Genomic DNA, 72089 nt, shown 5'->3' on the forward strand with positions numbered 1-72089 from the left:
GCCGAGCCTTGGCTGTCAGAGGCTAGAACCTGGGGCCCTGGGCGGAACCAGGACCCCGCAGAGCCCAAGGGAGCTGCTGGCCCGTCCCTGGGACTCAGTGGAGGAGGCACCACATTCTAGGGAGTGGAGTTTGAGCCAGGAAAGGCAGAGGACGGCCCTGACCCTTGGGAGCTTCACAGAACCTTGTATGGATTCAGGGGCTAATGGTGGTGGAATAAACATCAGGACAAGCAGGAGGAAGGGGAAAGGAGGAATCATACACTGCAGAGACCCTAAATAGTACAGTTCACAGCCGTGCATTTAATTGGTGATAAGGGAGACAGAGCGATTCAAAAAATAATCACGCCTGTGTCATGGGCTTATAATGTATACTGTATAAAATTAGCATAAAAATGTGTCACAGGCTCAGCAATCATAGAGGTAAAGCCGTGGAATTACTCCGTACTCAGTGGTCCACGTTTCTTGTGCAAACACCAAAAAGGCAGTTTCGAGACCCTGAGGCACTCTTGATCTCACATTGATGAAACTCAGGTGTGCGCTGTCATAAAACAGCTTGCGGAGTGGGAGGGCAGTGGCTGATTATTCTGCACCGCGCTGAGCTCCGCTGTGAAAATGTGCTTAAATGATAGGGGATTGGATCCTGGTTCCCTCTTATCAACCTGGAGAATCAGCTGAAGGCTTGCTTGTGATTTCCACAGGCATAAACAAGAGATGGTCAAAGTCCTGTGACAAAAGCAGCTACATTAAGCTTCCGATGGCCTGCTCACGGGTGTCTCTGATGAGGCGTTCTCAAGGCTGGTGTCCATTTGTTTGTGATGTTATCAGGCTTTACTTCTCCCATCATTGTCATCATTCGGAACAAGACCCCGAGGTCTTCCCATCTGACGTATTCCCCACCACGGCCACCAGGCGGCGCGAAGTCCCTGTCCTGGTTTTGCTCTAGGATGCTGATCAGAGTGCCTGGGGAGAGGCTGGAACCTCGGGTCTGGGTGGAAGCCGGAACCCCCAGAGGACAGGGGAGCTGCTGGCCCCTCCCAGAGACTCAGTGAGGGAGGCACCAGGTTTGGGCAGGGGCGGAGTGGGGAGGAGAGGTTTACTGAGGAAAGGCACAGACGAGGCCTGATTCTTGGAGTGGAAGAGCGTTGTTTCTCTCATTGTTTGTAAGAGTCACACATTTACCGATGATGGGGAATTGGTCTCTGGCTTCCTCACATCCACCCGGGGAAACTTTCATGTGTGGCTTGTGATCTCTCGAGGCATAGAAAAGAAACGACCAGGTCAGTTCGTGTTACTAATAAGCTCAATGAAGTTTTGAATGCTTGGCCAAAGTGGTTTGTCTGCTCATGGACTTTTCAAGGCTGTTCTCCATTTATTTGGGATTTTAACAGGCTTTACTCATACCCGGATTATTATCATGACGAGGAACTCCGAAGCCTTCCCGCCGGTTGCGTACCCCGTGGCCACCAGGCGGCGCCAAAACCCTTTGTTTTCTGGCCCCTGGAGCTGAGCCTGTCTGTGGCTGTTAGAGGCTAGAACCTGGGGTCCTGGGAGGAAGGAGGACCCGGCAGAGCCCATGGGAGCTGCTGGCCCGTCCCTGGGACTCAGTGAAGGAGGCACCACATTTCTCTCAGTGATTGTTGATAATATCTGCTTGTTTATAAATGATAGGGAATTGGTCTCTGACTTCCTCTCATCAACCTGGGGGAAAAGTTAATAATGTTTGGTTAATAGTTTCTTGAGTCACAAGAATGAATGGACCAGGTCATATTCACCTTCCATATTAGCTGAAGTATGCTTTGGAAGTTTGGCTCTAGTGGTATTGCCCTCTATGTGAGTTTTTTACTCTGGTCTCTTGTTTTTCTTTAAGGGAGTTTATCACCACCATCATCATTAGGAGATACTGAAGCTTTCACACCTGATTCATCCCCCATGGACAGAAGGTAGGGCTTACGGTCTGTGGTCTGTGTCTTGATAGCCCATCTGATTTGCTCCTTGACATGGGACCTGTGTCTGGGATGAGAACCCCACTGAGGAGAAGAGTGGTGCTGGTCCCTCACAGGGACCCCGTGATCGAGGCTTCTCATTCCAGTGAGAAGAGCGTGAGTGAGGAAAGGCAGAGAAGGAGCGTGAGTCTTTCTAGTGGAATGGCATTTCCGTGCTCTCTTGGGCTGGTGGTATAGGAATATATACAGGAGGAGTAGAAGTGGGGAAAGGATTTATAATAAATTATAAAGACTCAATTAAAGATAAAGCCTACAACAATGCATTGTCAGCGACAAAGGAGAGAGATTGAAAAAAAAGTGTCATGTATTTATATAGTGTGTATATTAAAATACTATAGAAATATATATAATACCAATATATGAAGTCAAGAGGTACATGTATTGGTCTTTAGTGGTGGAGCTCTGTAAGTGTTTCTCTTGTGGATTTAATTGCCTCTCAGCGTCTCCTGTGCCTTCATCAGTTCTGGGAGGAGGCATGCAGGTGGAGAGAGTCATGAGAGGTACATGTAGGTCTTTTCTCGGAAGGAAGACACCATACCACTTTAGAAGGCCTACACACGTTATTTTTTCAAAAAAGTACTTTTTTTGTTTAGAAGAAAAATATCTTTGTAAATGGCAGTATTTGTCACAGAACTGCCCACAGATAAACAAATACCTAGTGAGGAATCAAAGGGCTCTCAGGTGGTTGTGTTTAATTCTAATGGCTGTCTGGTCGTCATTGTGCCAACGTGTGTGGCTGAGTCCCTTGGAGGAGTCTTCGGACAGGAAAGATCCCCTCATATCTTAGAAGTCTCCTTGGAAAATGAAGACAGTGACCCCTGCATTCATGGGGGGATTTAGCTTTACTATCATTAGTATTTATGAACCAATTCATAATAATGGCATGAAAACTCTCAATACTATCCTTTTCACTGAAATACCTTGCAAGAGAATACATATGAAAAATGAAATAATTTTGAGGTTTTTCGGTATTACTGGTATAATAAATTCATAGTTATGAGTTTAAGTATTCATTGATTTAAATATTCATCATTGAGTAACTTAGCTGATTATGCCTTACATAAACTACATATGAAACTTGGGGCGCCCGGGTGGCTCAGTCCTTAAGCGTCTGCCTTCCGCTCAGGTCGTGATCTCAGGGTCCTGGGGAATCGGGTTCCCTGCTCAGCAGGGAGCCTGCTTCTCCCTCTCCCTCTGCCTGCTGCTCCCCCTGCTTGTGCTCTCTCCATCAATTAAATAAATAAAATCTTTAAAAAAAAATTAAAACTACATATGAAATGAAATGCTTGCCAAGAGTTAATTTTGAATGTGATGAAGTACACCATCACTATTAGGAACTAGGATCAACTGTCATTAAATAAGATCCACAAATTGTTTGTTCCTGGGCACCGCTGGGCTCCCAGCAACGTGGAGCGGGGCAGGGCTGACCAGGTGTTCCCCAGCTGGCTCAGGTCCCTTCCAGGTAGAGGCCAGGGCAGCGGCGCCCTGCGCACCCTGTCTGGAGTCCCTGTCCCCCCGCTGGCGCGCTGGCCCGGCCCTCCTTGTCGTCCGTAGTCCTCTGTCATCGGGCCCCCTCCATCAATTCGGCAGAGGCGCCAGGGGAGAGGAGCTCCTCGGGGAGGACGTTAGAAAGCCACAGACCCCCTTGCCCCTCCCCTGCCCCCCGCAGTGCAGAGCCCCAGGTGCCCGGGCTCCCGCCAGCCACCCAACCTGAGCGCCCAACTGTGGGTCCCAGGTCCCAGCCGAAGCCTCCTCCGCGCTCACAGAGCAGAGCAGAGGCCACCCCGCCCCGATTTGCAGGGCTCCCGCCTCCTGGCACCCACTCACCCAGAGCTCACCCTGCAGCCCCAGCAGCTTCTGAGCGGGGGGAAGCCCCTCAGCCCCTGCCACCCTGCAGACCCGGCGGGGGGATGGAGCCAAGCTGCAGCCCCACTTGGAGAGGCCTTGGCTCTGTGCCCGGTGGAATTTAATTAATTTCTCGATGTGTTTTGATGGATATTCTAATTCAACATTTGCTTTTAGATATGGAGAATTTATTTACTCTTATACTCATTGCTATTTATTCTTTTTGTTTATTTGTTTTACATGTTCATGGTAAAGTACAGTCCTTCACTGATAAAATTAAATTTGTATGTATTTTGTTTAATGTTTGTTGTAACCCTAAATATGATTATGATTTCCATATCTCTTTCCATACCTCATGACTACAACAGTAGTAAAGTGTATCAACCATGTCTTTGTGTAAACACAGTACTTATTTAGAGATGGTGGCACGTGTGTCTGAGAGAGGCAGGTGGCTGGGGTCATAAGCACACTGGGATTATTTTTCCAGTGAAAATTAAATACAGAACATGATTAGACAAACATTTCTAAAACCAGTTGAAGTTTTCTTTCAAAATGGAGGTTCATTCAAAACACAAGACCTGTAATTTTCAGTAGACACAAGATTTGCAAAACAATGTTTTATTGCATGTTATGCAAAGAAAACAGAAGAAAACCTGTCTTCAGCGGCATCTAGTAGGCCTGAGTCCTACCTGGGATACAACATCTCAGACCAGTTTTCAGAGAACGTGCCCCTATCGCAAGCTCCTTTCAGCTCCTTCAACACAAGGCCTCCACATGTCTGCTCTCTCTTACCTCCAGGGAAATCCCACTGCATGGACTCCCCCTGCTAGCTATCAGACCCTGTCTCTTCTCACAGTTACTGCCCAGTTTAATCCACAGATACTCATTTTTTAAAGATTTTATCTATTAGAGAGAGAGAGCACAAGCAGGGAGGAGGGGCAGAGGGAGAGGGAGAAGCAGATTCCCCGCTGAGCAGGAAGCCCAACTCCCATCCATCCGGGGCAGCTGCTTAACCAACTGAGCCACCCAGGCACCCCCACAGTCACTCATTTGACCTGTATTACCAAGACCAGGTGCTATGTGTGCCTCTGACCTCTCACTGCGTCTGCTGATTGATTCCCACATTCCCATGGCTCTAATGCTGCCTCCCCATGGCTCCATCAGACAGTCCAGGATGACTATGACATCAGTTCTGGCCTCACTATAGAGTCACAAATCTCTACCTTGCTTCAAAATATATCTGGCACCCCTGATATATCAACAAGAAGAATCATTTTGCTATGCTCCATGAACATTTCAAACTTCTGGGCATTTAGAATATCATCGTTCTCAGGGTCCCTTCATGTTTTGTTACACAGACAAAATGGGTAATTGGAAAAAAATATTTTTGCTCACTGCCATAAAATGTACAAATATGCCTCCATTTAATCTTATCATTTACGCCTTTCATTAAAGCAGAACGGTCATATTTACCTTAGCTAAGTCCAATTTTTTACAACCTGTTTCCTTTCCTCTTTAACTCCCTCAGACCTTATGTTACTGATAATACATTAAATCTCCATTATTGATCTTCCCACCACTGCTCCATTGATCTTCTCATTTAAGCACAATATCTTTCATCTTGAAAGGCAATAGCTTCTGCCCATCTTTTCTGCTGTTCCAGCCTCATCGCCTTCTTTCCCTTCACAACAAAACTGAAAGAACAGTTTCCTGACATCACCTTCATCCTAATTAGGGTCACCAGTGGTTTTCTCCTTAATAAGAGAGCTCTCTGTATTAATGATGATCTCCCTGTTAATAAATCTTAATAAGATCATGGTTACCCATAATTAAACCTATCATTTCTAGGTCTTTGTCTTACTTGGCATCAAAGAAAATTGGACCATGACCTCTTTATGGATTAGTTCATTTTCCTAGGCTTCTCTGACACCTCAGGCTCCTGATTGTCCTCATACTACCATGGTCACCCCTTCCCAGTGTCTTTCACGTGGTCTCCTCAAATAATCAAGGAGGTGCATCTTAAGACTAGCCTTTGTTCTCCCTGTTCACTTGACACTGTGTTAGCAATCTCATACATTTCTTTGATTTCTTCTATTGTTACCTCTATGATAGCAATGTCCAAAAGCTCATGCGTAGATTTCCTTTGTGCGGGATAATTTCTACTCTCATGTGGTACAGGCACCTAAAATGAAATAGATCCCAAACTGAAGCCATTGACTTCTTCCCCAAATAAAATTTCCTTTTCCTCTAGTCTCCATTCTTAGATTATGGCTCCACTAGATACCCAGGGACTAATATTGGACACAATCTCTCAGAACCACACAAACCCAACCAAGCGTTTTTATCTCTAAACATGAGTATCATCGTTCATTTCCACCCCAACATCCACGCACATATCAATATGACCAATATTGAATCGATGAACATGGGCTTTCTCTACATTTACTAAGATCCTGTTTGATATTTTTCCAGGGTTTCATATTTTTCTGTATACAGATTTCTACATGTTTTGTTAGATTGAATATCTAAGGATTTCACTGCCTTGGTGCTACTGTAAGTGAAATTTTTAAGATTTTAAATTCCAATCATTCACTGCTTTTATATATGTCAACAGTTGATTTTATATAGTTACCTTATACTTTGTTTCATACAATCCCCATGCTTTTAAATCAAGATATGGGAGAGTCTGCTCTATTTCAGTTAGAATTTCCAAAATTGCTTTTTTTTTAAAGTAAGCTCTAGAATTTCCAAAATTGTGGCACTGATTAATCTGGATACTGAATTTTGGTGATTCGGGACGACCTATGGGAGGGATGCCGCTGTCCATTAATGAACACAAAGTTTCCTGCGCTGCACCGCAGCGGTCGGCAGGGGGCGCGCCGACCCGCTTTCTCTGACACGGCGCCGTAGGTCCGCGTAGAACGCATGCGCGTCACGCCCGTTGCCCTTGATGCCACCGTCTGCACGAGAGCTCGAGCTCCGTTCTCTCCGGACAGACCCAGGCGGCGACTGTGCGCGACGAGGGCCCGCGTGTGCGGTGAGTGACATCCCTGTGAGGCCCGGACTGCTGGGACGGGGCTTTCCCCCTCTGCTGCGGGATGGTTTTCCTAAATAGTGAGAAAGAAACTCGTTTTCCGCCCTGCCCCGCATGCCTTACTCTTTCTCGCGTAGTGTTTAACAGGACATTTTACAGGAGTTGCGTTCATTGAGGGGCTTCGGGAGCGAAGTCGTAGCATTCTGTGGTCATTTTTATGGATTCGGGATTGTTTCTGGGGGAACCGTGATACAGGCAGAGGGAGGGACACATGCACGGTGGGGAAAGGGACGGGTGGGCGGGGCGCGAGGGAGAGGTTGCCAGGTGCGCGCGTATTTCTGAACGTTTTAACCTCCCGTGTGTCCTACCCTGTTCAAGCAGAGGGGAAACATGCTGAGAAGTTGCACAGTAGGTACATTAAAACTCATAAAATTATTTGAAGTGTAAATAATCAGAGAATGTTAGTAGCCTAAATCCGCTGGAGATCAAGACTGTAAGTGATTTGCTTAATTGAGGGAAACGCCTTGATGAGGTTTATCTTGTTCCGCATCCAAGTTAAACAAGGTCTGTCTTCGGATTATAAAATACAGGAGGTTATCAGCTTCGTAAAAAGGGAGTCTGTAAACAAGTCTGCTCCTGTTCGGAGAGACAGAAAGAAGTTCTGAGATCATGAGTGTGGTGACAGCATACTCAGTAATGAAGCTTCACAGTGGTTTTGCCATCTCTTTGGGTTCTTGTGAATAGTGGAGAAAATTCTCTTCAGGCAGATGCAACTTCTTTTATTTTGTCAAGGAATTTTAAATCTGATAATTATTCTGATTACAGGCAAAAAAAGTGAAAACCTTAGATACTAAATAACAAAATAGGTACAAATTTACGTGCAGAAAACTGAAACATTGTGGAAGGTTATCAAAGAGAGTCTTACTAAATGGAGAGCTATTCCTTGTTCATGATAGGCAAGTATGGTTAAGTATATTATATAGTATTGTTAAGATGACATGTCTTCCCAAATTATTAGTAGATTCAATGCCATCTGAATCAAAATCCCAGCAAGGTATTTTGTAGATTTTTAAAACTGTTTCTAAAGTTAGAATAACCTACACAATTAGGAAGAACAAGTTGAAGATCCCCCACCCCCTTCCTAATTCCAGAAATTAACCTAAAGCTATATCATGATTAGAGCATGACACTGGCAATGGATTAGACACAGAGATAAATGGAGCAGAATTGAGGGCCTGAGAAACAGGCGCATTCAAACAGTCAGCTGAACTTCGCCATCCGAGCAGAGGCCGCACTGTGGAGGGTAGCGTCTGTTCAATAAAAAGTGCAGCGACTGTTTGACCATGTGGAAAAATAAATACACAGATTTCACTGCATACCAAAACTTACTTTCATAAACTTAAAAATGAATTGCAAAACTTAAAAAATTCTAGAAAAAAAAGTAAGAAAATACCTTCTTGAATTTGGGTGTAGAGTTAAGTTTTGTATACACCACCAAGAGCATGATCCAGGAAAGAGAAAAATTACGGTGAATTCCATCAAACTTAAAATGTGACTCTGCAGAAGATCCAGCTACAAGAATACAAAGACTTCTACGGGGGGATCTTTGCAGAAGAGAGCTCAGAAAAAAGGATTTGTGTGGAAAATATGGTAAGGACTCATAAAACCTAAAACAAGAAGAAAGTTTAAAAAAATGTAAAAAATGAGTAAAGATCTGAAGAGAGACAGAAGATAAATATACAAAAAATCCTCAGCATCACTTGCTATTAGGGAAAAGCAAATTTAAATGAGCTACCACTTACTACTGCACGTTAGGATGGGGCTAAAATTTAGAAAAATTGACAAAACATTTTGCTGACTAGCATGGAGAACCACCAGGACCGCTAATGGGAATGGATATGACACTTCAGAAGACAGTCTGGCGGTTTCTTACAGTGCAAACATAGTCTCATTGTACCCATAATAATTGTACTTCTAGATATTGACCCATCTGGACCAAAAACTTACACCCACACCAAAAGCAGCACACAAATATTTATAGCAGCTTTATCATGATGGCCCCAAACTGGAAGGAACCAAGATGTTCTTCAGTAGGTGAATATATAACCCAAACCAAAATTTATAACCATGAAATGGAATGCTATCCAGCAGTGGAAAACATTGAACATGAAGACATGGATGAATGTTACATGCATATTTCTAAGTAGAAGAAACCATTCTGAAAATGATACATAATGTATTATCTCTTTATGTATGATCTAGGAGAAGATGCAAAACTATAGAAATGCTAAATAGATCAGTGGTTACCAGGGGTCTGTGAAAGGAAGACATTGAATAAGTGGAACATTCTGTATGATACTTTAATGGTGGATACCTGCCACTATGCTTTTGTTAAATGCCGTACAGTTTTACAGCAGAAATAGTAAATCTTAATGAATTAAATTTGAAAATAATCACTTGGGTGGTAGATGAATCCCAAGATGAAATAATTTATAGAATAATTTCATTTCATTAAAAAGTATGAAACAAAGAAATTATAGATGGAGGAAGGAAGGGGCTGACCTAAGTAACTTGGAATGACTGGAATCATTGACTGGAATGACCAAAGCCCAAAGGAATTGTTACATAAACAGTGTACTCTATTTGATAAGGTTCTTCCCCAGGGAGGTACTGGTTAGCAATTCTGAAATCGTTATACGTGTGAAATGGAATTGAACAATTAATAAAAAGGGATAGCAGATAGCAGGAGCCAGGTATCTCACTGTTAGAGTGGGAAATTAGAGATAAGCAAGGAAAGAAGGTTAGAATAAGCCATGTTGGATACATCACTATGAACTAGTGTTTAGTATAGATACAGACGTTTTCATAAGCAGTATTTATCATTAGGTGTATATACATAGGCTGGCATACACACACACACACACACACACACACACACACACATACACATACATACATACATACATAAATTTCCTGGTGCTGTCATCATGGTCAAGAAGCACACCCCAGTGGCAGTGAGCACATTTAGCTCTAGAACCTGGGTTTCTAGTACTATTCTCCAAGAAGATGAACCAGGGCTCCTTGGAGATATAGCTGATCCTAGGACTGGGCAGGAAATATTTGACATCCCTGGAGAATCTTGAGTTTCCAAAAAGGAAGTTACAAAACAAAACATAAAATAAAGATGGGATTAAGTCAAAGGAAAACACAAGCCAAATAAAAGATCTCCTAATGCCACAATTGGAAACACTTTGGACAACAAAATAGAGTTGAATTCTAATCAAAGTATAAAATAAGCATATACGAATTGATATTGATGTGAATGCATGAATGGGAAAGGATAGATTTTACTCATACAGAAAACACCGCAAATAATTGATTTAGATACCCATCCTGAAGGAGGTGGAACATAAATTTGCACTCCTTCAGTGTGGGCTGTATGCACTGACGTTCTTTCAAAGAGGATGAGCCGTACACAGAGGGGGAAACAAGTAAATTCAGTGGAGAAATGTGACAAACACTACCAAGTCATCTCGAGAGCATGTAGCCTTGATATAAAGTCATGAAAATGGCCATTTATCTATCTTCCTCTCAAAACCAAAAGACCACAGTCCTTCTAATCATGGGGGGGGAAATCAGATAAACCTTTATGGTAATTCTGAAGACTGTCATAAGCATCCAAAACAAAAGTCTGAGAAAATGTCATCGCCAGGAGGAGCCTACGGGGACATAATAAATGGGATGCGGTATACTGGATGGAGGTTGAATAGTGAAGATAAACCCGTGGAAATCTGAATAAAGTATGGAATTAGTTAATGATGTATTCATAAATCACGTCAAATATGGCATAGTGGTGCAAGAGGATAATAAGAGGGGAAACTGGGTCTCAGGTGTATGGGAAATAGCTGTATATTTTCCCAAATTTTCTTTAAAGTTAATCTGAATAAAATCTGTTCCTAAGTTAAAAGTTTATTAAAAACACCGTTATAATTTTCTAACACATGCATGTTTGATTATTCCTACTATTACTCATAATTGACAGTGTGTACTAGTCATATTCTATTTTTATTTGGAAGCATTTTGACACAGATGAATAAATAATACAGACTGATATATAACTGTGTATTACATATGCTATATATATATTTGGTTCTGGTATGGTCGAGTTTATGTGTCTACCCTCTAAAAATAGCTTTTCTGAGGAGGAGCAGTATTCAGAAATTCTGGAGCTGAAAAGTACAACTGAAATGAAAAATAAGAGGTTGCAGCATTGGATTTGAGCAGGCAAAGAAATAACTGGTGAATATGAAGAAAAATCTGTTGAAATTATCAAGTAGTTTATAAATGAGCCAAAGATGGTCCCTGTATTTTTACTTCTTCACAGCAGACCAGGCCCAAGAGCTTAAAAGCCCACCAGTGCCAAACTCACATTTTTACACTGAATTGTTTTAAACAGCTGGAATTAGCAGATTTTTAACCATTCAGAGCCTGTGTACTGTGCAGAGACATTGTGCCCACTCTCCTCTAGCCATAAAGCTTAACTGTGGACTGCACAAGTCTCTAAGCTGCTGCTAGCCACTCCCCCTCCCCCCGCAGTCCGACCCAGAAACTCCCCATCTGTGACTGACACTTCCCTCTGGACGCTGAAGACCCCTCTCCCCCAGGAGCTCCCTTTCCATCCTCCCCTTCTGAATGGTGGCCCCACACTCTTGCCTCTGGAAGGAGTCAGCTTGTGTGGGACTGCCCTTTACAGCAGGTTGTCAATGTGTCACCCAAACAGAGCTCTTGTGTGATTCTGTCACCTTGTAGTCCTGTAATTTTCCTTTATCTGCCATGAAGTCTGTTGATCTCAGTACAACTGCCCAACACACTTACAGCCCTAGGTCAGTGGAGATAAGGCCCACTGGGAATGGCCTCCTCTGAGAAGGGGGTGTGTGCATCAATCTTAGGGGTCCCAACACTAGCAGGCCCCAGGACCAGCCTCTCCCTTCCTGGAGACACAGTGGGGCAGAGGGTGTGTGATTCCTGGCTGAGCCACCAGTTAGGTCTCAAATTTAGTTGAGGCCCAGGAGTACACCTAAAACCAACTATAAGTTTCATATTGTTGTAAGCAGATCAAATATAATAATACATCCTGATTATATTTTTAAGAATGATTATGAAATATTTCAATATAAAAATACAGCAGAGTGGTATATTCACATAAGTTAATTTGTAAAATATTTTTTGCAAACATGAAGTACCTATTACGTGTAATTACAACTTGGCATATGCAGGACCAACTCATTAGTCTTCATAAATTTTTTTTTTTGTTTTAGTCTTCACAGCAACTCTTAAGTGCCTTAAGGTGAAGGCACTAAGCGTACTTCCACTTTAGAACTGAGGAAGATGACTCATAGAAAGTTTCAGTAACGAGATCTCATTGGCTGTGACAGTGGAAATTAGAACCCATGATTTTGTCTCCAGGGTCTGAACTTCTAATCATTGTTTCCTTCAATCCTTGTTCACACCTCCCTGTGTCCCAGCCTGATCACAGACCCAGCCTCTCCAGCTAAGATGCTGGATATTGATGGCTCATTGTCCTCACACGTAACTTGACCCTCCCTGGTAGAATCACTTGTGGATATTTTTTTAAAAATGATGTTATCAGTTCCACCTGGAGGTGTGCTCATTTAATTGGTCTCAGGCTAAGATTCTGGGATTGTGTCAGCTTGGGAAGAGAACAAATCAGCTGGGTTGTTTCTGAAGAACATCTCCCCTTGAGGTTTAGGTCCCACATTAGGGTTTGTTGAAGGGCAATCCATTTCCAAGCCCTGGGACCAAAGCCACGGAGACTGCCTTTGTGAGAATTTTTGTTTGGAGAATACATTGAGTTAATTATAAGGGCTTATGTGGTGTCTGATAGGGGATTTTATCGTTCTAGAGTTTTCTTTGCAGGACTGCTATGGGGGTGCATAGCAGTGGCTCTGTTTTAACAGGAAGGCACATAATTCGGGACTCACTTGAGTAAGATGTAAGATGTTGTCAGATGAACTCCTGCCCCCACAGAAGCTTCATGAAAAACTCCAAGCAATGTTCCTGGTCTGGAAAGACTGAGTTTCCCAGGGGCACAAGAGGGCTGGAAACAACCTCATTTACACTAGTATCTGGAATACTGTGCTCAGGGTCCTACTGAGCCAGGCTCATAGCATAATAAGTAACCTGTCAACTGGGATGAAGGTCCCTATTATGCCACCACCAGGTGCAGAAGGAGCCAGGTGATGGTGGGAAATTGGAACGAGTGGAGCTGATCTGTGTGGAAGGAGCTGTTGGAGAAAGAGGAGACTCAGAGTCTTGTTAAGTCTCTAACCAATGTGTTTACAACTGCACAGAGAAAACTAGAAGCTCAACAACATGAGATTTTTCAGCAACAGGGTTTATTGTTTAAATATTTACAGGTAATATATTGAAAAGTTTTATTTCTTAAAAAATTCTGTATTCAGTATGCTTGGATCACTTTACTTTTTTGCATTTATATGCCACATTCTCCCCATGAATAGTTATTTTTCTCAAAATCCTGAATTTTTGGCTACGTTGTACATTAAAGGCTCTAATTTTAGAGGTTTTTCCCTAGACTTAGTTTTCTGATATGAAATCTGCCTGAAGTTCTCTCCATTGTGATTTCCCGAATGCCATCTCTTCATGTAAGAACTTAATGTTGGCTGAGAAATAAGTGGTCAGTGACACCGAGTGACATGGACAGTCAGAATCCTCACGCACCCCAAGTGCTTCTCTATGAACAGGGGGTTTCTCGTGATTGCTCACTGCAGTATGAATTATTTGTTATTCCACAGGAGCACTCATCCTCTTCCATCTTGTGTTAGTGCTTATTCAGACTTCACTGAGTTTTCTTGTACGCACCATGCCTGGTGCCTGGCTGCATACTGTTCACAGTGATTACACACTTAGGGGTTCTCCCCTGTGCGGGCCCCACAGTGTGTTTGAAGTTGAGAGCAGCTGCTGAAGAGCTCTCCATTCCTGTATTTACAGAGCGAGTTCTCTCATGTCCTCTGTGGTTTTGCTGCATAGATGTCCCATGTAGGGATTTCTTCCATTGTAAGTTTGTGTATGTCAAATAAGTAAGAATGACTGAAGGATTTCTACATTGATTACAGACAGCTTCTTCGATGTGTAAGTCCTCTGGTGTGTTTAAAGGTTAAAGCTATGGTTGAAGTCTCTCCCACATTCGTTACATTTATAATACCATGTTATCTAAGGTCCGAATATTTACTGAAGGCATTCATAATTTTCTCTCCATTGTGGGTTCCCTCGTGTCGTCTAAGAGCAGAACACTGACTGAAGGATTTCCCACACAGATGACATTCATATGGTTTTTCTCCAGTGTGAGTTCTCTCATGTCGTCGAAGGGCAGAACATTTACTGAAGGCTTTCCCACACAGATGGCATTCATACGGCTGCTCTCCAGTGTGCGTTCTCTCGTGCTGTCTGAGGTTGGAGGACTGACTGAAGGCTTTCCCACATAGATGACATTCATATGGTTTCTCTCCAGTGTGAGTTAGATTGTGTTTTCTAAGGTCAGAACTTTGAATAAAGGCATTCCCACAGATATGGCATTCATATGGTTTCTCTCCAGTGTGAGTCATCTCGTGTCTCCTAAGGCTTGAGCAATTACTGAAGGCTTTTCCACACAGATGGCACTCACATGATTTACCTCTAGTGTGAATTTGCTTATATTGATTAAGGTATGACTGGTCACTAAGGGATTTTGGACACTGTTTACTGATATAAGGTGTCTTTTCTGTGTGAGTTAATGAATGTTGAGTCAACATGAAGCTATGAGTGAAATCTTCTTCCAAATCATTATATTCAAAGGGATCCTCTGGAGTATGAGATTTCTGCTTTGGGGAAAGAGATGAAAGGTTGTTAAAGCTTGGCCTACATATCCATACATTCATATCTCTACATAGGAATCCTAAACTAATCATTCAGTGATAGTCTCCAATTAAAATCTTGCCAGTACTACTTCATACGTATGATGTGTTTGTTACTCCCCTGCATACATAAAGATTTTCTCCTTTGTAGCATCCCAACTACAGAGCTTATAGATTAATTTTGAAGACTTCAATATGTTTCAAAGACTAGCCATAAAATCAATGTTTATGCAGTTGTCTTTTTTTTTTTTTTAAAGATCTCGGGTTATGTTTTGGGGCCTCAGATTAATTTCTTCACTAAATTCAAACTATCCAAAACATTTTGCTCAAAAAAAGCTTATTCTAACTTAATATGAATTAGGCTATGGTGTTCAATTACTAACATCCTATTTCTGGGTCTTTCATTTGGATGACCAGGGTTACTACCCATGAAACTTACCACTGGCATGACTGTAGATGTGTCTTTCCTGCTGATATGTTGTGTGGCTATCATTTCTTGTTCTTTAAGGGCACTTTCCCGGCCTAAAATAATTGAAAACAAAACAAATATTTAGAATGACATTAGAGGAATGTAAATGTTGGAAAGCACCAAGACCCATGTGAGTCTGTTTCAAAAATTGGCACATTGATGGGGCAAATATGTCAAATGAAGGAATACTCTAGGATTACTAATTCACAAAGATTTTCAGGATTGAGTTATGAAAAAATTACAATGAAAGTAGACTGGATAGGGAAAGAGAAGGGAAACCTTCAAAGGGGAATATGAGGGCAGGAGTTACTGCATGAAAGTTTAATTTCATTGAGTACATGAATATGCTTTCCCTGAAGCCACAAAAGGTACTGGCAAGAAGAAACACGAATTGTGATGGACACATGCAAGGAATAATGACAGCATCTGAAGAATTTTGCCCCTATGTCCTTCCTCTCCATTTCCGAGACTGCCAGTCGCTTGACAAAATCTTCAGCTGGTATTTGTGAGAACCAACTACCGAGCAGGCACCTCCTTCCACTGAAGCCCAGGACCCTGCTGCCCACCTGGGCTCGGGCCTCGAAGAAATCCAGGTCCTTCTCTCCACAGCTCTTCTCCTTGCTCCAACTGGAAAATCACATCTGATTTGCAATGCTGATATCCTGTTCATTGGAAAAAAAAAAAAAAAAAAGGTACATGGATTTTGAATTCTGCACTAATAAAAGTCTCCCCTTCTGAAAGCTATTATCATCAAGTCCAGGACAGGCTATTGAGGAAGAATAAGAACACTGAAGCTCAGTCCAAGCAACAACCACTTGAATGGAAAAAACACTGAAATCCAAATGTGTGTCCAAAATAGTGAAGACCTCTGCATGCTGATGTCCACGCCCAGATTCAGAGACAGAACGCAGAATCCTCAGTCTTTTCAGAAATGGAGAAATTAAATGTCTCCACAGTGGGCTGAATATGGCTTTCAAACAGATATCAAACAAGCTAACCAAGAATAATCAAAGTTCTGTTTTTGTCACTAGTCTAGTTGAAACCCTTGACATAATGACTAGAGCAGAGTAATTACTTAGAAAAGGTTTAATCCGTTTGTTTTTACATTCAGAAATACTGAGTTCCCAGTTCTGCTCTGGGTGTTAGAGACTGAGTAGCAACAAAGACATTAAATTGTGGTCAAAGTTATATTCTAGTGGCGTGACAAACTAGATATAGTACAATATAAAGAAACAACCTTCTTTCAAGTAAGGTCTATGGAAGTTTCAGGGTAGAGAGCAGAGTGGGTATGCAGGTATGCAGAAGCTGTTCCAGATACTTCTCGACTGACCACCTTCCTATTCACCCATTTATATACGTATACACATTGGAAGACTCACCCAGGGAGACCAGATGACGTATATTTTCCAGCATCACATCTCTGAACAGCTTTCGCTGGGATGTGTCCAGCAGGGCCCACTCTTCCTTGGTGAAGTCTATAGCTACATCTTCAAATGTCACCGATTCCTAAAACATCACGGATATTCTGTTTTAGACAGAACATTCCCTACTGACGTCCAGAGTAGGAGGGTTGAGATGACAGCACTGAGGAAAAGGGTGGAGGAGCTGGGTGTGTAGAAAGATCAGACTGAGTCTGGGGTTCCTGTCAGTTCATTCTTGGTGCTGAACTGGCATCTGCCTTTCAGATGCATTACAGAGATACAGTCTGAATTAATAAAACTTTATTATAAGGGATTATTACATGAAGTGTGATATAACCTAGGTTTTTTTTTTTTTTTTTTGTTAAACTGATAATTATGGGGGCACCTGGCTGATCAGTCAGGGGAGCTTGCAACTCTTGATCTCTGGGTCATGAGTTCAGGCCCCATGTTGGTCATGGAGCCTACTTACAAAAATAAATAAAGTCTAAAACAAAAACTGGTAATTATGACTTCAGGCACAGGATTATAAAATTGGCACTTGAAAATTCATAACTAAAACTCACTTTCTGATTAACTTCAAGTCACTTCACAGACTTGTTGTAAGTCAAACAGTAACCATGACTTGCCATTTTTAAACCGTGACACTGTTCCCACAGATGAACCTGTTAGGAGTACTGAAAGACCCAATGAACTAATGTATGAAGTTCTTCCTAAGTACACATGTATTAAATACAAGCCATTAGTCTATTACTCATTAAAATATCCAAGAACCTTGAAACCATCTCTAGCATTCTTCAGAAGTGAACACGTTTCATAGAGAATCTGGTACACGCAGTGTAGTCTTGCTCAGCTCTGCAGCCTCAGGTGTTCATAATAAGGTATGAGGTCAGAACAGAAGGTCCAGCAGCACAAGCCAGGAACCTCTGAGACGCTGTGCTGAAGGGCAGTCCTAGCCTGACCGCTCCTGTGTTATGAGGACTCCTAATTTTCTCTGGACGTCACACACCAGTTATCACCTGTCTTCTGTCTTGTCCCTCCTGCTAAAGGAGAACAGAAGCCTCTTGACTGGTTTTGCTTTATGTAATTCTTAAAAAGTTTCTGCAGGATCCTAAATTTTACTCTACTGTACGCCCTTCTCCTGAATATATAACCACAATTATGGAGTTAATACTCCCTATACACTAATTGCAATGATCAAATATAGGGAAAAAAAGGTTAATTACAAAAAGTAAAATATGAGACTGGGGGCAAGAATGATAATGAAAATTTAGTTCTTTTTAAGATGTTTCCAAAAGTACAAATATAGTCTCTCAAAACTTTAAAACTGGAAAAATATGAATGACTCCTCATGCCTTGTGTGGCCTCAACTTCTCTTGTGCTCCCTTCAACATTCCACAGCCCTCACCCAGCACCTGAAACTCTGGACTGCTGGAAAGCGCCTCCCTATCGGACCTCAGTGTTCTCCTCCTTGCTCATCTCTTCACCTCAGCCCTTTATGAAAGGATCATCAGAGCCGACACCATGATTAACAGGTGAATTATTTCCCAATAAGGATATGGACTGAGTTAGAGAAAGCAAACTTCTTTCTTTTCTGTAATACACAAGCTTAATGGAGCTGGGATAAACTAGTGTGGTATTAGGAAGGTTACTAGATTTTGAGGAGTTCTTGCCTCACTATAACCATCCCAGAGTCCTGGGGAAATGTCACTGGAGCTCAAATCCCTAAAGACTTCCTGACTGTCCTTGAACATTCAGGCCAATAGGAAAAGCTCGCCCATCTGATGGCACTAGGGTGTTATTTCAGCAGGAAGAGGCTTCCCTACTCACCAGCGGCTGCATTGTCAATAACTCGGTTGCCAGGTGTCTTTCTCTGGGTTTTCACTCTCAGACAGTCCAAGCACTAAGCAGGCAAAGCTGAGAATGGAGAAAGAAGCATAAGATTCCAGTCCTGTGCACAATTTCCAGTCTCCCCTGTCACGAAGCCCTGACCCTTACCTGGGTGTGACCCCAGCCTAACCAATAAACATGCAGTGCGGTCTACAAGAAATGCAGAGGACTCGCTTCCTCCCCCATGGTCAAAAGTCCGATGACTAGGACTGCAGTTGCTGATAAAAAACATACAAATACAGCTATTTTATGAGTAAGAACACTGAAAGTATTGAGTTGTTTGTGTTAATCAGCCCACAGCATCCAGAGTTATTTAACTCCCTCCCTGGTTCCGAAGCACAGAGATCCCGGACTCATGCCACACATCGATTTTTGTTTCCGTCTGTAGGTAAACACTGGAATTTCTCAGATTTCATTATTCTCCCACCCAAGCAGTGGTTCCCCAGCATCCACGGCAGCCTTCTGTAGCCACACTCCCCTCCTGCTCTCCCTCAACTCTAATTTTCAGATCTGTCACCCACGGACTTGGATGCCAAAAAAACTAAAAAAGTATATTTTACGATAGGGTTAATCAACTCAAGGACTTATTCCATTTGGGGGATCAGTGGCACTCATTCTGCGAGTCTAGTCCTTAAAAATACCCTACATCAGAAAGGAGGAATAGATGAGTCATAATGCTCCTGTTATTTACTGTCCCAACCCTCTATTTCAAGGACGTCCTGATAATACAGAATGGCTGTGGTTCAGGAGGAAATCTAGTTGCTCTGATTATCTTAGCAAAGTTACGGTAACTGAAGTCCCTGTTCTATGTTAATCTTCATTAGCTGCACTAAGGCTGAATTTCATTATTACACACACACACGTATGTATATGTACACGCACACTTACATGTATACACACAGATGTGTGTGAGACACACAGTGAGAAAGCATGTAGAAACCGTAAATTCTCCCCTCAAATACCAATAATTAGATGTATTTCACGGGAAAATGATGATAATGTGTCATAAACAAAAGTAGGATTAACTCACCCATTTGTACCTGAGGTCCAGAAAAAGAAAAAAAAGAAATTTGTATCAAATGTGACTCCACTTCAATATTTACATGTATTCGTTTATTTAATCCTCACAATAAACCTGGTGATTTTATTTACCAGTTTAACAAATGAAATGAACAGAAGAGGTTCAAAAACCTTCAATCATGTAACAAAGTTACAGAGCCAGGATATGACCTATCTGTATTTTAATTCTGCTCTGCCTATGCTCAAATTCCTTAGGGATTACACACCACCCCTAGATTTTACCTGGAATATTGCATCACTTCTGACTTAATCAGAAACCCTACCATTATTACAACTTCTTCTCCTTCTTACTTTTTCACGGAAATTACACCCCATACTCAGTTCTCTGTTCACGGGAAACTCCATGTACTGACCACTTCTCAAACATCAGGCTTTCCCCCTTTCCATTTTTCCTGCCCAGTTTAATCCATGCTGACTCATTTCAACAGGCACTTAGCAGGACCAGCACTTTCTGTGTTGCCGGGACTATTAACCGCATTTCCCCATCAGGATCTCAACAGCAGGTGACTCCACGTACCTGCCTTTCCTGAGACTGCATCTGACACACATGGCTAAGCAGCTGATCCCTGTCTAAAAACAGAACTACTACTCCTAGAGGTTTTCAAATGTGTCTGGCAACTCTAGATCATTCTTCCATGCTCCCATATTTCAAAATCTTCCCCATGCCTTTGATGCTACACATTCTCACCTTTCAGAGGCGAGATTATTCCCTACTACACATGCTGCGTTAGTTTGCCAAGGCTGCTGTAACACAGTACCACTCACTGAGGGGCTTCAACAACAGAAATGTATTTTCCCACAATTTTGGCTGCTGGATATGAAAGATGTTGCCAGGGTTGGTTTCCTCTAAGGCCTCCCTGCTGTGTAGACCGCCATCTTCTCCCTGTCTCCACATGGCCATCCCTCTGCACATGTCACCCACGTCTGTGCCATAATTCCCTCTTCTTGCAAAGACACCAGTCAAACTGAATTAGGGCCCACCCTAATGCCCTCATCTGACCTTAAGTGCTAGTTTAAAGGCCCAATCTCCAAATACACTCTGAGGGTAGGGACCTCAACATTTGACTATTGGGAACACAAAATTCAGTCTATAACAGAGATGAATTACCTAAGGTGACACACTAACTCAGTTTTTCAGCATAATATCTACAAATATTCCTATTTTCATATCCATTGGTTACTCCTTTTCACCCATAGAAGTCATGCTACCTCTAAGTCCAGTGTCTCCAACTGAATTCCTTTCTCTCCTGTTTTGCCAAGAACTTCATTACTGTTTATACATTAAACCTCCTTTCCCAAAAACCTCCACATCACAATCTCTCTCCACAATCTCCCCATCATTTAAGTTCATTATATCTCTTGTAACTTGAAGCAAAAAATTTCCTCTGAACCTATTTTCTCTCCAGTTGCTGCCCTTCTATCCTCCCTTCAAAATCAAACTGGAAGTGCAGTTGTCCTTCGCTCACATCCTCCTCTCCCTTTGACTTAAAAAGGCCACCACTGATTATTTTATAAATACACATATTGTTAACATCACTGATTGTCTCTCCAATAAATCCTTATATAGAAACAAAGAGTTAAACCTTGACCTCCTTTCAGAACTTCTTCCCCTCTATAATCAGTCCTTCTCCCATGTCCTCTGTAAAGAATGCCTCAATCCTACTGAATGTCTCAAGACTTAATGTGAGCACCTGTTCTCCTTTTACACCATGTCCTGGCAGGCTCACATGTTTCTTGAATTGTTCCAGTTGTTTCTATTGCTGTCTCTAAATTGAAAGTGACCAATTTCTTGTCTGGATTCTCATTTGTGATCGATCATCTCTGCTTGCAAACTTGCACCTAAAATGCAGTATTTTTCGGGACAATAACTGCATCCCTCCAAATACAGAAATTACTCCTTTGTCTGAATCTTAGTTAATGGCTTGGTCCATATGAGTATTGACATTTTAAATGCCTTTACCAAACCAACAAACACACCACTATTATTTCTAACCTGGGCACTATTATCACTTTGTTTCCACCCCCATCCACAAACTTCCACTCCATATTCTTTCTACTCCAATTTCAGTTTAAATCTCCATTACACACAGATACTCTCATTAAACTCCAACCAAAGTAAGTGTTTCCCTTGCCCTCTGCCTTGACTTAAATAGAACTACTATTCTTTCAGGTCACTCATGGAATTTGTTATAGATTTATTTATGCTGTCCTCTCAAAGGTCTAAATGCAGAAAAATCTGGTGAATGGTGGAGTTAGGCAAGTTTCCCTATTACATCTAAATGATAATAAAGAGAAATTCTATGTCCATGGTAAGGAAACCTGCCCCCAAGTGCCTGCAGTCAGATAAACCATCGCTTTCTGATTATAAATTCCTCCCTGAAATATAGGAGTCTATCTTTCCTGGTAAAAATTCTATCCAGTACTTACCCAAACCCAAATAGATGGAAAAGCTAATGAAGCCAACTCTTTGATGTGTAGCTACCACACAAAGGACCTCAGAGTTTCTCTCTCATTCTAGATAACCATCCTTTTGATGGTAATCTATCTTTATAAGCAGCTGATAACCTCATCAGTGACACAAATCAAAAGACACACCCTGGTCAATCTGGATGCCAGTCAATATAAATGTAATTGAGGCAAGCTTTTCTAACAGAATCTTTAATAATGAGGTAAATCATATAGATGCAATTAAGGAAAACAGATGATGTCTTCTTTTTCTCTAATGATACTTTTTAGGGTCGTTTCAGGTTCTTCGCAAACTAGCAGAAAATACAGACAGTTCCTATATACCTCCTGTCCCCACAAAAGAACGGCCTCCCCATTATCACCAGAGTGTTACATTTGTTACAACTGACGAACTTAGGTTGATACATCATTATCACCCCAAGTCCTTAGTGTACATTACTGTTCACTCTTGGGGCTATACCTTCTGTTGGTTTTGAAAAATGTATAATGACATGTATCCACCGTTACAATATTATCAGTATTTTCACTGCCCTAAAAATCCTCTGTGCTCTGCCTATTCCCTGCCCAACACCTCAACCCCTGGCCACCACTGATTGTTTTACCGTCTTCATAGTTCACCTTTTCCAGAATGTCATAGTTGGGATCACACTGTACGTACTTTTCATATTGGCTTCTTTTAGTAACAGGCATTTAAGGCTCCTCCGCGTGTTTTCACTGGCTTGATAGGTCATTTCTTTTTATCACTGAATAATATTCTAACGTTTGGATATACCATGGTTTGTTTATTCATCACCCACTGAAGGACATTTTGGTTGCTTCCGAGTTTTGGCAACTGTAAGTAAAGCTGCTATAAAACATTCACGTGCAGGTTTTTGTGTGGACATATCCAACTCATTTGGATAAACAGCAAGAAGCATGACTGCTGGATCACATGGTAAGAATAGGTTTAATTTTATAAAAACCTTCCCAACTATCTTCCAAAGTGGCCGCACCAGTTTGCATTCCTACCAGCAGTGAGCTGGCGCTCCTGCTGCTCTGCATCCGTTCCAGCATCTGGCGGTCTCGGTATTTTGGATTCTCCCCATTCTAATAGCACATAGTGGTATCTCTTTTTTTTTTTTTAAATCTTGCCATCTCCCTGATATAGGACGTTGAACATATTTCATATGTTGATTTTCTGTCTGTCTCTTTGGTAAGGTGGCTGTTCAGACCTTTTGCCCATTTTTAAATGGAGTTGGTCATTTTCTTATTGATTTTAAAAGTATTTTATATATTATGAATAAGTCCTTTATCAGATGTGTGTTTTGCAAATATTTTCTCCCAGGTTGTGGCTTGTCTTCTCATTTTCTTGACAGTGTTTTTCGCAAAGCAGAATTTTTAAATTTTAATCCAGTTCACTTATCAGTTACTTCTTTCATGGATCTTGCCCTTGATGTTAGAGTTAAAAAGTCACTGACAAATTCAAGGTCACCTAAATTTCTTCCTGTGTTTTCTTCTAGGAGTTTGATAGTTTAGATCTGTTATGTGTTGAGTTAATTTTTTAGGAGTATAAGGTCTGTGTGTAGATTCAATTTTGTTTCATATATGGATTTCCAGTTGTAACTTGTCCCCTCATTGTTGAAAATACTTTTATTGTATTATTTTTGCCCCTTTGTCAAGTATCAGTTGACTGTATTTGTGTGGGTACACGTCTGGGCTCCCTATTGTGCTTCATTGATCTAGTTGTCTGTTTCACCAATCGATTATATCCTTTAATTCTTCATCCTTCTAAAGGTCTCAAAAGCAACCTTCATCTCTTTGCCCAGAGGCCTCACCATGTGGTGGACTTTGGTTGTTACGGGACACACTGAAGAAAAGCTAAAGCCAAGAGCTCTATCCTGCTCTTTATTTCTTTATTTAGATTTTATTTATTTGAGAGAGAGAGAGCGCACATATGCACGTGCAAGCAGGGGGGAGGGGCAGAGGGAGAGAGAGTCCCAAGCGGACCCCACACTACGCACACAGCCCAAGGTGTGGCTTGATCTCATGACCTGAGCTGAAACCAAGAGTCAGTCGCCTAATTAAGTAAGCCATCCAGGCACCCCTCCTGCTCTTTATTTTTAAGAGGACTTGTAATCTGACAACTCTCAGACTGTGAGCATCATGGTGACTCCAAATAAATAGAAACATTTGTGCTTAAAATATATACTCAGGTATCTAGAGTTTGTACATTTTACTCCTAAGAAACAGAAAAACAATTTAGCGTAGGTCTCTTCATCAGATTTATCTGACTGATGCCTACGGACTGTAAAACCCTACAAGCTTCAAAATATTAGGGCTTCCTAGAATAAATTATATAGCTTCATTACTGGTTTTCCTATAAATAGGATGTGCTTTGTTTTTGAAAGGAAAAGTTTCAAAGAATTAGGACAGATCTTAAAATACATTGAGATCTAGAGATAGAGTTGTTTTTGAAGAGAAATCATTCAGTATACATTTTAAATACAAGCATTTGATTTAGAAGTTGTCATTGACATCCTCGTCGTCATTATCACTGCCACCATCATCAAATGCTGGTGCACTAAGGCCAAAACAATGTCCAACCAGGTTCTCCTGAGGCCATGTGGTTCAGAGGTCAAGAGCCAAGGCTCCAGTCTCAGCGTGCCGGGCCCCAGCCAGGCTCCCCTATATGCTGGGTGATGTACAAATTGAGAGATGGCCCTGACTTCTTCATAGGACTGCTGAGAGGCAAAAATGGGTTAATGAGTGTAGTTTTCACACCTGAGTCACTGCTAGAATTACTTCTGTCTGGGGCAGTAAAGGCAAGCTGCAGCTAAGTAGCGGAAGTACAAGGGCTCAGAGGGTCTGGGACACATCTGTGAGCCGCTCTCCACAGCTCCCTGAGCCCACTTCTTACATCTGTTTTCTTACATGTTATATCTGCCTTTCATAGTCTTTTGGATAGATGGATATTCTGTAGAAACATAACCCAGTAAACAACAGTGAACTGTTAACACAGAGGAAACATAAAAAACAAACAAAAACCAGAGGTTACCTTACATTCTACACTAAAAGTGCTGACAGTTCCAGGATACAATCTTTTGGGCACAATTAAAAAATCAAACAGCCATAGCGCAACAGTGAGGAAGATGACAGTAGCCTAACATCAGGACCAAACTTACAGGGCCCTTGACTCACACCAGCCACAACCCTCACAGGGTGAGAACGCCCTGGAGAATGTGGAAATGAGAAAGATGACCTAGTAGCCCTTCCTTTCGGTCTGAGATGGACACCAGGAGTCTGTATTTTTGACAGGTACACCAGGGATTGTGATGTGGAGTGGAACCCTGAAAAATGTGATAGAGGGGCTAATAAGCTAAAGACAAATTCCTAATATGGGCTCAGATCCCCATCAGACATGGCCAGATTCACCACCTCAGAGGCACTCACTCATCGCCGGCCGCACTGAAATCAACTGCCTTACTTGCCTCGTTCCTGGGCCACGTGCGAGCTGGCTTTACTGTCTCGCCCACGCACAGCCGTTTTACTAAAACCTCCCTCCCATCCCCAACTTGGCATTCTTGAACTTCCTTACTCTTCAAGAATCTGTTTACATATCATATCCCCTTTGAAGGATATGATCCCCTTCCCTGAACGTTTAGTCTAATGTTGGTGCCAAACCTCCCCTTTTCCCAGTCGCGCACTTAGGACACCTCCCTGCAACGGCCAGCTTGACTCACTCCTCCTCTGAGCTGCGTGAACTTAGGAAAGCAAGGACAACACCTGTCTTGGCTCCAAGTCATCACTGTACTAGAGTTCCCTTAAACTGTGGGATATGGAGAGATTCAATGAATGCAGAAAAGCAGTGAAAGAGTAATGTACCATCTCAACAAAGGCCTCTGTTTTAGATACATCAATGCAGGGCCAAACCTGAGTGCGCTATGGCACTGTTCTCGCTCACCCTTCTACCAGAAGCAAATTTCACCTTTCTAATGCAAACACAGAGGGATGGACCTACTTCCTGTACTACAACCCCAACAGTTTAACAATGAAGGCCTCCAGAATGCAGGCTCAGGGTCCTAGGGTCTTGACTCCCCGTGGACTAGCCTGCCTCTGAGCTGGTGACAAGTCCTCTTCTGAGAATTTGTGAGGGTTTTTTTTTCCTCCTCCAATTCAGTGGAATTGGGTCTGGTTCGCAAACTGATTTAAGTATCACCCTCTACACGAAATAGCTGAATGGACTTAAGGTTAGAGGTCTTCCTGGGATCTAGAGCTGTCCTAGAGCTGGTGTCAATCAAGCGTTCCCCCGAAAGTGGTTGGGAGATGGGTGGAGGTATCTCACTACGGCACAGGCTGATGAATTCTCTGCTGTTTGCAGACAGTCCCCTTCATACTGTGGTGTAACTGGAACCTCCTATCCCCATGTTCTGTGGAGCTGCCTACATATGATGAAGCGGTTCTACTTGGGACAGCTGCAGAGGGAGTGCTGGATAAACACGAGCAAATTCTCCTGAATATTTTACCATGGAAATTCCTGGGCTTTTTTAGATTCAGAAATATTTAGTAAGGATTTATTATTACACTGATGACTTTTCATCCAGAAAGCATTTTGTATAGACAAGTAAATATAAATGCTTGAACATTCTCTAGAGAGATCAATAAAAATATAACTTTTAAATCTGGTTTTAAAAAAATTGTTTTAAAAACACATTTCGGTATATTATACTGTCCTTTTGTGGCTGTTATTTCTATGAAAAGCAAATTTCCTTGGTCAGACTAGGCAGATGTGATTTTTGTTCTTGCTGTTATCTTCAGTACATAAAAGTCACTGTGCCAATATTACTGCTACAGTAATACCTTAAGAGTTCAAAAAGAGCTACTGTATTAAGAAAATCGAGAGCAACTGCCCCCACATATTCCAGGCAATTCAAGTCACTTGACTCAATCTGTTGGATTACTAGATCAATTACTTATTATATTTCTCATCAGCCTTATATATTTTACTAAATAAAATTTCTAAGGCAACTGACCTTTATTTGATGCCTTGGGAAGCTTATCAATAAATAAATCTTAAGTGGAGTTTCATGGACACTAGGCAAAATTCTGTGAACTTTAAATGTGCTGAATCAATCTCACAAATTACTAACGTGTTATGACTCATGTTATAATGAGGAACTGTGGCAGGGGTGCCATATGGCACGTTGTCAGACACGTGCCAGTAAAAATTGGTGCTGACTGTCATCCTTGGGGAGTCCCGCAGAATCAGCAGCTTTGGACTTAAATGAGTGAGGTCCTCATATTATTACTTCATAGGTGCACTAAATGGAGGCAGAGAGAAGCCAACTACCCAAGAAATGTCAACTGTCCATTCAACTCCTTACTTCCAGGCAACTGCTTCCAAGCCGGCACCGGAAAGGCTTAGAGGTGGTCAAGTGTCCAAGTAAGCTCTTTTCATATTTGGGACTTGTATTACATTTCCCTCTGATAGTTCCTCCTTTTCAAATGTCTGGAGTCTGCAGTGTATAAAAATTACCTTTCTGTTCTGGCATGGGACTGGAGCCCATCTTTTGTTAGAGATCAGGTAATGGCACTGTCTGGGTTTAGGAGATTTTCTTCCTATTGTTGAGAGAAATAACTTGTAATTAAGGACGGAAATAGCTGGATCATTCTTCCTTAGACCACCCATCCAGTAACCTCTCTTTTCTGAATTAAACGGACCATAGCGTTCACTTATACTTAAAACAGAAGTCTGATCTGGACTTCCATCCACCCATCCCCAAGCACCTATATTATGCACTAAGGAAATTTCCAGTCATCAAGCTGTGGAACACAGACTATGTCCAAAGAGGCCTGCATCCTCTACACCTAGTGACTGAGGGGTAAAATAACTTACAGAAACGGGGAAGGGTTGAAGAGGCTGGAGATCGGCCCTGGGGCTTCCGCCCTGGCAGCATCCCAGAACTCCATCACGACTGAGTCAATGCTGGATCCACCTAACTCTAATAGGAAAGATGCTAATACTGCAGCAAGACAGTTGTTCACAGCCAGGGCTTTCCTCTGGGTCCTGACTGTAGAATCGTGGAACTTCCTTCACCACCACGGAGCTCTGGAGCAGCACAGAAGACCCCTGCAGTGCACCCCTTCCCGAGCAAATGCAACAGCTGTGACAGGGCTGCTTTCGTCAGGCAGTGGCCTCACATTTCTGGCCTCTATTCCTCCCAACTATAAAAAGCTGGGTCCACTGAAGAATTCACTGAGTCAGAGGTAGGAGGAGCTACCCTTAAAAGGTAAGCCAGAGCACCCCAGTGTTCTTTCTCAGTTCCACCATTACACTCCTACCTGGGGCAACAAAGGAGAGTCACTAAATTTTTTAATACATTCCTTCAGTCCCTCTGGTAGTTATGCTTGACTTGGCATGCACTGGCTCCCAAGAATTGCTTATAAAATATTCGGGAGTTTTATAAACTGGATGGTAAGTCCTTGTTAGCTTGAATTTTGCCACAGTATACAAGGAAATCAGCAAGGGATATGAATCAAGACTGTTTCAGAGAGTCAGTTAACTACTGCACAACTGCCAGAGGCCACTGACCTGTATGCTTCCCTTTCCAACAGGACCACGGAATGTGGTTTCTTGCCTCCGTTAGCATCATCTTGGGAGAATACTAATTTCCTCCATCATTTAATACTCATACAGAATCTTGTATATCTTAAAATTGAGAACATTACCTTAAAAATAACATGCTTTATGATTTCTAAAGCAAACATATTTGTTTAAAAAGTATTTCATATTTGTGAAAAAGTTAGCGTTGTGGTCCCTATCCCAGAACTCCCACTCCAGCAGAGGTCTCCATTCCCATTTCAAGACTGTAAACCTAGGATTCTCTTGAACTCAGTTACATCTTCCAGCCCCGCTCTGTACAAAGTCTACGGATAACTCATGGACGGGGTAGGAAGCTATCTGCCCAAATACATCATCAATACTGATCACGTATTAGGTGACAGGTATTTACTTATAGTCTTGCCATTTATTCAGAAGACCCTACAAGTTTGCCATTATCATCTTCGCTTTTCCTCTCAGGAAACCAACTTGGATAGCATTTGTGTGACCTGACAAAACCCAGACATTCATTGGCTGAACTACTGGCTCACATTTATCTGGCTCAAAAGCCTGTTCCCTGACCAGTGTTTATGATGAATTATGTCTTCTCATGGTTTCAAATGCCTCTGAAAAATAGGAACCCCAGAGCAATAAACCATTTGGGAAGAAAGAGGATAAGAGAAGGATGCAGGGTGTGTAAGGGTGGTGAGAAGTGGGACGGAGTCATTTTGTGGCTTCACTTTCACCCTTCAGTGGATGAGTTTGGGCTGAACTAAAGGGGACCAGAGAGTGGAGCAGAACCTTCTGCAGAAGAGCCTTGGCATCCCCTCTCCTGACATGGGGTACGGACTTCCAGGAACTTGAGGGTTTGGGGTCTGGGCATCTTAGGCAAACAGAGAAGATGTGAGGGGTAGAGGGGAAGTCTTCAGCGGTGGGAGGAGTATCTGGCTCCAACGACTGCAGTGAATCCATCCTTTCTAGCTGAGATGATACTTGGGTTGTGAGACGATTCACTCTCATACGGAGTCTCTAAAGCTCCCAAAGCTGCTGGACTACTGCCTGTAGGAATTCATCAGCTGAGAAGCAGTTCACCAGTTCTAGCTTCTGGAATCCATCAACTTCAGAGAGGGCCATCATGAGCCCCTTCTCTGACACTTAAGGAAATGTCCACCACTTCCAGGAAATGCAGAGCCTTCAGCCTGGACAAGGTCACCACCTGCCTGTCACTGACGGCAGGAACAGCGTCCAAGCCAAGGTTGTGCTGGAAGAGTGGTGAAGAGTAGCTGCTTTCCCCGAAGATCCATGACTTCGAAATTTTAGAGCTGTGTAGTCCCACATTTGTCAGGAACTGGGGAAGTTTGGTGACTAGGAGTTTCCTCAAGTATGCAACATGCAACTACAGTTTAGTCAGGTGGGGGCACCTCTACCCAACTTCCTTAATTAAAGCTGGAATGATTGCAGAACCATTTATGCCTCAGCTCAGTAGCACCCCACACCCGATGACAGGAACCCCGATCCCGGGTACTGCCCGAAGAGACGCCTTACCTGCACCAGCCAAACGTTCTGATAATCAAAAGGACTAAAACCAACTGCCTTCAACTTGATTTAGAGAGTGAAATGAGTAACATTCAGGGCTCCTGAACAATATCAAAGCTCCACTGAGCCACCATATGAACACCCCGTGAGGAGGCCAGGATGGGTTCTGTATAAGAACTGCCATCCATATAAAGCAGATACCCTCAAGCATTTTCCCAAATAGAGTCCATACATACATACCCCGTAAGGTGTCAGGTACATGTCTCCATAGTGCAGAATGCTCAGCTAGCATCTTCCAAAGCTTACAAACTCTGCAGAGGAAGAAAACTGACATTCACGTCCAAAGCTGATGAGAGCCCGCAGTTTCACCTCTGGCCCCTTGCTGTCCTCCTCCATGGCTACAAGGCCAGAAGGCAGGTGGATTCCCTGCTCCAACTGTGCCCTCAGCTCTTATACCAGTATTTTCTCTTTTAGGGCACTTGGACTGGGCCCTATGGCTCTATACCCCTCTGACACCTGCCTCTTCCCTGAGCTTTGAGGTTCTTGCCCTTCAGAACAGTAAGAACACCCCTCCCCTGGATATTGGTCCATACCTGGAAATCTGAATCTCTTCTGTAATGCACAGAAATGAGAATGTCTTCAGCATCACAGAGCTAGGCAATGCCAAGGGGATTACCGAGCTATGCTCTCTGCCCGCTGTATGCATGTACTGTGATGAAGATACTGAGTCTTTTGCCTTCTTGGGTGAGCTGAGGGGTCTGAGGAACTGGAGAGTTGTTTAAATGTCTGGAGAGGTGACAGCTGGTTTCTGGGCACTATATCCTCTTATTTTCCTATGAGTCACCCAGTGGAGAGGACAGAGCTTTACTTCAGATCTGAAAGAGAAACCATATATTAACGCAAGGATCTGATAACTGGGGAAAGGTAGCCAGGACACTCAACAATGCCCAAAGATACTCTATAGAACATGGTTTACCAACTGAGTTATCCAGAACACATGGGAAAATCCAAGGAGACAGAAGGAAAATCTAAGGAAACTATTATCACATTGGCCAGGGGATTATGTTAGGTTTTGCCTTCAAGGCAAATTTAGATTGAAATGTAAAATTATGTTTTACCTTTAGGATTTTTCTTCAACGGAAATACAGGGATATCCAGAGAATCCCTACATATAGAACAGGAAAGTCCTATGAGTGGGAAGGAAGACTTCACCTAGGTATCACTGTGTTTTGTCCATGTTTCCAAGTGGTACACATCAAAGAAGGTCATGAGTGGATGAAAACCATAAATAAAAAAGCAGCTTCTCAGTAGCTGATATTTCTTAGATTATGGAAAATGCCAATGAGGTCCCACAGACTTTCCAAATGTCCTGTGTTAAACAGTCATCATTTTGAGCCAGGAAGAGGTCCTGCTATACGATGACCCTGACATGTATTTCTCTGCAAACTAGAAGCATGAATGCATGGGGTTTAAGGAGAATTCAACTCAATGAAAATGGCACGAAAAAAATAATACAGTAACTATTAAAAAAGGAAGAGGTAGGAGTGAAAAAGCAATTGGATATTAGTATTCAAAGAATCCTTTGCCTTGGAGCAAAACATTTAAAAATTATCCCATAATGTTAGTAACGGATAAACAGCAAATTATTAAAAACCTTAAAAATAGGACTTCAAAGCAGAATTATAAGGATGAAAAAGATTACAAAGGAAGGAAAAATGACTTGGCAAAGCTCCAAAAGTTCCAAAAATAAAAACCATTTAAAAGAGACCACACTGGGAGGTACGAGAAAGGAAAAGAGACTGCTGAAAAGTGACTCATTAATGTTGCTGACAGGCTTAAAATGAGCAAAGAAGAAAAGGATTAAGTAAAAATCATTGAAAGCTGTGAAAGACAAGCCCATAACCTATAAAATCCATGTTACTAGTAAAGATTACAAAGGAAATGAGAGGACAAAAAATAATTTCATGAATTCAATAAAGAAATATTAAAACAGGGGTGCCTGGGTGGCTCAGTCATTAAGCGTCTGCCTTCGGTTCAGGGCGTGATCCCGGAGTCCTGGGATCGAGCCCCACATCGTGCTCCTCGCGCTGGGAAGCCTACTTCTTCCTCTCCTGCTCCCCCTGCTGGCTATCTTTCTCTCTGTCAAATAAATAAATAAAATCTTAAAAAAAAAAAAAAAAGAAATATTAAATCATACAAAAAAGAATTTGTGAGTTTGTGGAAATGAAGTTTGGAAAAACATATACAAAGCAATACAAAATAAAAGTGCCCCCAAAGAGTCTGTAATTCAAACATGAATGATCTGAGGATCATTATAAAAGCTCAAGTGAGATATGAGATGATATTCAGTGAACAAAATGTGATCATGAAGAATGCCCACAAAATCTTCAGGGGAACCAACTGTGACCCTTCATCTTATAACCAAGTGAACTCTTCTTCAATTATCACAAGAGATGAATTTAGAGAAGATTTGTAAGTATAACACACAGATGAATCAGCAATAATTTAGTGGCACAGAGACCGTGCCAAGAACCAACAAAAGGACACACACTACGAGAAGGCAGTCAAAGCAAACATTTCATAACAGGCTCTAGTGTGGAGTCAATAGAAACTGTCTCGTGAAAGAGAAATTAAATGTGTATTTAATAACACAGCTGTACAATTATTTAGAATAAAACCTATTTAATGGTTCCAAGCTATTTATTCACACAGCACTGTACTGATCAATGTCCCACCCAAGCAGACACAGTGACATGTTTCTGGTGACTTCAAGATGGGTGATCACACAGCTTAGCCCCTCCCTCCAAATCCCTTAAAGAGTCACTAGGAAGAAGCCCTTCTGCATCCTCAGTATCATCTTAATATTTTCAGAGCATTGCTAACCATTAAGATCTCCCAGCCCTTTCCAGGCTATTTGGACATAGCTGCTTAGTTCTGGGGTACATTTGTTTTCTCCATACCAAAACCATGTTCTCCAACAAATCTGCCAATGAAAATGACTGATATGTACACCCATTCTCCTGTCTTTCCTTTCCTCTCAGAACTGCCATCTGGAACAATGATGTTATTAAGTGAGCTCCCTCCAATCCCAACACCAGTGATGGGCCAGGCTATTCCAGGTGCTAGGGAGATAAAAGTTTATAAGTTATCATAACCAAAACAGTCTGGCTTTCTTGCCTCTTACCTTCTAGCAGTACACAAACTGGAAAGCAAAGGCACAGAGTACAAGCTTTAAATATGAAGGAAGTATAAACCAAAACAAACGTAGCCTTCAAATTAATACTATAATAGAAAAACCTTTCAAATCCAACCTCGCATATTTTTAACATTCCCCCCAGGAACAGCGCGGGTCCACAGCATGGGAGTTCTTGAAATTTGGACTTTTGAAACTCGGCCACGTGCCTGAGATAAAAAGGCTTGGACATGGGCAGGGTGAATGCAGGGTTCAGACGGAAACCAGGGTCACAAAAAGGGCAAGTGACTGCTCTTCTGTGAAGGTTCACTGAAGATGAAGGGGCCTGAAGTTTAGCTCCCAGGCTGAAGAGCAGGCCGCAGCCATCTTCATCCCGCCCATCGGTGCTGAAAGGGACACATTGCCTGGTACACAGGGACCTGCCCACCTGCATCCTGAAGAGGCATTTCCACTGAAACAAGACAGCCTGAGAATCAGCACACAGGCCCCTCCCCCAGAAGACCAGCACAAACAACTAGGTCCCACCAAGTTTATTGATCACAGAGTGCTGCAAAGCTTCAGCTCTAACGGAAATAGAATCGAGCTTCCTTTTTTACGTCTATTCTTTATTTTTTCATTTTCTTATATTTTCCAAGTCCTTTTATTTTTTATTAATTCCTATTTATATATTTATATACTTTATATATATAGTTTTCATACTTTTCAGTTTTTTATTTTGGATTCTAGATTCTTTTAACAAGCAGAACAAAACACACCCAGGATCTAGTTCTTTTTTTCCTTGCTTTCTATTTTTTTTCCTGTTTTTTCTTTCTTTGTTTTTTGCTTTGTGTTTTTTTTTTCCCCTTCTTTTTTCTCTTTTTTCATTTTTTTTCCTGGATAAAATGACAATGACCCCAAAAGGAAGAACACGAGGTAACTCACAGCCAGGGATTTAATCAACATAGGTATAAGTAAGATGTCTGAACTAGAATTTAAAACAATGATTGTAAGGATACTAGCTGGGCTTGAAGGAAGCACAGAAGACAACAGAGAATCCCTTACTGCAGAGGCAAAAGAACTAAAATCTAGTCAGGCCGAAATTAAAAATGCTCTGACAGAGATGCAAACACAAATGCAGCCATAAAAACGAGGCTGGATGAACCAGAGGAGCAGTCAGTGATATAGAAGATAGAATTATGGAAAATAAGGCAGCTGAAAAGAAGAGGAAAAGAAAGGTAATGGACCATGAAGGCAGACTTAGGGAACTCAGTGACTTATTAAAACGTAGTAACATTTGTATTATAGGAGTCCCAGAAGACAAAAAGAGAGAGAAAGGGGCAGAAGGCTTATTTGAACAAATTATAGCTGAAAACTTCCCTATCTGGGGAAGGACACAGACATCAAAATCCAAGAAGCATAGAAAACTCCCATTAAATCCAAAGGCCAGCCACCGCCAAAGAATATCATAGTTAAATTCACAGAATACACAGGCAAGGAAAGAAGCCTGAAATCAGCAAGAGGCAAAAGGTCCTTAACCTACAAGGGAAAACAGATCAGGTTCACAGCTCTGTCCAGAGAACTGGCAGGCCAGAAAGGGGTGGAAGGATATATTCAACATACTGAATGGGAAAAATATGCAGCGAAGAATTCTTTTTTTTTCAATAATATTTATTATATTATGTTAGTCACCATACAGTACATCCCTAGTTTTTGATGTAAAGTTCCATGACTCATTACTTGCGTATAACACCCAGTGCACCATGCAATACATGCCCTCCTTAATACCCATCACCAGCCTATCCCATTCCCCCACCCCCCTCCCCTCTGAAGCCCTCAGTTTGTTTCCCGAAGAATTCTTTATCTAGCAAGGTTGTCATTCAGAATAGGAGAGATAAAGAGATTTCCAGACAGACAAAAATTGAAGAAGTCTGTGACCACTAACTCAGCCCTGCAAGAAATTTTAAGGGGGACTCTCTGAGTGCAGGAAAAATAGACCAAAAGCAACAAAGACTAGAAAGGACCACAGAACATCAACAGAAACACCAACTCTACAGGTCACACAATGGCTTGAAATTCACATTTCTCAATAACCATGCTGAATGTAAGTGGACTAAATGTGTCAATCAAAAGACACAGGATATCAGAATGGTTTAAAAAAGAAAAAGACTCATCTATATGCTGCCTCCAAGAGACTCATTTTAGACCCAATGACACCTGCAGATTGAAAGTGAGGGGGTGGAGAACACTTTATGATGCTAATGGACATCAAAAGAAAGCTGGGGTAGCAGTCCTTGTATCAGACAGATTAGATTTTAAACCAAAGACTGTAGTAAGGGATGAAGAGGGACACTACATCATACTTAAAGGGTCTATCCAACAAAAACATCTAATGATTATAAACATTTATGCTCCTAAGTTCAGAGCAGCCAGTTATATAAACCAACTAATAAAAAAATTAAAGAAACACACTGATAATAATACAATAATTGTAGGGGACTTTAACACCCCACTTATAGCAATGGACAGATCATCTAAGCAGAAGATCAACAAGGAACCAAGTGCTTTGAATGACACACTGGACCAGATGGACTTCACAGATATACAGAGCATTCCACCCTAAAGCAACAAAATACACATTCTTCTTGAGTGCACATGGAACATTCTCCAGAATAGATCACATACTGGGTCACAAATCAGGGCTCAACTGGTACCAAAAGATCAGGATTATTCCCTGCATATTTTCAGACTACAATGCTTTGAAAGTTGAACTCAATCACAAGAGGAAATTTGGAATATTCCTTGGAGGTTAAAGAACATCCTACTAAAGAATGAATGGGTCAACCAGGAAATTAAAGAAGAATTTAAAATATTCATGGAAACAATGAAAACACAACTGTTCAAAGGGAAGTAAATAGCAATACAAACCTTTCACAAGAAAGAAAAAAAGTCTCAAATACACAAGCTAACCTTACACCTAAAGGAACTGGAGAAAGAACAGCAAATAAAGCCTAAACCATACTGTACATGAGAATTAATAAAGATTATACCAGAAATCAGTGAAATAGAAATCAAAAGAACAGAACAGATCAACAAAACTAGGAGCTGGTTCTCTAAAAGAATTAATAAGATCAACAAACCCGTAGCTAGACTTATCAAAATAAAAGAGAAAGGACCCATGGAAGAGGAGAGATCATGACCAACACCAAAGAAATACAAACAATTATAAGAACATATTATGAGCAACTATATGCCAACAAATTAGGCAATCTGGAAGAAATGGATGCATTCCTAGAAACATATAAACTACCAAGAACTGAAGCAGGAAGAAACAGAAAAACTGAACAGACCCATAAGCAGCAAGGAAATTGAAGCAGTAAGCAAAAATCTCCCAAAAAGAGGCCAGAGGTCTTCCAGGGGAATTCTAACAAACATTTAAAGAAGTACTAATACCTATTCTTCTGAAGCTGTTTCAAAATATAGAAATGGAAGGAAAACTTCCAAACTCGTTCTATAAGGCCAGCAAAACCTTGATCCCAAAACCAGACAAAGACCCCACCAAAAAGGAGAATTACAGACCAATATCTCTGATGAACATGTATGCCAAAAATCTCACCAAGATATTAACCAGTAGGATCCAACAGTACGTTAAAAGGATTATTCACCACTACCAAGTGGGAATTATTCCTGTGCTGCAAGGGTGGTTCAACATTCACAAATCAATCAATGTGATCTACATTAATAATAATAAAAAAAAGGATAAGAGCCATATGATCCTCTCAATAGATGCAGAAAAGGCATTTGACAAAGTATAGCATCCTTTCTTGATTAGAACTCTCCACAGTGTAGAGATAGAGGGAACATACCTCCTCAGTATCATAAAAGCCATACATGAAAAGCCCACAGGAATATCATTCTCAATGGGAGAAAAACTGGGAGCTTTTCCCCCAAGGTCAAGAACACCACTCTCCCCACTGTTATTCAACATTGTATTAGAAGTCCTAGCCTCAGCAATCAGACAACAAAAAGAAATAAAAGGCATTCAAATTGCCAAAGAAGGCAAACTCTCACTCTTCGCAGATGACATGACACTTTATGTAGAAAACCCAAAAGACTCCACCCCAAAAATGCCAGAACTCACACAGGAATTCAGCAACATGGCAGGCTATAAAATCAATGCACAGGAATCAGTTCCATTTCTATGCACCAACAATGAGACAGAAGAAAGAGAAATTAAGAAATCAGTTCCATTTACAAGAGCACCAAAAACCATAAGATAACTAGGAATAAACCTAATCAAAGAGGCAAAGGATCCGTACTCTAAAAACTACAGAACACTTATGAAAGAAATTGAGGAAGACACAAAGAAATGGAAAAACATTCCAGGCTCATGGGTTGGAAGAACAAATATTGCTAAAATGCCTACGCTACCCAGAGCAATCTACACATTCAGTGCCATCCCTATCAAAATACCATCAACATTTCTCACAGACCTGGAACAAATAATCCTAAAATTTGTATGGAACCAGAAAAGGCTCCGAATAGCTAGAGGAATGTTGAAAAAGAAAACCAGAGCTCGTGGCATCACAATGCCTGACTTCAAGCTCTATTACAAAGCTGTAATCATCAAGACAGTATGGTACTGCACAAAAACAGACACATAGATCAATGGAACAGAATAGAGAACCCAGAGGTGGATCCTCAACCCTATGGTCGATTAATCTTCGACAAAGCTGGAAAGAATATCCAATGGAAAAAAGACAGTCTCTTTAACAAACAGTGTCGAAAAAATTGGACAGCCACACGTAGAAGAATGAAACTGGACCATTTTCTTACACCATACACAAAGATAAACTCAAAATGGATGAAAGACCTAACGGTGAGATAGGAATCCATCAAAATCCTAGAGAACAACACAGGCAGAAGCCTCCTCAACCTTGGCCACAGCAACTTCTTGCTAGACACGTCTCCAAAGGCAAGGGAAACAAAGGTGAAAATAAACTATTGGGATTTCATCAGAATAAAAAGCTTCTGCAGAGTGAGAAAACAATCAACAAAACTAAAAGGTGGCCTATGACTGGGAGAAGATATTTGGAAAGAACATATCAGATAAAGGGTTAGTATCCAAAATCTACAAAGACCTTATCAAACTTAACCAAAAAACAAACAACTGAGTTAAGAAATGGGAAGACGACGTGAATAGACACTTTTCCAAAGAAGACACCCAGATGGCCAACAGACACATGAAAAGATGCTCAACATCACTCATCATCAGGAAAATACAAATCAAAACCACAATGAGATACCACCTCATACCTGTCAGAATGGCTAAAATTAACAAGACAAGAAACAACAGGCATTGTCGAGGATGGCAAAAGGGGAAGCCTCTTGCACTGTTGGTGGGAATGCCAACTGGTACTGCTATGGTGGAAAACACCATGGAAGTTCCTCAAAAGTTAAAAACAGAACTACCCAACCATCCAGCAATTGCAGTACTACATATTACCCAAAGGATACAAAAATACAGATTCGAAGGGGATATGCACCCCAATATTTATAGCAGCAATACCCACAATAGCCAAACTGTGGAAGGGGCACCTGCCGGGATCGCTCAGTCGGTTAAGCATCTGACTCTTGATTTCGGCTCAGGTCATGATCTCCGGGTCATGAGTTCAAGCCCCACATGAAGCTCTGCAGTCAGAGTGGAGTCTGCTTGAGATTCTCTCTCCCTGTCCCTATGCCCCCCACTCTGCAACCGGAGTGGGCGTGTGCTCTCTCAAATCAATCAATCTTTTTTAAAAGAAGAAAAAATGTATAAACTTTAAGTATACTTATTAGAGAGGGCTTGAAAATGAATGAACCAATTGTTCAACTTTAAAAACTAAGAGAAAGTAAGAGGAAGCAAGAGTAAACTGACATTTCAAATTTTACAAAGAAGATAATTAGTAAAAGTTAAAAGAAAGATTAAAGAATGAAACAAGGAACCACTGTTTGACAGAAATGAGTTAAATAGTTTTGAAAGTCAAATCAAGAAATTAAAAAGGACACATGAAAAGTTTCTTCCTCTGGCAAGATCAGTCTTGAGAAGTCTCGCCTGAGTGTGGAGAGACTTTTAGGGCTTCCAGTCAACATAACACTTCACTGTTCTGCAACCACGCACAAGAAGGAATTCACTATGTGGCAAACTGTCCTCTGCTGTTCACTGAAACAGTGGGGATTCAGGAGCATTAAACGCCCACATGAAGATCAACAGATGGGTTTTTCTGCCTGTTTCTTCAGAACACTCTCCTATCCTAGTGAAGCCCACACATTGTGGCAGCAGTGGATATATGCACTGGACTGACCTTCCCTTGAAGACACAGACCCTAGTCTCTGCTAGTATCTGCTGAACACAGGGTCAGAGCAGACACTTCCATTTCTCCTGCTCCTGAGCCTCTCAGTCTCTCTCCCATTCCTGGATCCCTAAGCCCCAAACAGCACTCTTACTCCCTCTCCAGGCTCCCTTCACACAAAGAGCTTCTGCCTCCCTCCTCTGTGGAGAGATACTTTTGTTCTATGCTTGGTTTAAAAAGTCTGGACCCTTTCCTGTCAAGCTATCTTGTGACTCCCTGCATGTGTATTGAGGCAGGTGAAAAGGTCAGTAGGAGAAGCCAGGAGAGAGGAACAGCATTGTCCTCACAGGAATGACGTGGCCTGGATGGGATAGTGTGGCAGGGTTTGCCCTTCACCCCCCACCCCAGATCATATATCTCATACTCAAGAGCTGCTTCTCTGTCATGGTTTTACTCACAATCTTGAATATCTAATTCCTCTTTCCCAGAACATCCTATTAAACTATTAAAAAAAATGAAATTAAGAAGACCTAATTAGTAGCACTGGAAAACATGAAAGAAGGTCAGCAACGGAAACAGCTGAGTGATTTATTCAATTATGAACAGATGGGCTCTCTTTCAACAAAGTTCCCCAACTTTTCAGCTCATCCTTGATCATTTACAGAGACGGGGCAAAGGGAACATAAACATACTTAACTGGGAACTAGTTCACAGCCCACTAGGGTAAAAGATCACCTAAGGGGAGAAAGAAGATGTGGAATATTAGACTAACTAGTAAACTAAAGTTTGATTGTTAATATAAAAAATTACCAATATCCTTACCAAGACCACATTGGAATACTATATAATTATTTACTAAGCACCAAAGAATATTTTCAATATAACAGACTGTAAAACCACTGAGACCTCATCATCTCAATCTGACACAGTACATTTAAAAGGGAACAGAAGTGGAAAATTAAAAGCAAAACTCTACTGAATTTGGGATCTTCCGTTCTTTAGCTCCCCACCCCCCCCCGTCGCTACTGTTGCTCGACGCCCCCGCCCCCATTCTGTACTTTTCCATCTCTCTGCTCATCTTTTATCGTTATCTTCTTTTGTAACACTGCTTCTAGCCCGGGTCACGCTCTCTTACTCTTATTTGGTCTAAGCCCTTCGGACCCACTTCCCTATCCTTAATTTTACCCCCGCTTTTTCTCGTCTCTCTCCTTGGCTCTTGTTTCCCTGGTCCTCCCCTGGCCTCTCTCTTTCCCCTTAGCCCCCTGCCCCACTTCCACATTCACAGGAACAGAGTGAAGATGCGCCTGCCCAGGGAAAGCACACTTTGTGGTGGCACAGCCAGTGGGAGGGGATGGGACAGAACAAGGGGTGTCAGAGGACAGGGGCAGGTGAGCGTCCCAGCACGGGGCCTCCCTGAGGAGGTGACTGTGGAGGGGCCCGAGGAGCAGCCGGGCCGGCCCCGGAACGACGCGAGGAGGGGGAGGAGAACTCAGGATGGGCTCTTTAGGATTCGGTGTCAGGAGGGCGAAGCGTCCTGGTACCGCTCCCTCGGTGCCGCGAAGGGCGAGAACCCACCTCTCGAGTGGGGACTTGACACGCGCGGGGTTCGGAGGGGAGACGGTAAAAAGAAGAGAGGCAGAAAAGCTGGGGCGGAGACGGCCTGGGAGCCAGCCTACCGGAAACAGACGCGGATCCAGAACAGCAGCACAGCGTCTCGCGACCGGGTGGGGCTCCCCGCGGGCGCGGCTGGCGGAGGTGGGGGCTGTAAGGTTCGCGACGCCCCGGACTCCAGGTGGGAAGGACGCAACGCTGGGGGCATCAACGTGCGAGCTGTAACTGGAAACGCTGAAACTCACTCCAGCGAAGACGCCCTTCCATCCGGGAAATCTGCTTCCGGGTGGGCCGGAAACGGCGACTCGGGTGGGGCGGGGCCTGGAAGGAGGGATTTCTGCGAGGCGTGCGCGCTCCTCCGCCCCGCCCCCAGGGCGTTTCCGGTCTACTAGTACTTCCGCCCACGGAGCTTGGGTCCGCACTTTTGCTTCCCGGTGGATGTGTAGGGTGTTCTGTGGGATCGGGCTCCCCCACCCTGCTTCAAGTTAGTGATTCAGGTACTCTAAAGTTAAAGCTTAGCGTTGGTGCCAGCAATATGGAATGCGGAGCTATTTGCTTCTCAACAATTTGAGAACGGCTTAAATAAAAAACGCTTTGTGCGTGCGTGCCTGTGGGTCCCGCGGGCTCTGAGGGGCGGCCCTTGTGCGGGGACCTCTGTGCGGAGATGCAGGCGGTGTGCGGGGCAGGGACGTCTGCAGCTCCACCTGTTAAATGTTAGTTTCTTTTTCGGTGGGACGAGTGTGAACGCCGAACTCGCCTGTGCGAATTGTTTGCACCGTGACAACCGCGGAAGGTACCTTCCATTTGTCATCTCTGTTCGCGGGACGGCAGAAGGACTTCGCGGGCCCAGGATTGGGCAGTGAGGATGGACAGCCGAGACACTGGTGTGACTGCACACATCTGGAGAAGATTTAATAAATTCAAATACCTTTGAGTCAAATGTGCATGACATCCAGCAAGTTGCTTGAGTTACTACATTTCACAGTTTTTCTTTATCGTTATTCCGGAGTTACCCGAAAGAGCATTTTTAATTTTGAAAAATCAGATGTTAATCTGTGTTTTTTCTATTTCTAAATGTCTTGTGTCAAGTGTGGACAAGTATTAGTTTTTCATTATTTCCGTATACATTTGATTGAAATGTCTGTTCTCTTATAAGAACATTAAAAAGCACAGTAAAACTGGATTTTCAGATTTCAGTTGCCTCATTTATACCCTTAATAAATATTGTGAAATGTGTGAGTGAAAAATCTCCTTTTCTATCTCCTTTGTAAATTCTGAAGTTCACACTAGAGGGAATCTGGCAAAACTAAATCCCAACTATTCTTGCTGCAGAAATTTCTCAAGGTAATTCCCAAAGAAGAACTCTTATGGTTTTCCCAAAACCTAACACAAATTTCTCCAACTTTTACATTTTAAAAAATATTAAATGTCTGGACTCATGGATTTAAGTTCTGGAAGGATAATATTCTCTTAGGCAGGGGAACAGTAAACACTGGGGTTCATATGGAGGGAGTCAGGGCAGCCCTGCCCACAGCGCCTCCAGGCCTCCAGGCCTCCAGGGCAGAGATCACTTCACCTGAGCTCACCTCACTGGTCTCAGATCTGTGGGGAACTGGACACAGATTAAGAAGGGCTGTATATGATTTGGGGTCAAGGAATCCAGCTACCTGAACCTCTCCCGCATTCAGTCTTCATCCCCCTCTCTACATAGAAGTCAAGTGATAAGAGTTCTGCCAGTGTAAACCATCCAGCCTCCAACCCACCTTGTCCATCAAGTCTTCTGTGTTCTGTTTTATACATAGAACGCTTTGAGAGGCTGGAAGTTGATTGAAGTGATACAAGGGTGCACATAGGATATGCATCGTTTGGAAGTTCCCTATGAAAAGCTAAGCTCATAAGATGGTGTCTTAGTAGACTAAGGTCTGCCCACATCTCTGAATCTCTATTTCCCTGGCTGAGAATTAGGTACCATGAAAGCTGAGGAGTGAAAAGAAAGAGTGCATTGAAGTATAATTACTTCTATGTTTTCATTATATTATTATTACAATGAAAAAATATTTTTCAGGCTTCCTTAGAAAAATGCCTTCACTAAAGAACGAGTTCCCTTTTGAGGAGTTGACACAGCCCTACATAATCATGACTGTAGGATGGCACTTTGAAGAGGGTCACTCTGATGGCCTGATGAGTACGTGGCCCCTCTAGAGTGGAATATCGTGGGTGTAAGAGAACCTGTGTCCACGTCATCCCTGGGATGATGATGCCCTCCCTCCTTGGGGCGTCTGTGGTTCTAGTACATGTGACCATCAAGTGCCCTGAATATCCTGACATCTGAGGGAGCCTCCGGCTGAGAGCAGAGTTGTGTTGTGAGTCAAACTAGGGAGCTGTTGAGGAATGAAGCAGTTTCTCAGTTGGGTGTAGGAGGGTAGAATGAAGGAGCTTGAGCTTGGAGATTCTGATTCCCCTACATGGGGTCTTGACCATGTGAGGGGGTATAAAGTGTGACGTTTGTGAATATGGTGTCCCTTGGTATTAAGACATTTGTTTGCCTTTTGTCCTGAGATCCTGCTGAGATCTTTGGAATGCTCAGACACCATTTGTCTCATTCTTTTCATGAGGAAAATACGTTCATGCGTGGATGTGTATGTTAATACTCTAATCATGTCATGTGGAAAGTGAAGAAAGCACAATAACCCAGAGGTAGAAAGTGGGCAATGAGGAACACAAACATGTTCCAGGCCAGTCCCTCCGAATGGTCTTCCTGAGATGGGACAGTGAACAGCGGAGCTCCAGGTTCATGACAGCTCCTTCATTCCAGCCTTCTGAGGAGCCACCCCCTCCTGGTCAGAGTGCTTACGTCTTAGGGTGCTCTCAGGAGTGCTGGGCTCTAAGCTGATGCAGATAATTCTGAGCAAGCTCCTGGCTGCAAGTTCACCCTCTTCAGCCTTTTCAGGAGGACAAGAGCAGTTCCTACGTCCATGAATATATTTGGAAAAGTTTCGTGGTTCTGGAGGGCCAAAGATGCTCTCCCTGGGTCATCATGGCCAGCACAGTATGTTCCTGGTCCCTTGGGATGCCCCTGACAGCTCGAGCGCCAGGAGGGATGGTGGGTGTGTATGTCAGAGGGGAGCCCTCACTAATCATCTTTGCTACTCATTTAATGAAAGGTGGCAGGTAGCTTTTTTTGTTAGTGGCAATTGGGACAACTTTATAAGATATTAATACTATGTAGCTTAGAACACAGGAAAAAATATTCCTGACTCATTTACATCTCCATAAAAACCTCCATTATTAATTTTTTGGATACACCATTTACCTACACTCTTTCTAACCACAAAAGTCTATGAATTCAAATACCGTCTTCATATAGAACACAAACACATACTCCCTCCTTTCTGAATGCATATAAAACAAACTTGTCTCCAAATGCGAAATCCCTAATCTGACCAAGGACAAGCAATGTGCACATATGCCTGCAGTCCCAGATGCACATACTCATTCCATATACCCTCAGGTGAAGCACAAAATGTGTAACAAACACGCCAAAAGCGGTGTAGATGGCCCAGCCCATTGCTCCTTAAGAACACACCACTGAACGCCAAAGATTGAACTTACACTGACACACTCAATACCAGTAGAAAACGTGAAAACAAAACCCCCTACCGACCCCCCATATCACGCAAACACATTCCACATTCAATTCTTCTAAGTCACTGAACATGGGTCCCCTATTACAGAAACAGAAACATCCCATGCCCAGCATCAGCTGACTTTCCAAACACCGCACCTGGCAAGTCCTCAGACCCAGGAATAGACACAATCCTCTCCAGAAATCTTGCAGTGGAGACCTACACCCCAAAGCCCAGTAGACACAAATGCACACTGAGTGTAATGTTCCTTGAACACATGCAGAGGGACAGTCCCCCCACCTGCCTAGACCACTCCATGTCACAAAATACTTCCTACATATGAGTCCACCCTGGAATGTTGTCTCCACTACCTACCGGCACCAGTGTGCACAAAGACAAACCTTCTGCCCTCATTTCTTCATCCATTAGTGATTGTGTGTGTGTGTATGCTTGTGTGTCAACACTTGTTGACTGGGATATGCCAAGAGACTTCTTACCCTTCTTGTTATTCCTCTTGCTACCCCTGGCACTCTCCCAGACATGGCACTTTGCCAACGTGCATTGCCACCTGAGCAGGGATATCCCCGGCTGAATGAGCAGGTGGTTTTCCCAGTCTGCATTTTGACTAGTGAATCATGATAGCATTGGAAGGCAGAGGGAATTCCTGAGGTTGGATTTCGGCTTTGGCCAGTATTGTTCTGGAGGAATTTCCACTGGTCTAAGGCATATTCATTTGGTTTCTGGTTTCTGCCATGTGTTCCTCCATCCCAAGAACTTCGATGTAGGGGTCCCTTTCAGGCAATGGAACTGTTCCTTTCTCTCTGCACTGGCAGCAGAGTTCTTCACCCTTTTCCAGAGACTCCGCAATTTTTTCTAAGTTCATTTTTGAGCTCTAGGAACCACCACTATACACATTTGCATTGTAGGACCGCGTGAACCTCTGGAAATCTTCTAAGTAGATTGTGTAAGGCTGGAGCTCGACTACAAGTCCCGGAGAGGGCTATCTGCCAGTCTGAGCAAATGTGGAATCTTCTAAGTCCTCTCTGGAAGCCCCAGAACCACAAGTTTTGCCCTGTGCTAGTGGGGAAGTACCAAGGATGATGCCCTCCGATAGGCTTTGGTGAAATCACAGTACAGAGACACTGCTAACATAATGGGACTCAGGAAAACTAGATGGCAGAAGGGGAGACAGGAGGTGAGATCTGAGGTAGAGCTGGGGGCTCAATGCCCCATGTGGGTGGAGCTTCTGAGACCCGGAGGAGGCGGTGTGGTTCTGGTCACTCCTTCTTGGTTGGGAGCCCTGCCCCGCCATCCATGTGGCAGAATGACGGAAAGCTTCTGAGTGGCCTGTGGTTGGCAGGACCTGGACCAGGATCCCTGATCAATGCTCGGTAGCGATGTGGTCCAGAGCTGGTGCATGGGGCGCCACTTTCACCCATGGCCTCATGTGGCTTGTTTCCTTTTCCCTGCGACCACCCTTCTTTGCCATCACAGACAGCATTTCATGGTGCAGTCTTAGGACTCTGTCTCCAAACTATACCATGAGGCCCTCTATCAGTATATTGTCATTTACTCAAAGAAATCCATTCTCAATCTCCAACTCTTTACTTAAATATTATCTTCATTAAAATGATTACTATCTGTGTCATCATGATTATCATTGTGACTGTTACTGTTGTGATTCACCGTTTATTATTACAGTTCTTGTCACGGATCTTTCGTGTGATTGTTGTTATACAATGGGGTCTAAAGTTTCTCAGTTCGTGAAGGCTGTCCAGTCTACTGAAGAAGTTACGAAGGGAACCCGAAGACATACATAACCCAGGACCTCCAGGCTCCCGCTGCACTGCCTGATGCTAGTCCGAAGGATGGGCCCCCTGAAGTATTTCAAGTTCCCTCTGGATGCAAGGACCTGCCCATACCAGCAGGGGAGACTTGGAAAGGACATTCTGGTCTTGTCTTAGGCTCTGGAAAATCTTAGACACATCCTCCACATGCCAGCCACTCTATATGCAGACCCGCAGCCCCCAGAGAAGCCTTCCTTGAGCCAACTGGGCCACTTAAAGATTTTCTAAATAAACTCAGGTCCACAGACCCCCTCCCGCTGGCTGCAATGGGTCATGAACAGCTTCTGTTACCCAGCTGAGATTTTAGGTTTCTTAGTAAATCAGCTCAGGGCCCAGGAGTCACTGCTTTGTAACTGGAATGGCAGGAAAGGGCCTTCCTGCTCACCAGAGCCTCTGCAGAATTTTCTAAGTCTGTTTAGGAGCCCACAGCAAAAGATGAACAAAGAGAGCCTCCCAGAATTCCTGAGCTTTTGGAAATTTTCAAAGTCTCCTCAGGTGTCCAGGGATGGCTGGAGCAATATGAAAAGGTCCTCAGAAGGTGACTGGCCTGTTGAAGCAAACACAGAAACTTCTAGAAAGCCTGGGGACCCGGGTTTTGGCTGTTTTATTCCTGCAGGTACAGAAGAACGAAGGTTGCCTCCCTCCAGCAGCCCTTGGAGGAGATACACAGCCAGACGTATCAGTCGTGAAGGGCCATGGAAGAGCAGAAAGCAGAAGGGCAGCCAGATGGTTTGGGATGACACAATGCCGGGGGCTTACCGTTTGTCTAGTCTGTGCTTCTGGGCACCATGTGTGGGTGTGGAGCCCTGCCTTCTCGGGAGGGAGCCCTGCGCCATCGGCAGTCTCATCTCCTGAAAGCTGCCGGGTGCTGGCTGGCACGGAGGCCCAGGACTAGGGGTACGTTAAACGTTCCCCGTAGGCCTAGTAACCCAAGGTTCACAGAAGTCTGCGTGTTTGCACATGATACTCTTCTCTTTCTGGACGTTCATCTTTGCCTTTTGGGATTCGAAATTACCCCGTGAGGCCCAATATCTGTACCTATTATTCACTAAGGGAAATCTCTTCTCTGTGTCCCAAGTCCATAGGTTTAGCATTACTGTCAATAGTTACTACAGTACCATGAAGACGACCGTTATGGTTGATACTCATCAGTTTGTATTATGACCACTGCTATTACCGATTACAATTGTGGTTCTATTCCACAGCAATGAGTATAGTTTCTCTGTTCATGAAGGGCATCTGGTTACCAGAGATGACCTTGAGGGTCCCCAAAGGACACAAACACACAGCTGCCCCCAGGATCCAGCTGTACCCACTATTGCCCTCTCACAGGAGGAGCTCCTGAAAGACTCCATCTCCCTTCAGTCCCCTCTGATGGCAGGCGCTGACCTGAGGGAACCAGGGCTCACCTGGAAAGGCACCCTTTGCCCTCCTGAGATGTTGGGAACATTTACAACAAGAACATCTCTGGCCGGTCAGATCCACTAGAAAATATTCTGAGGCAACACAGGGATCCGGCAACCCCTTTTGCTGGCATGGACTTCTGGTGAAGGACCGGGGTGAGACCCAAAATGTTTGGAGGCACAGGGGCAGCTTGAGCTTCTAGAAATGTCCTAAGTGATAGCCTGCCCCAGCAGCCTGAATATTTTCCACTTCCCTCAGCTCAGAGCCAGGGAGGCATAACATAACAAGGACGTCTCAAGGTCACCAGAGCTGCTGGAAACATTCCCAGTGCCTTCAGTGGCCCCAGAAATCCTGTTACTGCTCTGGGAGACAGAGAAATGTCACCTGCCCGCCTGGGTAACCGCAGGGTTTTCCAAGTCCTGCAGGAAGCCCTCAGTGTTGTGTAAGTCGACCACAAAATAATAATCCGTAATAAGAAAAAAGAGATGGATACTATTACTAAGAAGATCTTCGCAAGAATAATGACTAACAATAACGAAATGACAATCAACATAATGATTATAGTAATAAACTTAAGCTAATGGGAGACTAGACTGCAGACTCCCCGTACGAATGGCAAGGGACCGAGTTCTAGCCTCATAGGATATTTGGAAGCCAGGTTTGGAGGTCTGCACAAAGAAACAAAAAATTAAGGTAGAAAGTAGCAGCAGAGAATAGAGACCCGAGGAAGAGAAGGACAAGGGTGAACCTGGGAATTCTAGCACAGACCCCAGAGGGGTGTTCTCAGGGAGAGAAGGGGACTTTGGTCCTGAGTCTGTCCATCACCCCACAGCCACCGGGTTTCAGAAGTTTCACCCCCTGGATGATGTGGTGGGGGGCTCCACGCGGGGAAGGCAGGACTCCAGATCCACACCCCCTGCGTAGAAGCCCCAGCTAGACCTACGTTCAGCCCCAGCACTGCCTCAGCCATCACTGCCTCGATGCCCTCCTGCCAGCTTTCCCCCACAGAACCCTGGGGGTCTTGTTTGGGAGCAGGCAGGGGAGACTCAGCAGAGGGGCTCTAGGAAGGTGTTCGCAAGGGTTGTTACTGGACCAGCAGGGGGCGACAGGCCCACACAAGTGGTTCAAGGATGCCCTGCCCCCCTCAACACTGCCCTTGCTCATGCTGAAGGGTCCCCAGCTCCATGCCTTCCAAGGCAGTACCAGATTTCCAGAACACCTGGAGGTACTTAGAATGTTTCCCGAGGTTCAGGCAGACCTAGGACACACTTGTGCCTCGGGTGTTGGCAACGGCAGCTTCTGGGCTCTGAGCCGATACAAAATTCTAAGGAGGCACATGCTTGTCCGTCCTTTCCAGGACAGTAGGGCAGCACCCGGGACCTTGAGGAAACTCAGAAGAAAATTTTGTGATGGGTCTTCCTGAGAGGTTGACTGCCAGAACAAGAGGTTGCTGGCACCTTGAGGAGACTTGTAAAGTTTTTTTAGGGGCTCAGCAGCTCAAGAGTCGTTCCCCCGGATACCCTCTCTGCCTACAGAAGTCTCAGGAATGCCCCGGATGCCATTCCGGGACTTGTCCTTGCCTGCAGGAGCGGATCCTGGGCCCCTGAGTTAACTCAGAGAATTCTGTGGTGACTCTGATGTGCCAAGGAGGCCCTCACTGGGGCTTACAGGCCGGCAAACATGCTTACTGGGTCCTCGAGGGTTTTGCTACGTTTCTCCAGAGGCTCTGGTAATGCAAGGGTGCCCAGGCCGTGGAGCGAGCACGGGGAGCAGCTTGTGCGCGTGTGTCTGCAGTCATCTTCAGGAGATCATGCAGCCTTTACCAACAGCGAACCTCTGCTCAGTGTTCCAGAAGCACCGCAAACGTGACCCAAGGTTAGAATACTAATGATAGAAATTAATGATGAATAACCATAGAACCATCATGATAACGAACAAAAGAACAGGAATACCAGCGGTTTTAGTGATTACTGTATTAAATAAGGAGATGGAGCTTATAGGACATACTCCTCTGAGGGAAGGACAAGATCAGAGCCCCAGGACTGCGCCGCGCCCTGTGTGCCCTGGTGGCACGCGTGAGCCACAGGAGGAAAAGGGTGACTCTCCGGGGGGGCCCGGGCAGCACAGAGACGGTGCACGGACCTCTGAAGGAGAAGAATATTGAGCAGAGGTTGAAGGACTCGGGTCCTGCCCGCCACAGGACACTCCGCAGCGTTCCGTCATCGGGCCAATGGCTGGTTGCGCCGGACTCCCCGCCAGGAAGGCAGGACCCCAGAGCCACCGCTGACCCACTGCACGCAGAAGCACTGTCCTCACGGAACTTTACGTATGTCACTATGGGGTTAGAATTCCTGTCTTGACTGTTTTCCCTCCTCTCTACACGCTCACACCGTTTTAGTCTGGAGTCTCATTACTGCAACGGCCTCCCTCCAAACAGACTGCCCTGGCAATTCAGTAAATCCCCCAGGCCAGCTCCTGAGTTTTGTTATAAAACTGGCATTTCATTTTGCACAGATTAAGATGTGTGCTTTACCCTTCCTCGCTGCACACACGTGTGCACACACGTTGTTGTCAGTCACAAAGGCCAAATATGAGGCTTATACTAAGACAAGAGAACTTAGAATTCTCTGATACTCGAACTAGAAAGAATCTGAGAGATGATTTAAGTTGGTATCTTCCAGTGAGTATTCCAGAATAAGTTTCAGAAAAATTCCTGGGGCAGCTGGTTAAAGCCGACTTGTAGGCTCCACGCCACCCTACCAAACTGAAAATGTTGGGGCTGGGTCTAAGTGTCGCCATGAGAAAGCCACTCTCCCTGTTAGTTTCATGCACAATAGTGACGAAGAGCCCCCTGGTCTGGCCTCAACAGACCTACATCTCCGTAGGTGCTGTGACGTCCGAGGAAGACAGTCTCCCTGCCATGGTCCCTACCTCTGGTCAGTGGCAGGTCAGGAAATTCAGCACCTAAATCCAGACCCTGTGCGTCCCCGTTCAGGGGCATTTCACTGCCCTGCCTTGTTCCACCTGATGAGGAGGGTTTGAAAGTAAATGACCACGTGATTCACACTTCGAGGAGCAAAGCCTGGTCCCAGCAGGGAGGAAGCCCACACCTTCGTGGGGGAGGGGCAAACGACACACGGTGTGGTGAGCGGTGTGCCGGGAGCTGAGCGCCGAGGGCATTCAGGCCGGGACTGAACGTGGCGATTCAGCATTAGCAAAGCCTGGGAACTGTTCACTAAGAAAACGTCTGGTCACTAACTAAACGGACTGGTTTCCGATTGTCACTGACGACAGACGGCGCGGTGTGTGCCCTCTGATCTGCTGCCGAAGCCTTTGTAGCTTTTGTTCCCATTTGACAAGCTTTTCTGCTCAAATCGGGGCGCCCACGTCCTCCTCATGAACCGAGGGTCCGCAAAACAGGACTCTCCGTTTTCTCACCAAGGCGCTGTGTGTGCACAGCACACCTCCGTCCGGGAATCAGCCTAATGAGGTTCGGAAGGGTGCCTATCAGCCAGACACACTCGCTGTGCGGCTGCCCGGAGAGCCGCGGCCGGAAGTGTCTCTGCCTCTTGGAAATGGGGCCAAGCTTTCTCCTCTCTGCAGCCGTGAGGCCTGCTGCCCTCCTCCTTACCATTCTCTTCTGTATGAGCCAAGTTCTACCAGGTAACAAAAGAAACTTTGCGGAAGCCTTGCTAAGAATCCAGAGCCTGAGACCTTACGGGCAGCCAGTAGTAGGAGCAAACTCGTCACCACCTGCGCCCCGAGCAGGGGGCTCACAGGAAATCTGGGGGCCCCAGGGGCTGAGACCTGCAGCCAGCTGGCTCATGGTTCCCCCCAGCAGCTCTCAGTTAGATGGAGTGAGGTCAGGGGTGTTTCAAGTGCTCAAAACCCTCTTTGCTACATCACTGAAGGTGGATTTAATTAGGCAAGTTTACCCGCAGTTTCTAGATCTAGATAACCAGAGAAAATGGGGCATTCTTCTAGGAAATCTTGGTTTCCGAAGTCCTCCACTTACTTGCAGTAAAAGTATCCTAAGGTACTTCCATAAGAGCTACACCAAAGCTGGAGGGGTCCCGGCAGAGGGACGGGCAAGGGGGTCTCCTTGGAAGGCTTTCTCCAGTCTAAGACGTGTCCAACCCTCTGCTCCTTCGTACTGTTGGTCTCCTGCCCTTGACTCTTGTCCCTCGAGGCTCCAACCCAACCCCTGGTTTTTCTTCCTCCTTTTCAACATCTAGTCTTTTAAGTAGAACTTAAACACAGGCATCAGAAACGACACGGCAGTGGAGTGTGTCCGCCCTCATCCAGCCTGCAGACGTGGGTCTAACAGGTGTAAGGTGGCCTGCACAGACATGTAACTGGGTGGGGCACTCCTCATTTTCACCCAAGGAAGGGACAAGACACCCAAAACGGATCATTCCCTTATCTAGAACTGGAGATATGTAGTTCCGAGGAGGTGGAAGCAACTTCCTGCTCTACATCAAACAGCATGTCTTCCTCTCTGTTCCTGAGAATTCGGGACCCCACGGATGAGGAAGGGATGGGAAAACAGGCTGATGTGTGGAGGTGGACCGTCCTCTTATAGTTGAACACGCTGTTGATGGTTATGCTTTATGCTGTTTGCAAAAGGATACTCCCCAAAATTTCCACCAGAAAATATAATGGGAAGCATGCCTATTCTTGGTGAACCCCAACTTTTCCAGCTAACTCTGGGTCTTAAAGGATTGCTTACTGCTAATGGGCAGGTCGTCCTTCAGGTTTGTAGGGGGGGTGCAGCTTGTAAGGCGGTGGCAACTTGGCTTCGGGAGAGCTAACCTGGAGGAAGCAGGGGGCAGAGTTTCCGGTGTGGAGCGTCTGGGGGTGGGAAACCAGTGCAGGTGATCAGATATCTGTTAGGCACCCATAGAAGGGGACACCCTTTCTAGGAAGCGGGCATACAAAGACAGCTATGATGGTCCCTGACTCCCAAGAAGTTTGGCTGCTGTATTGCCCAGGGGAGAGTCACCAAGTCCCAAAAGAGAGCCCTGGCACAGATGAAAGAGAGATTTCCTAAGTGAGGAATAGACATGACCAAAAGAAAGACAAAAGCCCAAAGCAACACAAGGTTTGAGTGCTTCAGGCCCTAAGCCTTCAAGGCTTAGGGGGTCTGACTAGAGAGCAGGCTTTGGAAGGAAAATCATGGTAGCAGTTCAGTACTGAGAGTGATTGAGGTTGTCTGTCCAACGCTTTCATCCGAATCTTTCCTTCAGGAATATTGTGTGTGTGTGCGTGTGTGTGTGTGTGTGGGAAGTCTATCCACTAAACCACACTCACAAGAGTTTTGGGGTGAACAAGTCTGGAACTATAGCCCCCGGCGTGGGGTTAAGCCACCCCATCCCGATGTGAAGAGCTAATATGTAAGAGCCTCCCAGAGCATATTATGAATTAACTTGAAAATGCTTTCTCTTGTTTAAAGGGAAGAATAAGTACATTTTAAACAAATGCAAAAGTGTTTTTTTAAACACAACAAAAGAAATTTATCCTTGTTACAATGAGCACCAAAGCTGTGATAGGTACAGATACTATAAAATCATTCACTGTCGTTGATAAGATTTGATAGGTCTTGATGATCTAGTCTATTTCTTGTGTTTTAGAGGGGAAGAATCAAGGCCCTGAAAAGCAAGTGCTTTCCCCTCGCTGAAGGAATAAGCTCCCTGTCACCCAGGGCTTGGTCCTCACCTCCCCCCCACAGAGGTCCATTGTGCTGCCTCCTTCCTCTGACTCTAAGGGTGAAAGGCGATGCCATATCCAATGACATTAACTCAGGAGCACACAAAGCTGCTGACTTCAACGTAAAAGATAAGTGTCCACGTGGCTTTGCTAGAGACCCTTCTGCTAAGTACATACTAAGCGGTCATCCTCGCTGACCATATGGGTTGGATGGAAGAAAGTCCCTATCTCCAGGAAATGAATGCTTTTCATCAAGTCTTAAAACTTTTAAACAAGTCTTCCAAACTTTGAAAACTAATCCATTTTTTTGGTTGTTTTCATTGTCACTGATGTAAAATAAAGGAAAGTAGTGTGATGGTTAGAAAAGCAGAGACAAAAACATTTCTGATACCCGTATTGGGATGTGGGACTACAGGACACGTCTGTGTAGGGGGTGGGTCTCTCCTGCTGCCCTTAGGTGTCATTTGCAGTGGGACTGACGCTTTTCTTTTAGAAGCCAGGAGAGGAGAGGGGCATACAGAGTGGGAGCAAGAGAGGGAAATAAATGGGGCTGAGGCCACAGAAGTTTTACCTCTGTTCCTCTCCCCTCCCTCCCCAAAGCATTAGGTGAGCTTGGACAAGTTGTTCCCCTTCCCTGGGCCTCGTTTCCTCATCTGTAAGAAAACTCATGAAACCAGATCATCTCTTAGGTTCACTGTATCTCTAGCTTCCGTCTCAGAGGCAAAGAGTCGATATGACATCATGTAATATACATGATTCACCAGCAAAGAACTAAAAAACAAAACATAAGAAAAAATGCCCTTAATGGGACTTGGATTCTTCTCAAGAGTGACAGTATGTCATCTTTTGCAAAGCTCCTTTGTGATTTAAAAATGCAATGCTCAGTAGTGAGTTGCAGCAAGATTGCACACCTAATTCCAAGACACGTGTGCCGACAGTAACAACCAATTTCCATGCAAGCATGTTACAGGACAGGCGGCAGCTCTGATTAGTGCTTTCCCACTCACTGACTGAACACCTGCTGTATGCCAAGCCTTCAGCCGGGTTCTGGTATGGACAGAGAGGAATAGGCTGTGATTCCTGTGCCCAAAGAACTCCCCCTCAAAAAGTGAGGTGGACCAGGAAACCACGCCATCAGAGATGGACGAGTCCAGGAATAACAGGGTGTTCCAGACTGATCTATCCCGAAGACAACTCATGTCACTGGTTCAGCCTCTATAATATACTCCTCTCCTATGATCCTAGTGGCAACGGGCCAGTTTTAGCCCACGGTAAATGGGGGCCTATCTATGTATAGTAGTTGAGTTAATTTACAGATAAAAAGGAGAGATGTACAGCCTAGGGAAAGAAAAACTCAGATTGCAGCTCCTTTCTACGTAGTGCTTGGCACTTAGTTTGATCATTGATTTAAAACAGAAAACTGGGCGCCTGGGTGGCTGAGTTGGTTAAACGTCTGACTCTTGATTTCAGCTCAGGTCATGATCTCAGGGCCAGGGGATCAAGCCCCACATTGGGCTCCCTGCTCAGCACAGAGACTGCTAGAAAATTTCTCTCTCCCTCTACCCCTGCCCCTCCCACCACTCACATGCACACTCACACATGATCTCTAAATAATAAATAAATTAATATCTTTAAAAAAACCCCAGAAAACAAAAAACGTACCCTTAAAATTATTTCCCAGTTCGCATTTTCAGTAAAAATCTGATGTTGATCCTCGCCTCCATTAACTAACTGCCGTGGGAGCACTGAAGAGTTGAATCAACTGAATGCACTGGAATTTCAGTTTGATTCATTCGACAGGCATTTACTGAATGTATATAAATGCCCTTTACTGGTCTGAAGCTCTTCAGGGATTGGCCTTTGTGTTTCAGAAGACAAACACCCAGAAGTGCCCGTGTGGGAACCTCTCTTATTGTCAGCAAAGAGCTTAAGAAGTTGTCATGGAAAAGGTGCACTTTGTTACATGTGGAGAGGACTCAAAAGTGCCCCCTTCTGAACCTCAGCGCCTCGTCGTGTGTGTGGCTCACCCCCACAAAGTAAGAGAACACAGGTCACACACTATTCCATGTTTTTAACAACTGTATTCGTTCAGCCCTTACGAAGAAGCGTTACTGCAGCGCTGTCCAGAGCCCGCTGGCAACCTCCAGGGCCAGCTTCAGACGGACAAGGGACGCTATCCCTTCACTAGATACGTGGGGATGTAGTTCCCCTCCCCGGGGAAAATATCCTCACTGACAATTTCCCTGAAGTATCTTCTCTCTTCAGATCTGTATTTTAGTTCCACTTTTTTTTTTTTAAAGATTTTATTTATTTATTTGACAGAGAGAGAGACAGCCAGCGAGAGAGGGAACACCAGCAGGGGGAGTGGGAGAGGAAGAAGCAGGCTCCTAGCGGAGGAGCCTGACGTGGGGCTCGATCCCATAACGCCGGGATCACGCCCTGAGCTGAAGGCAGACGCCTAACCGCTGTGCCACCCAGGCGCCCCTTTAGTTCCACTTTTGAAAGATACACACAAACACAGAGATTTCTCTAGCAAGTGTCTTCTGCTTTGGGAAAATCAGCAGCACAAGACTGATACGACGTAAACTGATCTCTGCCCTCAGTATAGGAGAGAAGGAGGGGGAAAGACCGACTTCAGCGTACGCCCCACAGACCTTCTGAGGAAGCGGGGTCATCCCTGCTCCGAGGCTTTCGTTACTCAGATACACCCAATATTGCCTGATTTTCAAGGATGCCCCGAATCCAAATTTTGAGTGAAAGCAGATTTTTTAAGCACTGCTTTAAGAAATTAAAGAACAACAATAACAACAACAAGCTGCCTGAGGCTGTTTCCAGACACTCGTACCAGGTAATTCAAGAAAAATCCAGGGGGACATAAACAGTTACAATAACCCTCTTTTCTGTGCAGCCAGGGGCAGATTCAAGGAGGTCTGTGAGCGTCCAAATGGCGCCTGCCAGGAATTCTGCCTTGAATCGGAACTGCAGGCCGGGAGATGCTTAAACGGCCAACCATGCTGCCTGCCCATGGGGAATGAGCCCCTCGTCGAGCCGACTACACCCAAGGAATGATGAACTCTTTTTGAAGCTGTGTGTTTCTGTGGACGGTTAATTCTTCACTTTGCGCACGCTCTCTCGGTCTCTTATTTCTGTCTTCTCACAGGCATTTTTATTGAGTCCTGAATAAGTAATAAAGCGAAACTAGCAAACACAAGACCTATTTTAAAAATTCATACTGGGGGCTCCTGGGTGGCTCAGTTGGTTAAGTGTCTGCCTTCAGTTCCGGTCATGATCCCAGGGTCCTGGGATCGAGTCCCGCATCAGGCTCCCTGCTCACTGGGGAGCCTGCTTCTCCCTCTGCCTGCAACTCCCCTGGTCACGCTCTGCCTCTATTCCCCCACCCCTCTGTGTGTCAAATAAAAAAATAAATAATTAAAACCTTTAAAAAATAAAAAAATAAAAATTCATATTGTACATTTTCACCCCATTACTGTTTGTTTCCCATCTTTCTATTGGGTCTGGATGAGCTCCCCCAACCCTTCATCTGAGGACACTGCTCCCCCTTCCACTGGGAAAATGTGGAAGGCTACCATGCAGCCTTGTGGGGTGTCCCTCCCTGACAAAGGGGCAACGGACAGGAAACTTGCACAAGCAGATTTCCCCACACCAGTCAGACTTCACCAGAAATCTGAATCCTCAACAGAGCAACACCCATTCGGGTACGAGACAATCCTCTACATTCTTTCCAAAGGTAGTGCTCCTGGGCTGTCCTTGTATTCTCGGCTGAGATCCATGCAATTCCTCAGATTCCCATCTCTTCCTGGGCACGGTTGTTCGGCTTTTCCTTCCAACCTGTAAAGCAGTGTATTGCTTCCTACGCCTGCCCTCACCGATTCCCACAGAGTTAGTGGCTTTCCACTCATCCGACAGTTCTGTAAGTCAGAACTGAGCCAAAGAGCCAATGACACGGATCTCAATGTGTTAACATCAAGGTATCTGCAGGGCGGAAGTCCCCTCTGGAAGCTCTGTGGTTCCCTTTCTCCGTGGTTAGGGCAGCAGCAGTGGGCGGCTTCTGGGCACCACGGGCAACCTGTCCTTAAAGCCGAGCCGGTCCTGCCCACATCCTGACACTCAAAACTTACCTTCTGCCTCCCTCTTCCATTTTTTTAGGAGCCTTGTCATTACACTGGGCCCAGCTGATCCTCTCCCTATTTCAAGATCAGTTGATCAGCATCTTCAATTCCACCTTCCACCTCACTCTCCTAAGCCATGCGAGGCGACACACTCACAGGTCCCAGGGATGCATGAAGGAAGAAAATGTGATGTATGTACACACGCACACACACACGGACACACACACACATCATCCAGTCACAAAAGTAAGGGAATCCTGCCATTTATAACAATACGGATGGATCTGATGGCATTTCACGAAGTGAAATAAGTCAGAAAGACCAAGACAAATACCGTCTGATTTCACTTATATGTGGAACCCCCCCCCAAAAAAAAAACCTGAACTCATTGATATAGAGAAAGATTGGCAGTTGCCAAAGGCAGGGGTGGGGGTGCATGGTGAAACGGTAAAGGGGGTCAAAGGTACAAACCTCCAGTTATGAAATAAATAAGCCCTCAGGATGTAATGTACAGCACTGTGACTACAGCTAATGGTACACGCAGTTTTCAAAACTCACAGAAGTGTACACTACATTTTGGGGCGTCCGGCTGGCTCAGTCAGAAGAGTGTGTGACTCTTGATCTCAGGGTCATGAGTTCGAGCCCTGTGTTGGTGTAGAGATTACTAAAAGAAATAAACTCGAAGGAAGGAAGGAAGGAAGGAGAAATAAAGAAAGAAAAAGAAAGAAAGAATAAAAGGAAAGAAAGGGAGGGAGGGAGGAAGATAGAAGGTTTACTAAAATTTAATGAGTAAAATTTTACTGTGTGTAAAGTATATTTCAATAATTCTGACTTAAATTCTGACTTAAAACGAATACCATCTCTGTTGCCGTCTTAGGACCATTTATCTACCTTCTAATAACTGTGCCTTCTTTTCACTAAGCGGGAGTGACATGATGGAACTCATTTATGAGAATCTGCACTGTTTCTCCCCCAGAACATGGCCTTCCTGAGTAACCACAGCTTCCGCCCCCATGACTTCCCTGTACCTTTGAGGCCTGGCGCAAAGACGGGCAGATAAAAACCTGGAGGAGGTCCAGTCATGCAGAAAACCTACCTCATCCTCTCTCACAGTCCAAAGCATACAGCACTGTGTACTGACTCTGGGCAGCAGACAGAATCCTGTCTGGCCCTGCTCCAGATGCATTCTAGAACCTTAATTTCTTCCTGGGTTCATTCAAAGTCAGCTGCAACCTGATAATCCTACAGTTGAACCTAAGCCCTAAGAATTGGCCCAAATAGCCAGAGCAAATCAAACCTTAAATGAAGATTTAGATGCCATAAGCCAAAGTTCTTTATTTTTTTTTAAGATTTTATTTATTTATTTGAGAGAGAGAGTGAGAGAGCAGGGTAGGGGGCAGAGGGAGAAGCAGGCTCCCCACTGAGCAGGAAGCCAGATGTGGGACTCAATCCCAGGACTCTGGGATCAGGACCTGAGCTGAAGGCAGACGCTTCACCGGCTGAGCCACCCAGCTGCCCGCATAAACCAGAGTTCTTAATGAGAGAGGGTTTTGCCCCTGGCACATAACTGGCGATGTCTGGAGACACTTTAGTTCTGACCACCAGAAAGGTGGGGCTTCCATCTGATGGCTGGGGGTCAGGGATGATACAAAACGCCCTACAGTGGACAGGAATGACCTTAAAGACAGAGAATTACCTGTCCACAGCGCTGTGGTTAAAAACCTGCTCTAGGCTTTGACACAATGAGAAGAGTGCAGCCTCCCTAGGAGAGCCCAGATCACCTGTAGATAGGGAGGCGGCATCCCCCCACTCCCGCATCTGTTCTCCTCAATTCATGGACGTGCAGCACATGGAAGTAATTTTTGGACACTCCACCATGCTTATTAACATTTTTTTATTCTTACATACTGTTCTTCTCTTGTTTTTGCTTCTCCATCTTTTCCTGTGCCTGACAAATTCCTGGCCCAATGAGAATCAGGTCTGATTTCCCAAACGAATCTGATGAATTCATTCCCAGTTCCATACTTAGTCTTTGTATATTGCCATGGAACTCTGTTTCCCTAAATGACTTAAAATCTGTCAAAGAAATTATAAATGGGTTTACCACAATCACATAAAGCATCTGCACGTCAAAGAAAATTAAGACTATTCCAAATGTAGACCATTGCTGTCACGGTGGCATCACTGTCTCCCATGGCTACTTCGTTCTGGTGTCCCTCTTCTCCAGGGGACACTGGGTGGGACAGGGACTGGGCAAACTGCACTTCCCACACTCCTCCATTCACCTGCTTGCAATGAGGTCACAACACACGTTAGGTGCTAGAGGGGAATTTAGAGTTTGGAGGCGGGGGAGGGGTTCCCTTCCTCACTTTTGCTCCTGTCACCATTGCCACAGCAGCAGCCAGCCTCAGCATCCCCCTTCCTAGGGCACTGCCAGAACCCATGTCATCATGCCCTCACAGAGACACCGGTGACTAGTTCCTGCCCCTTTTGCACAGCTCTCAGGACTGACGGTGAAAAAAATCTCTCCTCAGAGCTCCAGGGGTGCCAACGCCGGCTGGGCAGCATGCCCCCCCCGCCCAGAGGCCTGAGAACCAGGGGACCCCTCCGCAGGCTCCTGGTCGCTTCCATTTCAATGTCCCCCTGAGGGGTGGCACCTGCTGCCTGCAATTATCCCTGGGGAAGCTCAGCACTTCGTTGAGCCCTTTCTTATCTGTGTAACAAATCCGGTTTTGAACCTGTTCTAAATACGAGTACATTCTAGTCTACTGAGTCCTGGCTGATATAACTCCTACTGTCAAAGCCTCTACCGCTGCCTCTACTGTCACTGCTGCTACTACTCAATCACCCTATTAATCTGGAAGACAGACGGGTCTAGCTGCCCAACGGATAAAGCGACAAAGCGTAATGAAAACTATACTCCATCACTCCCAACTGATAGATCAAGTAGGTGAAAAACACATTAAGACTAGAGAGGATCTAAAACAACAATTTGTAAAGTAAAATCTAGAAGACATATGTTCAACTCAAAGCAGTATAAATGGGACATATAATTCAATTTCTCTTTTCTACACAACAGAAAGAAGAACTGACCCAAGGTCCTCAATCGTTCTAAGTGGAAACAACACAGACAAGTACATTTGCTGATCACGCACTGTAACTGGAATTTAATAACAAAATGAAAACTAAGGTAAGAAAGCATAAAATAATTCAAAAGTGTTCCTAATAACCGGAAAGGAAATGATAATGAAGATCCTCCCCGTACTGGCTTACCTAGCAGATAAGATGACATTCCTAGATAGTATATAGGATTATTACGAAAAACAATGTAAAATGTAAAATTTTATTCAACTAAATGGAATGATAATTCTGGCAATGACTCTGTTCCACAGTGTATCCACAGAAAGATAATTTTCATGCTTCCCACTACGCACTAACAAAAGATCATCACTAAAATCCTCTTAGATATCTGTTTAAATACCCACCAAGGATTTTAGTATAAAATCGAGGACTTAAAGTGCCAGTTGCCTCATTATTTAACGTATAACACACTGGTAGGTCCGTATACATGACAGTACAGTTATGCTTATTTCTACACTGCAATCAGTGTGCGTTGGGGTATAAATAAAGAAGAAAATAGTAAAGGTACAGAATGAATGAAAAAAACCAGCTAAATAAGCAAGGCAATATTTTTAAATAGACAGAGGTATGGTTGATCGAGTGAGGTTTGGTGGCAGGAGGAGGGGGATGAGACAATGATCGTTGCTGGGTTGAGGCAGTGGGAGCTGAGCAAAAATGAAATGGCCACACTGGGAGTGAATCAGACAACGCGTGAGATTCACCTAGGCTCAAATCCAAAACTGTGGTGGACGGCCTTTTCTTCCTGGCACGCATTGCTCCGAATCAGACGGCCGTAAACCATGATCTGTCTGAAGCTCTGGATGAAGCAAAGAGAGGAAACAAAGCGAAACCTCCAGGTGGATATTTGCTTTCTTTCACTGTGATTCTATAGCTCCTGCTGACATGAGATGGAATTTGTGACTGAGCCTCGTAATTGTTTGTGTCCGCTTCCTCATTATGGTTGTTACCACTAGCAATGATTTTTTTTCCAGCAGGATCTACAATGTATCATACAGCTTTATTACGGAGTATTCATTGTTCTTCCTTCTTTCAACAATGAGCATAAAGTTGAAAAAGAAACATCAAGTGTTTGTTTATCACAGGGAATACTCTTGAACCAATGATTTTTTTCATGATATTTCTTTATTCTTTCTCTCTCTCTCCCATCCCATCTCTCTCTCTCACACACACAGAACACAAACTCAGATGCATAATTGTATGCAAGGAAGGGTCATTTGTATGGTGATTTTACATATTTGTACACATTCACCTCTTTAACACGTGGCTGAAAAAGACCTGAAATACAACTGTGACACCTTTAGTATCCTCACACCTGAACTCATGCCCTATGAAAAACTTGCTAGAGGACAGATACATACTTGTATTATTAGCTAGCTATTGTTGCATAATATAGTACCCCCAATTTAGCGACCTAAAATAATAGGCATTTACTATCTGAAGAATTTGTGTGGTGAGGCTCAGGTGAGTGCCTCGGGCTTGAGGTTGCTGTCCAGCTTTTGGCCTGGATTGGAGGTTCATCCGAAGGCTGGACTGTGGGTGGAGAGGAGGAATCTGCACCTGAGCTCACCCGTGTCATTGGTGACAGGCCTCAGTTATTCATTAGCTAATTTCTAGTCATCGGTCCCTTTCCATAGGCAGCTCAGAACATGGCAGCTTGTTTTACTCAGAGTAACTGAATAAGCCTGTGAAAGGGTTAGAGACGGTGCCCAAGATGGAAAAAAAAATTGTCTTTTTATAACCCAGTCTAGGAAGTAACATCCCATCAACCTGCTGTAGCCTATTCACATGTCCAGCCTCTTCTAAGGAAAGGAGTTGCACACAGGCATGAACACAAGGAATCAGGGATCACTGGGGACCATCACAGAAGCTGATAACTGCAATATCCAATAGATTAGATTTTCATCCAGAGAGAGCAATTTAGGTTCAAAGTACAATTATTGTTAACGATTATTCTGCCAAGAAAGCAAAGGACATCTATACTGGGGAAAGTTTCCCTAAGTCTTTAGCTATGATTGAATTTCAGTAGTGGGATTCCAAGCAATTTAATTTTTTCATACTTTTCAGCATTTTCTAGATTTTCTAGAATGCCAGGTATTAATTATAATATAAACATTTGAAGAAATAATAAAAATCTATTTAAGAGGCCAAAAAATCTAAAACAAAGGTGGAAATATGCTTTCAACATAACAGTGTTGCTATAAAGATAAAATGCCAACCTCTTCTGAAGCATGCTCTGTACCATCTTTGTTATGAAGCCTTTCCTGACATTCTCATTACCCCTCCCCACTCCTACCCCTTGGTAGAAATAACCAGGAAAATAACCATTATCTCTTCTGGGTTGTGTCCTTTACATAGCCTATTGCTGGCACCCACTCAACTTTCCATCTCCCGTTACCTGATTGCGATCAATCTGGTGTAGCCCCGGTTTTTTACTGTGCTGCCTGATACACAATAGATACATAACTTATGAGCAGTGAGTGTACACACGTGTGCACATGGAGAATAGCAGAGAACACAGCTGACAACGAGGACGTCCTGAATCTGTGGGAAATGGACCGCATTACCTTCTGCTTTCTCATCCATGAGTTACCACCACCTTGTGTACTTTGGCCCTGGAGATTTCCTGTGGAAGACTTATTCCCTTTTTGTTAGGCTCTACTAACCAAGAACAAACCACAGGCCCGGGAAGCATTATAAATAGCCATGCACCTGCCATGCTCAGAAACCCCAGGCTCCAAACATGTTGATGCCTCTTTTCTTCATTGGCTGTTCAGCCATGAGACTCCATGTACTTCTCTTCACGCTCCTCTTTTTGACCTTCTTATCGCCAGGTAAGGTGGTGGCTGATTGCCAGGGCCTGCCATCTGCAAGTCTATCTGGCAGGTCAGATGAGACCCTGGATTCATAAAGCTGATGTCAACAGCTTCACTAGGACTCTAATGGGGCAAAATAGGAAACAGACCATTCCTTTGCCATTACACCCACTGCCTGGTGCAGTCCCATTCTGCTTTACCCTTACTTCGTGCCTTGGGATGCCCTGGTAAGGCATGACAGTTCACCTGTAGACAAGCAGATCTGAAAGGATTGGATTGCAGGGGCATCTACCATTGTATCTACTCACCAGGTCAGAGGAAGGGATGGATGGAATCCCATCAACAGGAGCTAATGCTAAGGGTACATCTTGGGGAATCTGTCATAGAAGTATTTGGCTCCTGAAGGAATTTAGAGATCAGTATTGAGTAATAATACACAGCCCTTGTTGTGGGAGAGCTATGTCCATAGTTGTAAAAGTAGGGTGATCATATGCCTTTTTTTTTTTCATCCCAAATAGACACTTTGGGAAGGTAAGTAAATGGAGCACTGTTATAACTGTACCACAGCAGCAGACATAAGTTAGAAATGTCCCAGGCAAACCGGCCACAGGGTCACTCTGTATCAATGGCATAGACACAGAATATGGTTTCAGAAAGAGGGTTACAGGGGCACCTGGGTGGCACAGTGGTTGAGCGTCTGCCTTTGGCTCAGGGCGTGATCCTGGCGTTATGGGATCGAGCCCCACATCAGGCTCCTCCGCTATGAGCCTGCTTCTTCCTCTCCCACTCCCTCTGCTTATGGTCCCTCTCTCGCTGGCTGTCTCTCTCTCTGTCAAATAAAATCTTAAAAAAAAAAAAAAGGAAAAGAAAGAGGGTTATAGTCCCTGGGGAAGCGTTACTGAGAAGACCACGTGCTGCTCTGTATTCTAGGAAGGGATTCTTATGACAAACAACAATCACACAGAATAGATCCCAGAGCATAAGTATAGTCTTGAATAATGAAGCAAGTAGGAGGAACACAAGCTTTGGAATACTCATGCATGAACGATGTAGGAAGAAAATGGCTGAGACGGGAAATAGAGACATTAGCAATAAAGGTGATGCTCTGCGATCATAAATCCTTAGTGCTAAGATGGTCATTAAAAGTTACCAGGTTCGGGGCACCTGGGTGGCTAAGGCAGTTGAGCATCCGACTCCTGGATTTTGGCTCAGGCCATGATCTTGGGGTTATAAGATCGAGCCCCTCAATAGGCTTTGCACTGGGCATGGAGCCTGCTTGAGATTTTCTCTCTCTCCCCCTCTGGCCCTCCCCCCCTCCTGCCCTCTCTCCCTTAAAAAAAAGTTATGGGTTCAGGGGCATCTGGGCGGCTCAGTTGGTTAAGCATCTGACTCTTGATCTCAGCTCAGGTCTTGATCTCAGGGTTGTAAGTTCAAGCCTTGCATTGGGCTGCATGCTGGGCACAGAGCCTACTTAAAAATAAATAAATAAATAAATAAATAAATAAATAAATAAATAAATAAATAAATGAAAGTTATCGGGTTCCAACTCATCATTTTCAGATGAGATGACTGAGGTCATAAAAGTACTTCATGATTCTAATTTAAGTATCATATGTACATCTGAAGACAATATGTCAGGGTTGCAGAGTGTGATAATCAACTATGCAGAGTTTAGTTTGTACGTCACACAAGATGAGCTGGTGTCATCTGGACCAAGCATGTTAGGAAAACATATTAGATGAAATAATCTTAATGCTTGCACTCGGAAATATTTTCTTTTGGCATTAAAGGAGGATTTGTTTAGAACATAGTAACTACTAGGCACTGTTCTAAATTTCATATTGGGTAGTAAGGTATCAACTAAGACTATCGTATGCACTGACTATCCACTATGACTAAAATAGAGAAGTATTTCCTGCTTTAATGGAGCTTCCAATGTTAACCTTCCATGTTGTTCGCATGCTGCTATTTTTACCCTCTGCTAGATTTGTTGACAACTTTAAGGATAGGCTGAATCAAGAAGAGCGCATTCATTTCCTCACGATGAGAACAGTCCATAAGTCAGAAAAGCACGGGGTTCTTCAGTCTATAAGCCCCTAACCAGGGAGGAGCTCTGAGACTCGAGTAGTTCTGATGCTGCCCTCTTGCTCTTTCTCCTCCAGTAGTCTCAGCTCTCCCACATATTCCTTTTGCTTCCATATCCTCTTCTTTCACTTTCATCCCTCCTTCTAGGTCTTCTGTGGAAAAGACTGCCATTTTGTAGTTCTGCCCCTAACTTCTCAACCCCCAAATATTTTTTATTCAGTTTCAATAAAGTTATTAGTCTGTCATCTTATATCTAACAAATATTATCTTCCAGGCACTTTTCTGAGCTTTAGCCCTAAAAAATAAGTAAACCATATCACTATACATAAGGATCTCAAAGTTTTACGGGAGGAGACAAACAGAGAACTGAACGATTATATCAAAATAAGTGAAAAGTTAAAGCATGAATGTTTGGGAACATGGGGTTAGAGAGGAAGAGAGCAAATTCTGTGAGATTAGTTAAAGGAAAAAAGCCCACAAAACACTGATTTTATGAAAGCAATCATGATTGTATCACTTGTAAATGAAAGATGATTTGCTAAGTGAATCTGAGGACCGGACACATGAATGGACATGAGTAAAGACACCAAGATGTGACGCTCATGGTGTATTTCAGGTTCAGCAAGCACCACGTTGAGGCGAGGTGATCGTGCCTGAGGGCTGGCAAAGAGAATCAGAGGCAGCCCACAGAGGGTCCTGAGGGCACATGCTGAGGGAGGAGGAGCTCGCCATGTACTGGCTGGCTCTGAAAATGGAATGGACAAACTCATTTGCATTTAGAAACATCTCTTTAAGCAATGAAGAAGGTGGGGCAGCCTGAAAGGGAACGATCATGGGACTTTACCTACAAGAGAGTATGACTAAGCAATAACTCGGTGAAGAGGAACATGTGAAAGGAACACGTAAAAGCTATAACTGATTATAGTTAATGAACAAATGAATGCACTGGAATGATAATTCTTGGGTTCCTGAGAAAAGTCAAAGGGCATTGACCCAGAAAGAAAATACAGTAAGGAGAATGTTTGTTTTTATATTTCTTTGTTTTTGAGATTTCAGACAAGGACAAAATCAGGGTCAGTTTCAACATCTTAAGTTTTGAGAACCTATGCGTCTTTCCGGTGTAAGTGTATAACATTGAAAATATGGACCTTGTATTCAGATGAGAAATCGGTGCAGGAGTCATATCATTGTTCAGTAATAAATGTCTAAAGCTTCAGGAGTACCTGGGAATGCTTGGGGGAAGCCAGTAGCATGAAAAGAGAAGACAAAATAGAGAAGATGAGAAAATGGAAGTAAGGAGATGAGAGGATAAGAGGGAATTGGAGAAGAAAAGGGAGAGAATACCATCGAGAGAACCAGAAAAAAAATGCCACACATACTGAGCGAATGCAGGAAAGTTGCTAGGAGTCTGTCAGTGAATTAAGAAAAACATTGAGTTGGTGAGCATCAAACAAAGTCAACTAACAGTAGCAAGACTTTCAAGAAATCACGTCACCCAAAGATTCGGTAATGTTGGAATAAAATAAGGTCATAGGTTATTTTCACAAGTTTCCCTCAGCTTTATTGATGTATGATTGACAAATCAATCATTTGTAATGATGATGGAAATTTCATGTTTTTCTGGTTGCTGGCTATTGTAAATAATCTTACTATAAAACTTCTCTCATATGTCTTGGTTTCCCTGGAGTGCCATCTTAGGGATAGAATGGAGTCTTATAATATGAATCTTCAGCTTTACTAGGAGAAAATACACTCTTCTCAAACTTGGATGAACCCAAGTTCCAATTTAGGAACCCATCAAGTGTTTGAAAGTGGTAGGGATTAAAAATAGATGTAGAATTGAAATATTCGACAACAAAAGTAAATAATTGGGAGAAGTTAAATAATTATGACAAAGATGTAACGTCATTGCATTATATAAGGATAAATATTTTGACTAATTTTAGACTTTGCTATATTAAGAACATATGTTTTAATTTCATGAGAACTACTACAAGAATGGGAACAAAAGTTTAATTTCCCAACTAATAGAAAAGAAAGAGATGATTAAAAATAATCCAGTAGAAAAGAGAAACTGAGAGAGAGAAAAGGAATAGAGACTAGGCAAACAGAAAGCTAAGTAAGATAGTAGAATTAAACTCAAATATATTAGTGATGACATTAAAGTGCAAATAGGTTAATTTTCTACTTCAAATCAAGGATAATTAGTGCTTATTTTAAAGATCAAGCAACTAAACTCAACTGTATTATTCTTAAAAAACAAACAAAAACCAAACCAAAACAACAACAAAACCAAAAGCCCACCTAAAATGAAAGCATTCAGAAAGGTTAGAAGGAAAAGGAAGGTGTTATGGGCTAACTTGTGTCTTTCCAAAAATGCATCTGTTAAATCCCAAGACTCCAGTACCTCAGAAGTGACCATATTTGGAGACTGGGGTTTTACAGTGGTGATTAAGTTAAAATGAAGTCATTAGGGTGGGACCTAACCCAATATGACTGGTGTTCTTGTAAGAGGAGGAAATTTGGACACAGACACATACAAAGGGAACACAGTGTGGAGACACAACGAGAAGATGGCCACCTACGAACCAAGGAGACTGATCCTACTCTCAAGTCTCTCAGGAAGAATCTGCATGCGCTACATCCAACTACAGAACGCCAATTCCTAAGTACAGCCAAAGCATTTATAAAAATGGCCGTCTACTCAATCATCAAGCAGCTATCAAAATTTTGGAAGATCAAAATTATTAGTGCATTAAATCAACATGTTGCGCACTTCAAGCTTACACAACGCTCTCTGACAATGCTCTCTCAGTAAAACTGGAAAAAATAAAAATAATAAAATTTTGCAAAATTGGAAAAAAATTCGTTTAAGCCAGAAATCATTAGCAAAGTTATAAATATTTAGAAATGCAGAAATACCCTTCTGCAATAGGCATGCATCAAAGGAAATCCCAAAATGAAAATTCGCAAATGAATCATACTAAAATAAGCTATATGTCAAAACTGAGGGATGAAGGTAAGTTAGAATTTAGAGAAGCAAATGAAAGAGACACAAATATATAAAAGAATCAACAAGACAAAAAGTTGGTATTTTAAAGAGTAATACATTTTATAATAATCCGGGGACAGGGATCAAGAAAAAATGAGACATACTTAAAATAACCATCTCAGGAACGTCTAGGTTTGAATTCACAACAGATGCTGCAGATGTTCAGAGAAAATAAAAGGGTATCATACGTTTGTACACTGCACCCCGTCCCCTCTTGTACTTCTTAGTGACAATTCTTCCCTCTTCATCCTATCATCCATTTTCTTTCTACTGGATTATTACCATTAGCATACAAAGATGCTTTTGTTTCTCTGATTTTAGGGCAAAACCTTTTTTTTTTCTTTCTCTCTTCTTCCAATGCTATCGCCCTTTCTTGGCTTCATTTGGCAGTGAAACACCTCAAAATAGTTGTCCATATTTTCCACCTCCAGTTCTTCTCCTCGAATCCTTAAAGATAGCCTGAGCAGGCACTCTCCCGACCCCTCTCCCTGCTACTGAAGCTTTGCTTTTCAGTCACCAAGGGTCTCCACATCGCCGGATCCAACGGTCACTCACCACAAGGTCACTAACCCTTGTGACCTGGCTTGGCTCATCACCAGCATGAAGACAGATGTCGCTCTCTTCTTCATCATGTATTTTCTTCAGTCGGCTTCCAGGGGAGCACATTCACCTGATCCCCAGCCCAGTCCCCCAGAGGCACCTCCCTCATTTCTTTTGCTACTTCTTCCTCTTCTCCCAATGTTCTCCATATTGGAGAGTCCCAGGGCTCAGTTCCTGGTCTTCTTCTCTTCCTTCTCTCCATCTACTCCCTGGAGCCAGTCCCATCCATTTAAACTCTCCTCCTGGACCTCTTCTCAGCTCCGGGCTTGTAATGAATACCCAGTGGCATAATTTATATCTCTGTTTGGACGTTTAATTTCAAAGGTAATATATCCAGATCTGAACTCCTGGATTTCCTCCCCTATGGTTTCCCCCTTCACAGTGTGCTGCGGCTGGCACTCCATGGAGCCACTCTTGGCTCCTCTGGCCTTAGGAGATCTCCCTCAGGGCTCTTGTCCATGTCCAGCCTCAGAGAGCAGCTGCTCCACACTCCGTGAAAGGCCTGAGTGTCTACAGAATCTCCCTCAGTTCCCGTGCCCAGCCCTGCAGCAGACTCCATTAGGCCTGTCTACCTGTGCTCCTGTGACTGGAGGAGGAGTGGATTTTCTCAGCTTGTCCTCACCCGCTGCAGTGGCAGGCAGCTGCTGGTACTTAAGGGGAGACTTTGTAATTCTCCTGCTCGGGTTCAGGATTCTATACTCCTGTCCACCAAACAGGTCACAGATGGTTCTTGCCCTCTACCCAATCTCTCTTAAAAACACTCAATGGAAGGGCATGAAAAAAGAGTGAGTCTGATGTATCTGGGACCAAGTGATACTATGATTTATGCTACAAAAGCCCACACCCAGACCCTGAAAATTTGTCTGAAGTTCAGCTGTTTCCCTCTTGGCTCCAGCAGTAGCTGATTCCTCCTGCTATTTATCCACACATACAAGCACCTGTGGGTCCCCTCTTTTATTTTTTTAATTTTTTCCAGATTTATTGAGATGTCATTGACATATAACATTGTGTAAGTTTAAGACAAACACTGTGATGATTTGATTCACCTATGTATTATGAAACATTTACCACACACCATAAGATAGTTAACGTGTCCTTTACCTCATTTAATTACCATTTTGCTGTTGCTATGGTGAGAACACTACATCTCTACTCTCCTAACAACTTTCAAGGACACAATACAGCATTGTTAACTACAGTCACCATACTGTACATTATCTCCACAGAACTTACTCATCTTGTAATTTAGAGTGTGTGCACCTTGACCAACATTTCCCCATTTCCCCACCTCTCAGCCCCTGGCAGCCACCATTCCCTCTGTTTCCATGAATTCGATATTAGTAGACTCTACATATAAGTGAGATCATACAGTGTTTGTCCTCCTCTAACTCATTTCACACGGCATAGTGCCATCGAAGTCCATCCATGTGGTCACGAATGGCAGGCTATCTTTTTTATATGGCTGAGTTATATTCCATTGTTACATACATCACAGTTTCCTCATCCATCATCTGTTGATGGACGCTTAGATTGTTTCCATGTCTTGGCTATTGTGACTAATGCTGCAATGCAAATGAGAATGCAGATATCTCTTTGAGATAGTGATTTCATTTCCTTCAGATATATACTCAAAAGTGGGATTGCTGGATCATATGGTAGTTCTATTTTTAATTATTTGAGGAATCTCCATATTGTTTTCCACAGTGGCTGCACCAATTTACATTCTCACCAACAGCGCACGGGAGTTCCCCTTTCTCTGCATCCTTGCCAGTAGTTATTATCTCTTGTCTCTGTGATGACGGCATGTCTCTGATGATGAGTGATGAACACGTTTTCATGTACTTGCTGGCTATTTGGTAGTCTGCTCTGAGAGGAGAGTCTAGTCAAGTCCTCTGCCCATATTTTAATTGAATTGTTTGAAGGTTTTTTTTTTTTTTTTTTTTTTGGCTTTTGAGTTGTATGGCTTCCTTATATACTTTGGATATTAACCCCTTATCAAATATATGGTTTGTAAATGTTTCCTCACATTCTGTAGGCTGCCTTTTCATCTTGTTGATTATTTTTTTTAGCTGTGCAGGAGCTTTTCAGTTTGCTAAAGTCGAACTCACTTATTTTTGCTTTTGTGGCTTGTGCTTTTGGTGTCAAGTAAATAATCATCTCCAAGACCAATGTCAAGGCAATTTTGTCCTATTCTAGGACTATTGTAGCTTTGGGTCTTACACTGAAGTCCTTAATCCATTTTGAGTTAATTATACACTATATATACATATATATATATGTATATATATATATGTATATATATATATGACATATATAATGATGAC

At 43.6% G+C, this 72089-nt stretch overlaps 3 protein-coding genes across 10 annotated transcripts in view; 2 read left to right on the plus strand and 1 right to left on the minus strand.

Moving 5' to 3' along the window:
• Positions 1-13279: 13279 nt before the first annotated feature.
• LOC103679356 (zinc finger protein 705A) lies at positions 13280-41566 on the minus strand. Of its 8 annotated transcripts, XM_040643357.1 has the most exons (10): positions 41427-41566; positions 30843-31124; positions 30490-30560; positions 18699-18808; positions 18531-18617; positions 17475-17740; positions 16662-16788; positions 15849-15944; positions 15253-15335; positions 13280-14780 (listed from the first exon to the last, which is right to left on the minus strand). In XM_040643357.1, exons 7-10 carry the CDS (start codon positions 16693-16695, stop codon positions 14130-14132), a joined length of 864 nt encoding a protein of 287 aa, XP_040499291.1. In that variant the 5' UTR covers positions 16696-16788; positions 17475-17740; positions 18531-18617; positions 18699-18808; positions 30490-30560; positions 30843-31124; positions 41427-41566; the 3' UTR covers positions 13280-14129. The 8 variants fall into 8 exon arrangements, with proteins under 8 accessions (XP_040499291.1, XP_040499290.1, XP_040499288.1 ...); XM_040643356.1 differs by lacking the exon at positions 18699-18808; XM_040643354.1 differs by lacking the exon at positions 18699-18808 and having other exon boundaries at positions 17475-17743.
• Positions 41567-51558: 9992 nt separating this feature from the next.
• Positions 51559-57151, plus strand: DEFB108B (defensin beta 108B). The gene is made up of 2 exons (XM_040643159.1): positions 51559-51901; positions 56853-57151. Exons 1-2 carry the CDS (start codon positions 51724-51726, stop codon positions 57011-57013), a joined length of 339 nt encoding a protein of 112 aa, XP_040499093.1. The 5' UTR covers positions 51559-51723; the 3' UTR covers positions 57014-57151.
• An 11935-nt stretch (positions 57152-69086) lies between these two features.
• The window catches only part of DEFB109B (defensin beta 109B), an 8363-nt gene continuing 5360 nt past the window's right edge, over positions 69087-72089 (plus strand). Inside the window, exon 1 of the mRNA XM_040643182.1 lies at positions 69087-69132. Within this exon, the coding sequence (XP_040499116.1) occupies positions 69087-69132 (46 nt within the window). The remainder of the gene's footprint in view (positions 69133-72089) is intronic.

This window comes from Ursus maritimus, unplaced genomic scaffold, assembly GCF_017311325.1.
Source record: "Ursus maritimus isolate PB19 unplaced genomic scaffold, ASM1731132v1 scaffold_28, whole genome shotgun sequence".
NCBI lineage: Eukaryota > Metazoa > Chordata > Mammalia > Carnivora > Ursidae > Ursus > Ursus maritimus.

Coding starts and splice junctions, on each gene's coding strand:
- LOC103679356 (XM_008708866.2), bottom strand. Junction 15,945..16,661: donor ACGTCATCTGGTCTCCCTGG/GTGAGTCTTCCA, acceptor TCCAATGAACAG/GATATCAGCATTGCAAATCA. Junction 15,336..15,848: donor TCTTCGAGGCCCGAGCCCAG/GTGGGCAGCAGG, acceptor CAATTATTTTAG/GCCGGGAAAGTGCCCTTAAA.
- DEFB108B (XM_040643159.1), top strand. CDS start 51,724: ATGAGGTTCGGAAGGGTGCCTATCAGCCAGACACACTCGCTGTGCGGC. Junction 51,902..56,852: donor TATGAGCCAAGTTCTACCAG/GTAACAAAAGAA, acceptor TTTTCTGTGCAG/CCAGGGGCAGATTCAAGGAG.